At 46.5% G+C, this 72,089-nt stretch overlaps 3 protein-coding genes across 3 annotated transcripts; all 3 read right to left on the reverse strand.

The window, feature by feature from the left end:
* Nucleotides 1–24,457: 24,457 nt before the first annotated feature.
* Nucleotides 24,458–27,513, reverse strand: LOC133448214 (E3 ubiquitin-protein ligase TRIM35-like). The gene has a single exon (XM_061726544.1). It carries the CDS (start codon nucleotides 27,298–27,300, stop codon nucleotides 25,903–25,905), a length of 1,398 nt encoding a protein of 465 aa, XP_061582528.1. The 5' UTR covers nucleotides 27,301–27,513; the 3' UTR covers nucleotides 24,458–25,902.
* A 20,680-nt stretch (nucleotides 27,514–48,193) lies between these two features.
* On the reverse strand, nucleotides 48,194–51,424 carry LOC133449194 (E3 ubiquitin-protein ligase TRIM35-like). The gene has a single exon (XM_061728324.1). The coding sequence runs from the start codon at nucleotides 51,391–51,393 to the stop codon at nucleotides 49,999–50,001; it is 1,395 nt and encodes a 464-aa protein (XP_061584308.1). The 5' UTR covers nucleotides 51,394–51,424; the 3' UTR covers nucleotides 48,194–49,998.
* Nucleotides 51,425–69,079: 17,655 nt separating this feature from the next.
* Nucleotides 69,080–70,575, reverse strand: LOC133449195 (E3 ubiquitin-protein ligase TRIM35-like). The gene has a single exon (XM_061728325.1). It carries the CDS (start codon nucleotides 70,573–70,575, stop codon nucleotides 69,178–69,180), a length of 1,398 nt encoding a protein of 465 aa, XP_061584309.1. The 3' UTR covers nucleotides 69,080–69,177.
* Nucleotides 70,576–72,089: the final 1,514 nt, after the last annotated feature.

Consider the following 72,089-nt stretch of genomic DNA (forward strand, 5'->3'; position numbering starts at 1 on the left):
ACTAGTAACAGAAACATATCTGACACTAGTAACAGAAACATGTCTGACACTAGTAACAGAAACATGTCTGACACTAGTAACAGAAACATATCTGACACTAGTAACAGAAACATGTCTGACACTAGTAACAGAAACATGTCTGACACTAGTAACAGAAACATATCTGACACTAGTAACAGAAACATATCTGACACTAGTAACAGAAACATATCTGACCAACACTAGTAACAGAAACATGTCTGACACTAGTAACAGAAACATATCTGACACTAGTAACAGAAACATATCTGACACTAGTAACAGAAACATATCTGACACTAGTAACAGAAACATGTCTGACACTAGTAACAGAAACATATCTGACACTAGTAACAGAAACATGTCTGACACTAGTAACAGAAACATGTCTGACACTAGTAACAGAAACATATCTGACACTAGTAACAGAAACATGTCTGACACTAGTAACAGAAACATGTCTGACACTAGTAACAGAAACATATCTGACACTAGTAACAGAAACATGTCTGACACTAGTAACAGAAACATATCTGACACTAGTAACAGAAACATATCTGACACTAGTAACAGAAACATGTCTGACACTAGTAACAGAAACATATCTGACACTAGTAACAGAAACATATCTGACACTAGTAACAGAAACATATCTGACACTAGTAACAGAAACATATCTGACACTAGTAACAGAAACATATCTGACCAACACTAGTAACAGAAACATATCTGACACTAGTAACAGAAACATATCTGACACTAGTAACAGAAACATGTCTGACACTAGTAACAGAAACATATCTGACACTAGTAACAGAAACATGTCTGACACTAGTAACAGAAACATGTCTGACACTAGTAACAGAAACATATCTGACACTAGTAACAGAAACATGTCTGACACTAGTAACAGAAACATATCTGACCAACACTAGTAACAGAAACATGTCTGACACTAGTAACAGTAACATATCTGACACTAGTAACAGAAACATATCTGACACTAGTAACAGAAACATATCTGACACTAGTAACAGAAACATATCTGACACTAGTAACAGAAACATATCTGACCAACACTAGTAACAGAAACATATCTGACACTAGTAACAGAAACATATCTGACACTAGTAACAGAAACATATCTGACACTAGTAACAGAAACATGTCTGACACTAGTAACAGAAACATATCTGACACTAGTAACAGAAACATGTCTGACACTAGTAACAGAAACATATCTGACACTAGTAACAGAAACATATCTGACACTAGTAACAGAAACATATCTGACACTAGTAACAGAAACATATCTGACACTAGTAACAGAAACATGTCTGACCAACACTAGTAACAGAAACATATCTGACACTAGTAACAGAAACATATCTGACACTAGTAACAGAAACATATCTGACACTAGTAACAGAAACATATCTGACCAACACTAGTAACAGAAACATATCTGACACTAGTAACAGAAACATATCTGACACTAGTAACAGAAACATATCTGACACTAGTAACAGAAACATGTCTGACACTAGTAACAGAAACATATCTGACACTAGTAACAGAAACATGTCTGACACTAGTAACAGAAACATATCTGACACTAGTAACAGAAACATATCTGACACTAGTAACAGAAACATATCTGACACTAGTAACAGAAACATATCTGACACTAGTAACAGAAACATATCTGACACTAGTAACAGAAACATGTCTGAAACTAGTAATAGTAACATATCTGACACTAGTAACAGTAACATGTCTGACACTAGTAACAGAAACATATCTGACACTAGTAACAGAAACATGTCTGACACTAGTAACAGAAACATGTCTGACACTAGTAACAGAAACATATCTGACACTAGTAACAGAAACATATCTGACACTAGTAACAGAAACATATCTGACACTAGTAACAGAAACATATCTGACACTAGTAACAGAAACATATCTGACACTAGTAACAGAAACATGTCTGACACTAGTAACAGAAACATATCTGACACTAGTAACAGAAACATATCTGACACTAGTAACAGAAACATGTCTGACACTAGTAACAGAAACATGTCTGACACTAGTAACAGAAACATGTCTGACACTAGTAACAGAAACATATCTGACACTAGTAACAGAAACATGTCTGACACTAGTAACAGAAACATATCTGACACTAGTAACAGAAACATGTCTGACACTAGTAACAGAAACATATCTGACCAACACTAGTAACAGAAACATATCTGACACTAGTAACAGAACATGTCTGACACTAGTAACAGAAACATGTCTGACACTAGTAACAGAAACATATCTGACACTAGTAACAGAAACATGTCTGACACTAGTAACAGAAACATATCTGACACTAGTAACAGAAACATGTCTGACACTAGTAACAGAAACATGTCTGACACTAGTAACAGAAACATATCTGACACTAGTAACAGAAACATGTCTGACACTAGTAACAGAAACATATCTGACACTAGTAACAGAAACATATCTGACACTAGTAACAGAAACATGTCTGACACTAGTAACAGAAACATATCTGACACTAGTAACAGAAACATATCTGACACTAGTAACAGAAACATGTCTGACACTAGTAACAGAAACATGTCTGACACTAGTAACAGAAACATATCTGACCAACACTAGTAACAGAAACATATCTGACACTAGTAACAGAAACATATCTGACACTAGTAACAGAAACATATCTGACACTAGTAACAGAAACATATCTGACCAACACTAGTAACAGAAACATATCTGACACTAGTAACAGAAACATATCTGACACTAGTAACAGAAACATATCTGACACTAGTAACAGAAACATATCTGACACTAGTAACAGAAACATGTCTGACACTAGTAACAGAAACATATCTGACACTAGTAACAGAAACATATCTGACACTAGTAACAGAAACATATCTGACACTAGTAACAGAAACATATCTGACACTAGTAACAGAAACATATCTGACACTAGTAACAGAAACATGTCTGACACTAGTAACAGAAACATATCTGACACTAGTAACAGAAACATGTCTGACACTAGTAACAGAAACATATCTGACACTAGTAACAGAAACATGTCTGACACTAGTAACAGAAACATGTCTGACACTAGTAACAGAAACATGTCTGACACTAGTAACAGAAACATATCTGACACTAGTAACAGAAACATGTCTGACACTAGTAACAGAAACATGTCTGACACTAGTAACAGAAACATATCTGACACTAGTAACAGAAACATATCTGACACTAGTAACAGAAACATATCTGACACTAGTAACAGAAACATATCAACACTAGTAACAGAAACATATCTGACACTAGTAACAGAAACATATCTGACACTAGTAACAGAAACATATCTGACACTAGTAACAGAAACATATCTGACACTAGTAACAGAAACATGTCTGACACTAGTAACAGAAACATGTCTGACACTAGTAACAGAAACATATCTGACACTAGTAACAGAAACATATCTGACACTAGTAACAGAAACATGTCTGACACTAGTAACAGAAACATATCTGACACTAGTAACAGAAACATATCTGACCAACACTAGTAACAGAAACATATCTGACACTAGTAACAGAAACATATCTGACACTAGTAACAGAAACATATCTGACACTAGTAACAGAAACATATCTGACACTAGTAACAGAAACATGTCTGACACTAGTAACAGAAACATGTCTGACACTAGTAACAGAAACATGTCTGACACTAGTAACAGAAACATATCTGACACTAGTAACAGAAACATATCTGACACTAGTAACAGAAACATGTCTGACACTAGTAACAGAAACATATCTGACACTAGTAACAGAAACATATCTGACACTAGTAACAGAAACATGTCTGACACTAGTAACAGAAACATGTCTGACACTAGTAACAGAAACATATCTGACCAACACTAGTAACAGAAACATGTCTGACACTAGTAACAGAAACATATCTGACCAACACTAGTAACAGTAACATGTCTGACACTAGTAACAGAAACATATCTGACACTAGTAACAGAAACATATCTGACCAACACTAGTAACAGAAACATGTCTGACACTAGTAACAGAAACATATCTGACACTAGTAACAGAAACATATCTGACACTAGTAACAGAAACATGTCTGACACTAGTAACAGTAACATATCTGACCAACACTAGTAACAGTAACATGTCTGACACTAGTAACAGAAACATATCTGACACTAGTAACAGAAACATGTCTGACACTAGTAACAGAAACATGTCTGACACTAGTAACAGAAACATATCTGACACTAGTAACAGAAACATGTCTGACACTAGTAACAGAAACATATCTGACACTAGTAACAGAAACATATCTGACACTAGTAACAGAAACATATCTGACACTAGTAACAGAAACATGTCTGACACTAGTAACAGAAACATATCTGACACTAGTAACAGAAACATATCTGACACTAGTAACAGAAACATGTCTGACACTAGTAACAGAAACATATCTGACACTAGTAACAGAAACATATCTGACACTAGTAACAGAAACATATCTGACACTAGTAACAGAAACATGTCTGACACTAGTAACAGAAACATATCTGACACTAGTAACAGAAACATATCTGACCAACACTAGTAACAGAAACATGTCTGACACTAGTAACAGTAACATGTCTGACACTAGTAACAGAAACATATCTGACACTAGTAACAGAAACATATCTGACACTAGTAACAGAAACATATCTGACACTAGTAACAGAAACATATCTGACACTAGTAACAGAAACATATCTGACACTAGTAACAGAAACATATCTGACACTAGTAACAGAAACATGTCTGACACTAGTAACAGAAACATGTCTGACACTAGTAACAGAAACATATCTGACCAACACTAGTAACAGAAACATGTCTGACACTAGTAACAGAAACATATCTGACACTAGTAACAGAAACATATCTGACACTAGTAACAGAAACATATCTGACACTAGTAACAGAAACATATCTGACACTAGTAACAGAAACATATCTGACACTAGTAACAGAAACATGTCTGACACTAGTAACAGAAACATGTCTGACACTAGTAACAGAAACATGTCTGACACTAGTAACAGAAACATATCTGACACTAGTAACAGAAACATATCTGACACTAGTAACAGCAGGATAAATGGAGGTAAAGACAGTTCAGATGAATTCTTAAGAAGCATTAAGACACCAGAAGGTCTAGCATCAAAAACTATAGCGTATTCTTTTGGTGGTTTAGGAATACTATACTTGTCCAGGAGTTCTGAGTATGACATTAAAGTGCCGTTTGGATTGAGGAGCTGCAAATGGCCGTCGTTCATTTCAATGGAAGTTAACCGCCTAGCCCATACGCCGAAATATTTCCTGACATCCGGGTTTACTTCCATGTTAACGGGCCCAAAGAGCATGCTCAGTTGAGTCACCTCCCATGATGCTCTGGGGCCTCCCATCATGCCCCGGGGCAATGACGCGAGTATTAATATGATATGTATTAATATAATATATTAATTAATGTATATTATTACATGTATAGTATTACATATATTATTAATGTATTAATATAATATAATTATATAATATATATTAACATAATATATAAATTAATGTATATTATTATCATGTATAGTATTACATATATTATTAATCTATTAATATAATATGTATTAATATAATATATTAATTAATGTATATTATTACATATATTATTAATGTATTAATATAATATAATTACATAATATATATTAATATAATATCTTAATTAATGTATATTATTACATGTATAGCATCACATATATTATTAATGTATTAATATAATATAATTACATAATATATATTAATATAAACATGTGACGTCAGCCGTGACGTCACGCCCAGAAAGAGACTTTTCTTTGACTTTTCTGGCCGTTATAAAACATTTTTGACGGATATAAAGTCCATGACTTAAAAATATAGAATACAAAGATTAGTAATAGCCGGTGATTACAGCTGGAGGTTCCTGTGAACAGTTTTAGAGGACGATCTTTTACTATTGCGGTCTATGGGAAAAAAGCTTTCTGGGCCGCATGGGATTTATGTTGCAGTACCGCGGCTGGACACTGGGGGGAACCGGCGCTGCTGAGACTCATGGAGGAGGAGACTCATGGAGGAGGAGACTCATGGAGGAGACTCATGGAGGAGGAGACTCATGGAGGAGACTCATGGAGGAGGAGACTCATGGAGGAGGAGACTCATGGAGGTGGAGACTCATGGAGGAGGAGACTCATGGAGGAGGAGACTCATGGAGGAGGAGACTCATGGAGGAGACTCATGGAGGAGGAGACTCATGGAGGAGGAGACTCATGGAGGAGGAGACTCATGGAGGAGGAGACTCATGGAGGAGACTCATGGAGGAGGAGACTCATGGAGGAGGAGACTCATGGAGGAGGAGACTCATGGAGGTGGAGACTCATGGAGGAGGAGACTCATGGAGGAGACTCATGGAGGTGGAGACTCATGGAGGAGGAGACTCATGGAGGTGGAGACTCATGGAGGAGGAGACTCATGGAGGAGGAGACTCATGGAGGAGGAGACTCATGGAGGAGGAGACTCATGGAGGTGGAGACTCATGGAGGAGGAGACTCATGGAGGAGGAGACTCATGGAGGAGGAGACTCATGGAGGAGGAGACTCATGGAGGAGACTCATGGAGGTGGAGACTCATGGAGGAGGAGACTCATGGAGGAGGAGACTCATGGAGGAGACTCATGGAGGAGGAGACTCATGGAGGAGACTCATGGAGGAGGAGACTCATGGAGGAGGAGACTCATGGAGGTGGAGACTCATGGAGGAGGAGACTCATGGAGGAGGAGACTCATGGAGGAGGAGACTCATGGAGGAGGAGACTCATGGAGGAGACTCATGGAGGAGGAGACTCATGGAGGAGGAGACTCATGGAGGAGGAGACTCATGGAGGAGACTCATGGAGGAGGAGACTCATGGAGGTGGAGACTCATGGAGGAGACTCATGGAGGAGGAGACTCATGGAGGAGGAGACTCATGGAGGAGGAGACTCATGGAGGAGGAGACTCATGGAGGAGGAGACTCATGGAGGTGGAGACTCATGGAGGTGGAGACTCATGGAGGAGGAGACTCATGGAGGAGGAGACTCATGGAGGAGGAGACTCATGGAGGAGGAGACTCATGGAGGAGGAGACTCATGGAGGAGGAGACTCATGGAGGAGGAGACTCATGGAGGAGGAGACTCATGGAGGAGGAGACTCATGGAGGAGGAGACTCATGGAGGAGGAGACTCATGGAGGAGGAGACTCATGGAGGAGGAGACTCATGGAGGAGACTCATGGAGGTGGAGACTCATGGAGGAGACTCATGGAGGAGACTCATGGAGGAGGAGACTCATGGAGGAGGAGACTCATGGAGGAGACTCATGGAGGAGGAGACTCATGGAGGAGGAGACTCATGGAGGAGGAGACTCATGGAGGAGACTCATGGAGGAGGAGACTCATGGAGGAGGAGACTCATGGAGGAGGAGACTCATGGAGGTGGAGACTCATGGAGGTGGAGACTCATGGAGGAGGAGACTCATGGAGGAGGAGACTCATGGAGGAGGAGACTCATGGAGGAGGAGACTCATGGAGGAGGAGACTCATGGAGGAGACTCATGGAGGAGGAGACTCATGGAGGAGACTCATGGAGGAGGAGACTCATGGAGGAGGAGACTCATGGAGGAGGAGACTCATGGAGGAGGAGACTCATGGAGGAGGAGACTCATGGAGGAGGAGACTCATGGAGGAGACTCATGGAGGAGACTCATGGAGGAGGAGACTCATGGAGGAGGAGACTCATGGAGGAGGAGACTCATGGAGGAGGAGACTCATGGAGGAGGAGACTCATGGAGGAGGAGACTCATGGAGGAGGAGACTCATGGAGGAGGAGACTCATGGAGGAGGAGACTCATGGAGGAGACTCATGGAGGAGACTCATGGAGGAGGAGACTCATGGAGGAGACTCATGGAGGAGGAGACTCATGGAGGAGGAGACTCATGGAGGAGACTCATGGAGGAGACTCATGGAGGAGGAGACTCATGGAGGAGACTCATGGAGGAGGAGACTCATGGAGGAGGAGACTCATGGAGGAGACTCATGGAGGAGACTCATGGAGGAGACTCATGGAGGAGGAGACTCATGGAGGAGACTCATGGAGGAGGAGACTCATGGAGGAGGAGACTCATGGAGGAGACTCATGGAGGAGACTCATGGAGGAGGAGACTCATGGAGGTGGAGACTCATGGAGGTGGAGACTCATGGAGGAGGAGACTCATGGAGGTGGAGACTCATGGAGGAGGAGACTCATGGAGGAGACTCATGGAGGAGACTCATGGAGGTGGAGACTCATGGAGGAGGAGACTCATGGAGGAGGAGACTCATGGAGGAGACTCATGGAGGAGGAGACTCATGGAGGAGGAGACTCATGGAGGAGACTCATGGAGGAGACTCATGGAGGAGGAGACTCATGGAGGAGACTCATGGAGGAGACTCATGGAGGAGGAGACTCATGGAGGAGACTCATGGAGGAGACTCATGGAGGAGACTCATGGAGGAGACTCATGGAGGAGGAGACTCATGGAGGTGGAGACTCATGGAGGAGGAGACTCATGGAGGAGACTCATGGAGGAGGAGACTCATGGAGGTGGAGACTCATGGAGGAGGAGACTCATGGAGGAGACTCATGGAGGAGACTCATGGAGGAGACTCATGGAGGAGGAGACTCATGGAGGAGACTCATGGAGGAGACTCATGGAGGAGGAGACTCATGGAGGAGGAGACTCATGGAGGAGGAGACTCATGGAGGAGGAGACTCATGGAGGAGACTCATGGAGGAGGAGACTCATGGAGGAGGAGACTCATGGAGGAGACTCATGGAGGAGGAGACTCATGGAGGAGACTCATGGAGGAGGAGACTCATGGAGGAGGAGACTCATGGAGGAGGAGACTCATGGAGGTGGAGACTCATGGAGGTGGAGACTCATGGAGGAGGAGACTCATGGAGGTGGAGACTCATGGAGGAGGAGACTCATGGAGGAGGAGACTCATGGAGGAGGAGACTCATGGAGGAGACTCATGGAGGAGGAGACTCATGGAGGAGGAGACTCATGGAGGAGACTCATGGAGGAGGAGACTCATGGAGGAGGAGACTCATGGAGGTGGAGACTCATGGAGGAGGAGACTCATGGAGGAGGAGACTCATGGAGGAGGAGACTCATGGAGGAGACTCATGGAGGAGGAGACTCATGGAGGAGGAGACTCATGGAGGAGACTCATGGAGGAGGAGACTCATGGAGGAGACTCATGGAGGAGGAGACTCATGGAGGAGGAGACTCATGGAGGAGACTCATGGAGGAGGAGACTCATGGAGGTGGAGACTCATGGAGGTGGAGACTCATGGAGGAGGAGACTCATGGAGGTGGAGACTCATGGAGGAGGAGACTCATGGAGGAGACTCATGGAGGAGGAGACTCATGGAGGTGGAGACTCATGGAGGAGGAGACTCATGGAGGAGGAGACTCATGGAGGAGGAGACTCATGGAGGAGACTCATGGAGGAGGAGACTCATGGAGGTGGAGACTCATGGAGGAGGAGACTCATGGAGGAGACTCATGGAGGAGGAGACTCATGGAGGTGGAGACTCATGGAGGAGGAGACTCATGGAGGAGACTCATGGAGGAGGAGACTCATGGAGGAGGAGACTCATGGAGGAGGAGACTCATGGAGGTGGAGACTCATGGAGGAGGAGACTCATGGAGGAGGAGACTCATGGAGGAGGAGACTCATGGAGGAGGAGACTCATGGAGGTGGAGACTCATGGAGGAGGAGACTCATGGAGGAGGAGACTCATGGAGGTGGAGACTCATGGAGGAGGAGACTCATGGAGGAGACTCATGGAGGAGGAGACTCATGGAGGTGGAGACTCATGGAGGAGACTCATGGAGGAGGAGACTCATGGAGGAGGAGACTCATGGAGGAGGAGACTCATGGAGGAGGAGACTCATGGAGGAGGAGACTCATGGAGGAGACTCATGGAGGAGACTCATGGAGGAGGAGACTCATGGAGGTGGAGACTCATGGAGGAGGAGACTCATGGAGGAGGAGACTCATGGAGGAGGAGACTCATGGAGGAGGAGACTCATGGAGGAGGAGACTCATGGAGGAGGAGACTCATGGAGGAGACTCATGGAGGTGGAGACTCATGGAGGAGGAGACTCATGGAGGAGGAGACTCATGGAGGAGACTCATGGAGGAGGAGACTCATGGAGGAGACTCATGGAGGAGGAGACTCATGGAGGAGACTCATGGAGGAGGAGACTCATGGAGGAGGAGACTCATGGAGGTGGAGACTCATGGAGGAGGAGACTCATGGAGGAGGAGACTCATGGAGGAGACTCATGGAGGAGGAGACTCATGGAGGAGGAGACTCATGGAGGTGGAGACTCATGGAGGAGGAGACTCATGGAGGAGACTCATGGAGGAGGAGACTCATGGAGGAGGAGACTCATGGAGGAGACTCATGGAGGAGACTCATGGAGGAGGAGACTCATGGAGGAGGAGACTCATGGAGGAGACTCATGGAGGAGACTCATGGAGGTGGAGACTCATGGAGGAGGAGACTCATGGAGGTGGAGACTCATGGAGGAGGAGACTCATGGAGGAGGAGACTCATGGAGGAGGAGACTCATGGAGGTGGAGACTCATGGAGGAGGAGACTCATGGAGGAGACTCATGGAGGAGGAGACTCATGGAGGAGGAGACTCATGGAGGAGACTCATGGAGGAGACTCATGGAGGAGACTCATGGAGGAGGAGACTCATGGAGGAGACTCATGGAGGAGGAGACTCATGGAGGAGGAGACTCATGGAGGAGGAGACTCATGGAGGAGGAGACTCATGGAGGAGGAGACTCATGGAGGAGGAGACTCATGGAGGAGGAGACTCATGGAGGAGGAGACTCATGGAGGAGGAGACTCATGGAGGAGACTCATGGAGGAGACTCATGGAGGAGGAGACTCATGGAGGAGGAGACTCATGGAGGAGGAGACTCATGGAGGAGACTCATGGAGGAGGAGACTCATGGAGGAGACTCATGGAGGAGACTCATGGAGGAGGAGACTCATGGAGGAGACTCATGGAGGAGGAGACTCATGGAGGAGACTCATGGAGGAGGAGACTCATGGAGGAGACTCATGGAGGTGGAGACTCATGGAGGAGGAGACTCATGGAGGAGACTCATGGAGGAGACTCATGGAGGAGGAGACTCATGGAGGAGGAGACTCATGGAGGAGACTCATGGAGGAGGAGACTCATGGAGGAGGAGACTCATGGAGGAGGAGACTCATGGAGGAGACTCATGGAGGAGGAGACTCATGGAGGAGGAGACTCATGGAGGAGGAGACTCATGGAGGTGGAGACTCATGGAGGAGGAGACTCATGGAGGTGGAGACTCATGGAGGTGGAGACTCATGGAGGAGGAGACTCATGGAGGAGACTCATGGAGGTGGAGACTCATGGAGGAGACTCATGGAGGAGACTCATGGAGGAGGAGACTCATGGAGGAGACTCATGGAGGAGACTCATGGTGGAGACTCATGGAGGAGACTCATGGAGGAGGAGACTCATGGAGGAGGAGACTCATGGAGGAGGAGACTCATGGAGGAGGAGACTCATGGAGGTGGAGACTCATGGAGGTGGAGACTCATGGAGGAGACTCATGGAGGAGGAGACTCATGGAGGAGGAGACTCATGGAGGAGGAGACTCATGGAGGTGGAGACTCATGGAGGTGGAGACTCATGGAGGAGGAGACTCATGGAGGAGACTCATGGAGGAGGAGACTCATGGAGGAGGAGACTCATGGAGGAGACTCATGGAGGAGGAGACTCATGGAGGAGGAGACTCATGGAGGAGGAGACTCATGGAGGAGGAGACTCATGGAGGAGGAGACTCATGGAGGAGGAGACTCATGGAGGAGGAGACTCATGGAGGAGGAGACTCATGGAGGAGGAGACTCATGGAGGAGGAGACTCATGGAGGAGGAGACTCATGGAGGAGGAGACTCATGGAGGAGTCTCTGGTCTCTGGTCTGAAAGAAAGAAAGAGGGAAAAAAGAGGAAAAAAAGAGGAAAAAAGAGGGAAAAAAACGCAAAACGCACGATAAAACGCACGAAAAAACGCACGCAAAAATGCACGCAAAAACGCACGAAAAAACGCACGCAAAAACGCACGCAAAAACGCACGCAAAAACGCACGCAAAAACGCACGAAAAAACGCACGAACGCACACAAAAACGCACGCAAAAACGCACGAAAAAACGCACGAAAAAACGCACGCAAAAACGCACGCAAAAACCCACGCAAAACGCACGAAAAAACGCACGAACGCACGCAAAAACGCACGCAAAAACGCACGCAAAAACGAAAAAACGCACGAACGCACCTAAAAACGCACGAAAAAACGCACGCAAAAACGCACGCAAAAACGCACGCAAAAACGCACGAACGCACGCACGAACGCACGCAAAAACGCACGCAAAAACGCACGAAAAAACGCACGAACGCACGAAAAAACGCACGCAAAAACCCACGCAAAACGCACGAAAAAACGCACGAACGCACGAAAAAACGCACGAAATAACGCGCGCAAAAACCCACGCAAAACGACTCATGGAGGTGGAGACTCATGGAGGAGACTCATGGAGGTGGAGACTCATGGAGGAGGAGACTCATGGAGGAGGAGACTCATGGAGGAGACTCATGGAGGAGACTCATGGAGGAGGAGACTCATGGAGGAGGAGACTCATGGAGGAGGAGACTCATGGAGGAGGAGACTCATGGAGGAGGAGACTCATGGAGGAGACTCATGGAGGAGGAGACTCATGGAGGAGGAGACTCATGGAGGAGGAGACTCATGGAGGTGGAGACTCATGGAGGTGGAGACTCATGGAGGAGGAGACTCATGGAGGAGGAGACTCATGGAGGAGACTCATGGAGGAGGAGACTCATGGAGGAGGAGACTCATGGAGGAGGAGACTCATGGAGGAGACTCATGGAGGAGGAGACTCATGGAGGAGACTCATGGAGGAGGAGACTCATGGAGGTGGAGACTCATGGAGGAGGAGACTCATGGAGGAGGAGACTCATGGAGGTGGAGACTCATGGAGGAGGAGACTCATGGAGGAGACTCATGGAGGAGACTCATGGAGGAGGAGACTCATGGAGGAGGAGACTCATGGAGGAGGAGACTCATGGAGGAGACTCATGGAGGAGGAGACTCATGGAGGAGGAGACTCATGGAGGAGACTCATGGAGGAGACTCATGGAGGAGGAGACTCATGGAGGAGGAGACTCATGGAGGAGGAGACTCATGGAGGAGGAGACTCATGGAGGAGGAGACTCATGGAGGAGGAGACTCATGGAGGAGGAGACTCATGGAGGAGACTCATGGAGGTGGAGACTCATGGAGGAGGAGACTCATGGAGGAGGAGACTCATGGAGGAGACTCATGGAGGAGGAGACTCATGGAGGTGGAGACTCATGGAGGAGACTCATGGAGGAGACTCATGGAGGAGGAGACTCATGGAGGAGGAGACTCATGGAGGAGGAGACTCATGGAGGAGGAGACTCATGGAGGAGGAGACTCATGGAGGAGGAGACTCATGGAGGAGACTCATGGAGGAGGAGACTCATGGAGGAGGAGACTCATGGAGGAGGAGACTCATGGAGGAGGAGACTCATGGAGGAGACTCATGGAGGAGGAGACTCATGGAGGTGGAGACTCATGGAGGAGACTCATGGAGGAGACTCATGGAGGAGGAGACTCATGGAGGTGGAGACTCATGGAGGAGACTCATGGAGGAGGAGACTCATGGAGGAGACTCATGGAGGAGGAGACTCATGGAGGAGACTCATGGAGGAGGAGACTCATGGAGGAGGAGACTCATGGAGGAGGAGACTCATGGAGGAGACTCATGGAGGAGACTCATGGAGGAGACTCATGGAGGAGGAGACTCATGGAGGAGACTCATGGAGGAGGAGACTCATGGAGGAGGAGACTCATGGAGGAGACTCATGGAGGAGACTCATGGAGGAGACTCATGGAGGAGGAGACTCATGGAGGAGACTCATGGAGGAGACTCATGGAGGAGGAGACTCATGGAGGAGACTCATGGAGGAGGAGACTCATGGAGGAGACTCATGGAGGAGGAGACTCATGGAGGAGACTCATGGAGGAGGAGACTCATGGAGGAGGAGACTCATGGAGGAGGAGACTCATGGAGGAGACTCATGGAGGAGGAGACTCATGGAGGAGACTCATGGAGGAGGAGACTCATGGAGGAGGAGACTCATGGAGGAGACTCATGGAGGAGGAGACTCATGGAGGAGACTCATGGAGGAGGAGACTCATGGAGGAGGAGACTCATGGAGGAGGAGACTCATGGAGGAGGAGACTCATGGAGGAGGAGACTCATGGAGGAGGAGACTCATGGAGGTGGAGACTCATGGAGGAGACTCATGGAGGTGGAGACTCATGGAGGAGGAGACTCATGGAGGAGACTCATGGAGGAGGAGACTCATGGAGGAGACTCATGGAGGAGGAGACTCATGGAGGTGGAGACTCATGGAGGAGACTCATGGAGGAGGAGACTCATGGAGGAGGAGACTCATGGAGGAGGAGACTCATGGAGGAGGAGACTCATGGAGGAGGAGACTCATGGAGGAGGAGACTCATGGAGGTGGAGACTCATGGAGGAGGAGACTCATGGAGGAGGAGACTCATGGAGGAGGAGACTCATGGAGGAGGAGACTCATGGAGGAGGAGACTCATGGAGGAGGAGACTCATGGAGGAGGAGACTCATGGAGGAGACTCATGGAGGAGACTCATGGAGGAGACTCATGGAGGAGGAGACTCATGGAGGAGACTCATGGAGGAGACTCATGGAGGAGGAGACTCATGGAGGAGGAGACTCATGGAGGAGGAGACTCATGGAGGAGACTCATGGAGGAGACTCATGGAGGAGACTCATGGAGGAGGAGACTCATGGAGGAGGAGACTCATGGAGGAGACTCATGGAGGAGACTCATGGAGGTGGAGACTCATGGAGGAGACTCATGGAGGAGGAGACTCATGGAGGAGGAGACTCATGGAGGAGACTCATGGAGGAGACTCATGGAGGAGACTCATGGAGGAGGAGACTCATGGAGGAGGAGACTCATGGAGGAGACTCATGGAGGAGGAGACTCATGGAGGTGGAGACTCATGGAGGAGGAGACTCATGGAGGAGGAGACTCATGGAGGAGGAGACTCATGGAGGAGGAGACTCATGGAGGAGGAGACTCATGGAGGAGGAGACTCATGGAGGAGGAGACTCATGGAGGAGGAGACTCATGGAGGAGACTCATGGAGGAGACTCATGGAGGAGACTCATGGAGGAGGAGACTCATGGAGGTGGAGACTCATGGAGGAGACTCATGGAGGAGACTCATGGAGGAGGAGACTCATGGAGGAGGAGACTCATGGAGGAGGAGACTCATGGAGGAGGAGACTCATGGAGGAGACTCATGGAGGAGACTCATGGAGGAGGAGACTCATGGAGGAGGAGACTCATGGAGGAGGAGACTCATGGAGGAGACTCATGGAGGAGACTCATGGAGGAGGAGACTCATGGAGGAGGAGACTCATGGAGGTGGAGACTCATGGAGGAGGAGACTCATGGAGGTGGAGACTCATGGAGGTGGAGACTCATGGAGGAGGAGACTCATGGAGGAGGAGACTCATGGAGGAGGAGACTCATGGAGGAGGAGACTCATGGAGGAGGAGACTCATGGAGGAGGAGACTCATGGAGGAGGACAACGTACATTAAGAAACATTTTATAAAATAAAATGTAAATGTACCCAATTGTAGCCAAAAGGCTAGTTTACATTGGCAGTCCCCCTGCCAGAAATAATAGGCTAGTACGTAGTAAAAAAGATTAAAACACAAGTACAAACACATCAGCAATAACATATAACATATATAATTCAACCCTTACAATATACACAGTTCATCCCCACATGGATAGTATACACATCAATGTTCACATCTTTGATTACCGATCAACCAATTCCTAAGATTATATTATATTTGTCCCTCTGGTAACTCTGTCCCTCTGGTAACTCTGTCCCTCTGGTAACTCTGGCCGTCCCTCTGGTAACTCTGTCCCTCTGGTAACTCTGTCCCTCTGGTAACTCTGTCCCTCTGGTAACTCTGTCCCTCTGGTAACTCTGTCTGTCCCTCTGGTAACTCTGTCCCTCTGGTAACTCTGTCCCTCTGGTAACTCTGTCCCTCTGGTAACTCTGTCCCTCTGGTAACTCTGTCCCTCTGGTAACTCTGTCCCTCTGGTAACTCTGTCTGTCCCTCTGGTAACTCTGTCCCTCTGGTAACTCTGTCCCTCTGGTAACTCTGTCTGTCCCTCTGGTAACTCTGTCCCTCTGGTAACTCTGTCCCTCTGGTAACTCTGTCTGTCCCTCTGGTAACTCTGTCCCTCTGGTAACTCTGTCCCTCTGGTAACTCTGTCCCTCTGGTAACTCTGTCCCTCTGGTAACTCTGTCCCTCTGGTAACTCTGTCCCTCTGGTAACTCTGTCCCTCTGGTAACTCTGTCCCTCTGGTAACTCTGTCTGTCCCTCTGGTAACTCTGTCCCTCTGGTAACTCTGTCCCTCTGGTAACTCTGTCCCTCTGGTAACTCTGTCCCTCTGGTAACTCTGTCCCTCTGGTAACTCTGTCCCTCTGGTAACTCTGTCCCTCTGGTAACTCTGTCCCTCTGGTAACTCTGGCTGTCCCTCTGGTAACTCTGTCCCTCTGGTAACTCTGTCTGTCCCTCTGGTAACTCTGTCTGTCCCTCTGGTAACTCTGTCCCTCTGGTAACTCTGTCCCTCTGGTAACTCTGTCCCTCTGGTAACTCTGGCTGTCCCTCTGGTAACTCTGTCCCTCTGGTAACTCTGTCTGTCCCTCTGGTAACTCTGTCCCTCTGGTAACTCTGGCTGTCCCTCTGGTAACTCTGTCCCTCTGGTAACTCTGTCCCTCTGGTAACTCTGTCTGTCCCTCTGGTAACTCTGGCTGTCCCTCTGGTAACTCTGTCCCTCTGGTAACTCTGTCTGTCCCTCTGGTAACTCTGTCCCTCTGGTAACTCTGTCCCTCTGGTAACTCTGTCCCTCTGGTAACTCTGTCTGTCCCTCTGGTAACTCTGGCTGTCCCTCTGGTAACTCTGTCTGTCCCTCTGGTAACTCTGTCCCTCTGGTAACTCTGTCTGTCCCTCTGGTAACTCTGTCTGTCCCTCTGGTAACTCTGTCCCTCTGGTAACTCTGTCTGTCCCTCTGGTAACTCTGTCTGTCCCTCTGGTAACTCTGTCCCTCTGGTAACTCTGTCCCTCTGGTAACTCTGTCCCTCTGGTAACTCTGTCCCTCTGGTAACTCTGTCTGTCCCTCTGGTAACTCTGTCCCTCTGGTAACTCTGGCTGTCCCTCTGGTAACTCTGTCCCTCTGGTAACTCTGTCCCTCTGGTAACTCTGTCCCTCTGGTAACTCTGTCTGTCCCTCTGGTAACTCTGTCCCTCTGGTAACTCTGGCTGTCCCTCTGGTAACTCTGTCCCTCTGGTAACTCTGTCCCTCTGGTAACTCTGTCCCTCTGGTAACTCTGTCTGTCCCTCTGGTAACTCTGTCTGTCCCTCTGGTAACTCTGTCTGTCCCTCTGGTAACTCTGGCTGTCCCTCTGGTAACTCTGTCCCTCTGGTAACTCTGTCTGTCCCTCTGGTAACTCTGTCCCTCTGGTAACTCTGTCTGTCCCTCTGGTAACTCTGTCCCTCTGGTAACTCTGTCCCTCTGGTAACTCTGTCCCTCTGGTAACTCTGTCCCTCTGGTAACTCTGTCCCTCTGGTAACTCTGTCTGTCCCTCTGGTAACTCTGGCTGTCCCTCTGGTAACTCTGGCTGTCCCTCTGGTAACTCTGTCCCTCTGGTAACTCTGTCCCTCTGGTAACTCTGTCCCTCTGGTAACTCTGGCCGTCCCTCTGGTAACTCTGGCTGTCCCTCTGGTAACTCTGTCCCTCTGGTAACTCTGTCCCTCTGGTAACTCTGTCCCTCTGGTAACTCTGTCTGTCCCTCTGGTAACTCTGTCCCTCTGGTAACTCTGTCCCTCTGGTAACTCTGTCCCTCTGGTAACTCTGTCCCTCTGGTAACTCTGTCTGTCCCTCTGGTAACTCTGTCCCTCTGGTAACTCTGTCCCTCTGGTAACTCTGGCTGTCCCTCTGGTAACTCTGTCCCTCTGGTAACTCTGGCTGTCCCTCTGGTAACTCTGTCCCTCTGGTAACTCTGTCCCTCCAGTAACTCTGTCTGTCCCTCTGGTAACTCTGTCCCTCTGGTAACTCTGTCTGTCCCTCTGGTAACTCTGTCCCTCTGGTAACTCTGTCTGTCCCTCTGGTAACTCTGTCCCTCTGGTAACTCTGTCCCTCTGGTAACTCTGTCCCTCTGGTAACTCTGTCCCTCTGGTAACTCTGTCCCTCTGGTAACTCTGTCTGTCCCTCTGGTAACTCTGGCTGTCCCTCTGGTAACTCTGTCCCTCTGGTAACTCTGGCTGTCCCTCTGGTAACTCTGTCTGTCCCTCTGGTAACTCTGGCTGTCCCTCTGGTAACTCTGTCTGTCCCTCTGGTAACTCTGGCTGTCCCTCTGGTAACTCTGTCCCTCTGGTAACTCTGTCCCTCTGGTAACTCTGTCCCTCTGGTAACTCTGGCCGTCCCTCTGGTAACTCTGGCTGTCCCTCTGGTAACTCTGTCCCTCTGGTAACTCTGGCCGTCCCTCTGGTAACTCTGGCCCTCTGGTAACTCTGTCTGTCCCTCTGGTAACTCTGTCTGTCCCTCTGGTAACTCTGTCTGTCCCTCTGGTAACTCTGTCCCTCTGGTAACTCTGTCTGTCCCTCTGGTAACTCTGTCTGTCCCTCTGGTAACTCTGTCCCTCTGGTAACTCTGTCTGTCCCTCTGGTAACTCTGTCCCTCTGGTAACTCTGGCTGTCCCTCTGGTAACTCTGTCCCTCTGGTAACTCTGTCCCTCTGGTAACTCTGTCTGTCCCTCTGGTAACTCTGTCCCTCTGGTAACTCTGGCCCTCTGGTAACTCTGTCCCTCTGGTAACTCTGTCCCTCTGGTAACTCTGGCCCTCTGGTAACTCTGTCTGTCCCTCTGGTAACTCTGTCCCTCTGGTAACTCTGTCTGTCCCTCTGGTAACTCTGTCCCTCTGGTAACTCTGTCTGTCCCTCTGGTAACTCTGTCCCTCTGGTAACTCTGTCTGTCCCTCTGGTAACTCTGTCCCTCTGGTAACTCTGTCCCTCTGGTAACTCTGTCCCTCTGGTAACTCTGTCCCTCTGGTAACTCTGTCCCTCTGGTAACTCTGTCTGTCCCTCTGGTAACTCTGTCTGTCCCTCTGGTAACTCTGTCTGTCCCTCTGGTAACTCTGTCTGTCCCTCTGGTAACTCTGGCTGTCCCTCTGGTAACTCTGTCCCTCTGGTAACTCTGTCCCTCTGGTAACTCTGTCCCTCTGGTAACTCTGTCTGTCCCTCTGGTAACTCTGTCCCTCTGGTAACTCTGGCCGTCCCTCTGGTAACTCTGTCTGTCCCTCTGGTAACTCTGGCCGTCCCTCTGGTAACTCTGGCTGTCCCTCTGGTAACTCTGTCCCTCCAGTAACTCTGTCTGTCCCTCTGGTAACTCTGTCCCTCCAGTAACTCTGTCTGTCCCTCTGGTAACTCTGTCCCTCTGGTAACTCTGTCTGTCCCTCTGGTAACTCTGTCCCTCTGGTAACTCTGTCTGTCCCTCTGGTAACTCTGTCCCTCTGGTAACTCTGTCTGTCCCTCTGGTAACTCTGTCCCTCTGGTAACTCTGTCTGTCCCTCTGGTAACTCTGTCTGTCCCTCTGGTAACTCTGGCTGTCCCTCTGGTAACTCTGTCCCTCTGGTAACTCTGTCCCTCTGGTAACTCTGTCCCTCTGGTAACTCTGGCTGTCCCTCTGGTAACTCTGTCTGTCCCTCTGGTAACTCTGTCCCTCCAGTAACTCTGTCCCTCTGGTAACTCTGTCCCTCTGGTAACTCTGTCTGTCCCTCTGGTAACTCTGTCTGTCCCTCTGGTAACTCTGTCTGTCCCTCTGGTAACTCTGTCCCTCTGGTAACTCTGTCCCTCTGGTAACTCTGTCCCTCTGGTAACTCTGTCCCTCTGGTAACTCTGTCCCTCTGGTAACTCTGTCTGTCCCTCTGGTAACTCTGTCCCTCTGGTAACTCTGTCTGTCCCTCTGGTAACTCTGTCCCTCTGGTAACTCTGTCCCTCTGGTAACTCTGTCTGTCCCTCTGGTAACTCTGTCTGTCCCTCTGGTAACTCTGTCTGTCCCTCTGGTAACTCTGTCTGTCCCTCTGGTAACTCTGTCCCTCTGGTAACTCTGTCCCTCTGGTAACTCTGTCTGTCCCTCTGGTAACTCTGTCTGTCCCTCTGGTAACTCTGTCTGTCCCTCTGGTAACTCTGTCCCTCTGGTAACTCTGTCCCTCTGGTAACTCTGTCTGTCCCTCTGGTAACTCTGTCCCTCTGGTAACTCTGGCTGTCCCTCTGGTAACTCTGTCCCTCTGGTAACTCTGTCCCTCCAGTAACTCTGTCCCTCCAGTAACTCTGTCTGTCCCTCTGGTAACTCTGTCCCTCTGGTAACTCTGTCTGTCCCTCTGGTAACTCTGTCTGTCCCTCTGGTAACTCTGTCCCTCTGGTAACTCTGTCTGTCCCTCTGGTAACTCTGTCTGTCCCTCTGGTAACTCTGTCTGTCCCTCTGGTAACTCTGTCTGTCCCTCTGGTAACTCTGTCTGTCCCTCTGGTAACTCTGTCTGTCCCTCTGGTAACTCTGTCTGTCCCTCTGGTAACTCTGTCTGTCCCTCTGGTAACTCTGTCTGTCCCTCTGGTAACTCTGTCTGTCCCTCTGGTAACTCTGTCCCTCTGGTAACTCTGGCTGTCCCTCCGGTAACTCTGGCTCCAGTAGCACCAGTTACAGAGGAGATAGAGGAAGATATAAGAGGAAATGGACTTGATTGCAGAGTGGGGCTGGTGCCAGGTTATTTCGAATTTTATACATTAGGCAGCAGTTTTTAAAAAGAACAAGGTTTTCCCAACTTAATAGTCTATATTTTTGTAAAATTGCACAATGATGAGAAAATCTTGGTTTTTTATCTAGTATTTTGAGTGCTTGTTTGTATAGAGAAATAACCGGTGTTGTTGTGGTGACGTTAGCAATAGACCAGGTGGGTAGACAGTAGTTTATGTAGGATAGTATGAGAGAAAACATGTATATGTACATTATATAGTCCAACTTTCCTTATTTTATTCAGAACACTTTTTTTTCCCTCCGGCGTGGGCCCCCACGGAGCAGTGGGCCCGGGGCGGCCGCCCCTCCTGCCCCCCCGCCTGCTCCGCTAGTGACACCTACATTTCAACCATTGTTACGAGGGGCTTGTAGCCTACCTGAAACAGTTTTTTTTTTTCAATGAACGACGGAATAAGACAACTTCATTCAATGGGTCAGGCTAATGAATTGAATGAGGGTTTCCTTTATTGTTGCTCAAAGCAATGCGCCCTCTGCTGGATCCTTGCTACTAATGCTGGTGCATAAAAAACGTAAAAAAAACACAAAATACTATTGTCTTTTGACCAAAACTGACCACCATAACTGCTCATATGTTAGCATATGAGATATTAGTATGAAAAACCTGTTGGCATTATTCTCATATAATGTCACATAGCCTATGCTCTGTGCAGCCTATCTTTCATTTAGCGTTATTATATTATCATATAATGTTATTACTACACTCGCCATGACAATACTCTTGCTCTTTAATATAAATAGGCTATAATTATCGTTATTAATGATGAATAACCATCCCACCAAGGAAGTTGCATCCACGAAGTCCAGACAGTAGGTTATAATGCCATCCACCAGTAAAATAATGCGTGGCCACGCATTATATTATTTTGTTCAAATGTCACCAGAGGGGCTCCGTAAAATTAGGGCCAAGCAGGAGAAAAATACAAATATTTTAGAGGATGTTGAATAATGTTGAAGTACAATTTCGAGAAAAAAGTTGAAATTTCATTAATATAGTTGAAATGTTGAGACAAAAGGCGAAATTTCGACTTTATTCTTGAAATTGTATTTCAACATTAATCTCGACATTTCAACTTTTTTCTCGACATTTTGACTTTTTTCTCGAAGTGCACAATAAAAAAATTCTTCCCCTCAAATATTTTTCCTCCTGCACGGCTCTGATTCTCTTCGGTACAATCAGATTAATTTTGCATGTAAAATAAAATCTTTCTCAGTGTAAATATTTACAATTGGATAATACAAATATAAAGACATAAGAAAATATATAAAATAAGGCACAAAATATGTCCTTATTCTGGAGTTACTGAAAGTGCAGCAGTGTTTGCTCACTTTTCTTATTTGACATTACCTCTAAAGTTAAATTCAATTTTATTTGTATAGCGTCTATTCCAACATAGATGTCTCCAGAATCTTTCCAGAACCAGAACATGAACATGAACATAAACCCCCGAGCAATTATTACATAAACCTGGACCAGGACCAGGACCTGGACCTGGATCTGGACCAGGACCTGGACCTGGACCTGGACCAGGACCAGGACCAGGACCAGGACCAGGACCTGGACCTGGATCTGGACCAGGACCTGGACCTGGATCTGGACCAGGACCAGGACCTGGACCTGGACCTGGACCAGGACCTGGACCTGGACCTGGACCTGGACCAGGACCAGGACCTGGACCTGGACCTGGACCTGGACCAGGACCTGGACCTGGACCTGGACCTGGACCAGGACCTGGACCTGGACCTGGACCAGGACCAGGACCTGGACCTGGACCTGGACCTGTTTTCCAGCTAATAAGTCACAGATTCACTCGTCTGCTGAAATCTGGTTACAAAACAAATAGAAACCTTCTATTTCAGTGTGTTCAAACTTAGATTACTCAATGCTAGTAGCTGTTACAGTGATTCTGACAGTTGGGGGGAAAACTTCAGAGTGTTACCTTTCAAAAGAGTCCAGAACCATCCATGAACTTGAAATGGAAAATTGAAAGAACAGCTTTCAATTTACTTTGGGTATAACTTGGATAGGCGTTTTATGGTGGGGTTAGAGCGGCACCAATACCTGTCTCAGTCCCCATTGACTGCAATGTAATCAAACGTTTTTCTTCAAAAGAATCTCACTCTGTCTTCGCACTGAGCTTACTCCCTCATTTTAAGGAATATCTGAATAAAATAAAAATTGTCAGAATCTGCCAGCCCCTGTGTCTCTCACGATGTTTTCGTTTTTTTTTAGCTAAGAGCTACGGTTTTATCACAAATCTGAGTTATTTGAGACCTTGTCAGAAACCAAAATCTGGGTTTTTCTCACAGCCAAACCGGAAGGTTCTTAAGTGGAGGTTCTTGTTTCCGTGGCAACCAGAAGTCAGCTGCTGATTCATTCTTTCACCCAGAACTGAAATTTTCTAGTTCTATAATTGTTCCTTGAAAATATCCAAGTCAATGCTTAATTTTGTTTTTCTCCATTTTCCTTCTGCAGTTCTTTTTTCTTCTTTTTTGATCGTCTCATTTCTCCATGGTGGTATAGTTCTAGCTTTTAATGCATTATTTTTAAATGGAGCTGCAGCATCAATGGCTGACTTCAGTTTGCTGTTAAAATGATCACCAATAAAATCACACCATGCAGGTAAAAACTGCCCAGGGGTGTGATGTAAAATGTTGAGAAAGTTTGCAGCCACTTCAGAAGTTATAAGCCGTTTCCTCAGAGTTCTCACTGGGGCTTCCCGTTGGATAAAACTGGTGATATTAAAAACTACACAATAGTGGTCTGACACAGCCAGGTGAACAACAGAGAACCCACCAGTCGATAGGCCAGAGGTTTGATCACATCTAAGGTGTGTCCACTGTTGTGGGTAGGCTGTGCCACGTGTTGTTTAAAATCCATACTGTTAAGAAGATTTAAAAACTCATTTGCATGATAATTCCTGTTGTCATCGATGTGCAGGTTAAAGTCACCAGTTAATAAAATGGTATTCGGAATATATTGATGTTAAAAATTCTGAAAACTCTTGAATAAAACAGGAAGGAGGCTTGGGTGACCTGTAGACTGATACATAAAACAGGTGGATTGATACTGTGGTGGCAAAAATTGTTGTTCATTCAATAAAGTGTTCAAAAAGAATATCCTGACACATCAGCTGTCTTTCTTGAGTTTTAATGAAAAGAGAAACATTCATGAATGGAGTCACACAGTACAAGAGATCAGACGAACAGTCAGTCCTGAGTGAGCTGAAGATGTTTAGAGACACGATATCTTATAGTGGGCAGGCTGGGAACAACTAGACAAAATATCGCCCATGGCAACCGTGCTAGACTCTCTGTCAAAGGAGCATGACCTCGCCAAGGAATGTTCACTTGAAAACAGGATTTGTGTAAACATTGTTATACCAAAATTTCCCATTACAATACAAACAAAATGATGCTCAAATGAAGAATAATTGTTTAAAGAAATTGTCTTAGTTACAATTGAGCTATTAACACATGTGAAGTCAGTTATCAGTTGTTATTGTTGTTATCTGGATAGTTGAAGATAATCAACATACTCCTGATCAAGATGTTTCCATTTATTTTATTTAATCCAGAACCTTTATAAATCACTGCAAAAACAATCAGCTCCAAATACCAAATATATATGTATAATATATAACTCCCTGCTGTCCAAAGTCAAAGTGAATTTCACTTCACAAAAAAGGTAAATTATATTATTACGGCAGTTTTAAAAGAGCATACATCTTTTATGTTTAAAAAATAAAAATATTCAATATTTTTATTTTATTTCCCTCAATCACCAAGTTTTACCGGCAGCATTTAAGACTCTTCTCGTAGCAGTACCACATCTGACCAGGTGGGGGCGATCTAGATCTACTGGTGAGTGGGGATCAATCAGCCGATCAGCCGATCATCTCAGGACACTTCCAGCCAATCAGCCGCCGGGAGGCGGACCCGACTGCAACCCAACCTTTGTCCCAGGGTAGCTCTGATAGTTACGTGTTTCCATGGCAACCAGCCGGGTCAGCTAAGCTAAAACAGGTCTGGGATTGACACAAGGTGGGCGTGTCCCAACCGTCCTCAAAGACCTGTTCTTTCTCTCACTTCTCTAATGTGGCAAAAACAAGGAAACAAAGAAACGAGGAAACAAGGGAACGAGGAAACAGGCTTTTCAAGCTCTCGTCTGGACCGACCTCTCTTGTAACACGACCTCGTCTCGTGATCGCTGCCCCCATGAGGTCAGACGTGGTATTTCTACATAGAGTGGCTTTGATTGTTTATCACACATCAGTCATCAATATTTACAGGATTGTCTGAGACAACGGTCCGGTCACCATTCACATGATCAATCATCATTATCAATCATCATGAGTTACTGTTAGATCATCATCCAGAAACATCTTTCCTGGATTCACGTTCACAGATCAGCCAACATTTTAATCTGGAACTGAAACGCTGAGACTCGCTGGAGCTGAACGAGTCCCGGTCAGAGTCCACAAGTCCACAAGTCAGACAAGAACGTCAAATGCAAACGAGGCGGACAATGATACGACCTTCCAGGGGATGTTGACTCGTCTCGGGGTTCAGGGCCTGGTCCCACCTCCTAATCTTCCCAACTCGGTGTCTTCACGGAAACATTGACTGGCAGGATCCCCAGTGGGAATGAGCTCCGGGTGTACACGTAAGGAAACATCTTGCCCGTGAAGGTGTGAGTGAAGGTGTGCATGACTGTGTTTGTGACAATATCCACGAACGACAGCACCCCCTTGTCGAAGTTCAGATGAACTTTGATCCACAGGGGCTTCCTCACCTGCAGGTCTTGCTCCGAGCCCGATCCAGCCAACGCCTTGTATCTACCGTCCTTGAGTGAAATCCTCCACCGCTGTGGCGCCGCTTTGTCGCCACCATCGGCTTGCAGAATTCCCGCCTCCCAGTCAGCGTTGCTTCCAACATCCACTAGCCAAGTGCAGGTCCCTGACTTCACCCCCTCGGAGCCCCGGACGGTGCGGGGGAACCGGGTCCTCTCCGGGTTGCTCGGCAGATCTCCCGACCCCCCGGATGTGACGCTCAGCAGGTCATCAGACACGACGAGCTCTGGGTCGGCGGTGTTTGGATCCAGGATCACGGAACTGTAGCCCACCCTGTCCTTCATCTTATTCCAGATGTGGAAGGTCAGGTTTCCCAGATGTTTGACCACATCTATCAAAGCCCCTGGAACCGGCTCCGGGTCTTTCAGAACCGGGCCCTGCTTGACCCTCTCGGTCGCCACCTTGTGGTTGAGCAGCAGCGAGACGTCTCCGGCTCTCAGCTCCGTCTCCGTCGCTCTGATCGTGTCTGAAAGAGCGTCCATGTCCCGGGTCAGAGCCTCCACCTTCTCCTTCACCAGCCGACTCTTCTGCTCCGTCTCCTCCCTCAGCGTCTCCACCCTCGCCTTCTCTTCCTGATCCAGGAACTGGTGAAGCTTCTGAAACTGCTGCCGGATCTTGTTCTCGGTGTCCCGGGCCTGGACCGGGAGGTATTCTGCCGTGGAGATGCAGTCCCCCGTCACCTTCTGGAAGAGCGTCAGCTTCTCCCGGAGGGGTGTCAGGTCTCTCTGCAGCTTCTGCCGGAGATCCTGGGCCGCCTCGTCGATGGGTCTGAACCGGTGGCTGCTGTGAGTCCTGGAGTCCCGGCAGACCAAGCAGACCAACTCCTGGTGGTCCAGACAGAAGATCTTGAGTTTCTCACCGTGCAGGCTGCACATGTGCTCGGGCCCTGCTGCCTCCCGCCGCTCCTCGTCCTGCAGAAAGGCCTCGCACAGGTTCTTCAGCGCCAGGTTGCGAGGAGGGTCGGTCTTCGATGACTTCCTCTGGCAGCACGGACACGGTCGTGTTTCCTTCTCCGTCCACCACGACTGGATGCAGGCCCGGCAGAAGCTGTGGCTGCACGACAGGACGACCGGGTCTTTGAAAATGTCCTGACAAACGGGACACGAGAGGTCGTTCTCTGAGCTGGAGGCCATGTTCTCTCCGGGAGACGCTGACGGTTCAGACTGTCAGTTACTTTCACTTCTGAGCTGCGGCTTCTTCAGACGAGGCTGAGGGGGCTGAAGCAGGGTGAGTGTGAGGAAACCAAAACCAGAGGCCCCAGCGGTGGCAGAAATCCTAACGGTCGCAGCGTTCTTACTTCTGCTACGTTGTTCGGCAGCGAGAGGATTTATGATGTCTGAGGTCGTCGTCGTCAGTCAGGAATGCGGAAAGACTGGTTTCCTGGTGGAGTAAGAGTGGGCGGAGCTTCATGCAAACTCCTGTGTGTGTGTGACTCACTTTACCAGACTTATTTCCTGCATGTTCTCACAAGTGTTGACGGTGAAGCAGACTCTGGCTGGAATCAGCGTTTTCACGTCACTGATTTACAGCTGCTGCGTTCAAAGGTTGCAGAACATTGATCCACTCTACTGTTGGTCACGTGAATAAAACTGGACCTCAAAGTCTGAAACGGAAAACAAAGAAGAAAAAAACCACACCGTGCACTAGGGTCCAAATCCAGACCTTACAGTTCCTGCACTCTTCCGACTATCCCCATGAGTCAGCCGCCCACGCCTCTATCCCTCTATCCCAGGGTTGGCCGTGGGCAAACCGTGAGTTACGGCTCACGAGACGCATGCAGCTCTTTTCCTGGAGTCATGCAGCTCTTTTCCTGGAGTCATGTGACTCTTTTCCTGGTGTCATGCAGCTCTTTTCCTGGTGTCATGCAGCTCTTTTCCTGGTGTCATGTGACTCTTTTCCTGGAGTCATGTGACTCTTTTCCTGGTGTCATGTGACTCTTTTCCTGGTGTCATGCAGCTCTTTTCCTGGTGTCATGTGACTCTTTTCCTGGTGTCATGTGATCTTTTTCCTGGTGTCATGCGGCTCTTTTGCTTGTGTCATGTGACTCTTTTCCTGGTGTCATGTGACTCTTTTCCTGGAGTCATGTGACTCTTTTCCTGGTGTCATGTGGCTCTTTTCCTGGTGTTATGTGACTCTTTTCCTGGTGTCATGTGACTCTTTTCCTGGAGTCATGTGACTCTTTTCCTGGTGTCATGTGGCTCTTTTCGTGATGTCATACTGCTCTTTTCCTGGTGTCATGTGGCTCTTTTCCTGGTGTCATGTGACTCTTTTCCTGGTGTCATGTGACTCTTTTCCTGGAGTCATGTGACTCTTTTCCTGGTGTCATGCATCTCTTTTCCTGGTGTCATGTGGCTCTTTTCCTGGAGTCATGTGACTCTTTTCCTAGTGTCATGTGGCTCTTTTCCTGGTGTCATGTGACTCTTTTCCTGGAGTCATGTGGCTCTTTTCCTGGTGTCATGCAGCTCTTTTCCTGGTGTCATGTGGCTCTTTTCCTGGAGTCATGTGGCTCTTTTCCTGGTGTCATGTGACTCTTTTCCTGGTGTCATACAGCTCTTTTCCTGGAGTCATGCATCTCTTTTCCTGGTGTCATGCGGCTCTTTTCCTGGTGTCATGTGACTCTTTTCCTGGTGTCATGCTGCTCTTTTCCTGGTGTCATGTGACTCTTTTCCTGGTGTCATGTGACTCTTTTCCTGGTGTCATGTGACTCTTTTCCTGGTGTCATGTGACTCTTTTCCTGGTGTCATGCTGCTCTTTTCCTGGTGTCATGTGACTCTTTTCCTGGTGTCATGTGACTCTTTTCCTGGTGTCATGTGACTCTTTTCCTGGTGTCATGTGACTCTTTTCCTGGTGTCATGCAGCTCTTTTCCTGGTGTCATGCAGCTCTTTTCCTGATGTCATGCAGCTCTTTTCCTGGTGTCATGCAGCTCTTTTCCTGGAGTCATGTGACTCTTTTCCTGGAGTCATGTGACTCTTTTCCTGGTGTCATGCAGCTCTTTTCCTGGTGTCATGCAGCTCTTTTCCTGGAGTCATGTGGCTCTTTTCCTGGTGTCATGTGACTCTTTTCCTGGTGTCATGTGACTCTTTTCCTGGTGTCATGTGACTCTTTTCCTGGTGTCATACGACTCTTTTCCTGGTGTCATGCTGCTCTTTTCCTGGTGTCATGCTGCTCTTTTCCTGGTGTCATGTGACTCTTTTCCTGGTGTCATGCAGCTCTTTTCCTGGTGTCATGTGACTCTTTTCCTGGTGTCATACGACTCTTTTCCTGGTGTCATGTGGCTCTTTTCCTGGTGTCATGCTGCTCTTTTCCTGGTGTCATGCTGCTCTTTTCCTGGTGTCATGTGACTCTTTTCCTGGTGTCATACGGCTCTTTTCCTGGTGTCATGCTGCTCTTTTCCTGGAGTCATGTGACTCTTTTCCTGGAGTCATGTGACTCTTTTCCTGGTGTCATGCAGCTCTTTTCCTGGTGTCATACGACTCTTTTCCTGGTGTCATACGACTCTTTTCCTGGTGTCATGCTGCTCTTTTCCTGGTGTCATGTGACTCTTTTCCTGGTGTCATACGGCTCTTTTCCTGGTGTCATGCTGCTCTTTTCCTGGAGTCATGTGACTCTTTTCCTGGAGTCATGTGACTCTTTTCCTGGAGTCATGTGACTCTTTTCCTGCTGTCATGCTGCTCTTTTCCTGGAGTCATGTGACTCTTTTCCTGGAGTCATGCGACTCTTTTCCTGGTGTCATGCAGCTCTTTTCCTGGTGTCATACGACTCTTTTCCTGGTGTCATACGACTCTTTTCCTGGTGTCATGCTGCTCTTTTCCTGGTGTCATGTGACTCTTTTCCTGGTGTCATACGGCTCTTTTCCTGGTGTCATGCTGCTCTTTTCCTGGAGTCATGTGACTCTTTTCCTGGAGTCATGTGACTCTTTTCCTGGTGTCAAGCAGCTCTTTTCCTGGTGTCATACGACTCTTTTCCTGGTGTCATGTGACTCTTTTCCTGGTGTCATGTGACTCTTTTCCTGGTGTCATACGACTCTTTTCCTGGTGTCATGCTGCTCTTTTCCTGGTGTCATGTGACTCTTTTCCTGGTGTCATGTGACTCTTTTCCTGGTGTCATGTGACTCTTTTCCTGGTGTCATGTGACTCTTTTCCTCGTGTCATGCAGCTCTTTTCCTGGTGTCATGCAGCTCTTTTCCTGGTGTCATGCTGCTCTTTTCCTGGTGTCATGCAGCTCTTTTCCTGGTGTCATGCTGCTCTTTTCCTGGTGTCATGTGGCTCTTTTCCTGGTGTCATGTGACTCTTTTCCCGGCGTCATGCAGCTCTTTTCCTGGTGTCATGTGACTCTTTTCCCGCTGTCATGTGATCTTTTTCCTGGTGTCATGCGGCTCTTTTACTGGTGTCATACAGCTCTTTTCCTGGTGTCATGTGACTCTTTTCCTGGTGTCATGTGACTCTTTTCCTGGTGTCATCCGGCTCTTTTCCTGGTGTCATGCTGCTCTTTTCCTGGTGTCATGTGACTCTTTTCCTGGTGTCATGTGACTCTTTTCCTGGTGTCATGTGACTCTTTTCCTGGTGTCATGTGACTCTTTTCCTGGTGTCATGCAGCTCTTTTCCTGGTGTCATGCAGCTCTTTTCCTGGTGTCATGCTGCTCTTTTCCTGGTGTCATGCGGCTCTTTTCCTGGTGTCATGCAGCTCTTTTCCTGGTGTCATGTGATCTTTTTCCTGGTGTCATGTGACTCTTTTCCTGGAGTCATGTGACTCTTTTCCTGGTGTCATGCGACTCTTTTCCTGGTGTCATGTGACTCTTTTCCTGGTGTCATGTGACTCTTTTCCTGGTGTCATGTGACTCTTTTCCTGGTCTCATGCGGCTCTTTTCCTGGTGTCATGCAACTCTTTTCCTGGTGTCATGCAGCTCTTTTCCTGGTGTCATGTGACTCTTTTCCTGGTGTCATGTGACTCTTTTCCTGGAGTCATACAGCTCTTTTCCTGGAGTCATGCAGCTCTTTTCCTGGTGTCATGCAGCTCTTTTCCTGGTGTCATGCAACTCTTTTCCTGGTGTCATGCAGCTCTTTTCCTGGTGTCATGTGACTCTTTTCCTGGTGTCATGTGACTCTTTTCCTGGAGTCATACAGCTCTTTTCCTGGAGTCATGCAGCTCTTTTCCTGGTGTCATGCAGCTCTTTTCCTGGTGTCATGTGACTCTTTTCCTGGTCTCATGCGGCTCTTTTCCCGCTGTCATGTGTCTCTTTTCCTGGTGTCATGTGACTCTTTTCCTGGAGTCATGCAGCTCTTTTCCTGGAGTCATGCGGCTCTTTTCGTGATGTCATACAGCTCTTTTCCCGCTGTCATGTGACTCTTTTCCTGGTGTCATGTGACTCTTTTCCTGGAGTCATGCATCTCTTTTCCTGGAGTCATGCAGCTCTTTTCCTGGAGTCATGCGGCTCTTTTCGTGATGTCATACAGCTCTTTTCCCGCTGTCATGTGACTCTTTTCCTGGAGTCATGCAGCTCTTTTCCTGGTGTCATGCAGCTCTTTTCCTGGTGTCATGTGACTCTTTTCCTGGTGTCATGTGACTCTTTTCCTGGTGTCATGTGACTCTTTTCCTGGTGTCATGCATCTCTTTTCCTGGTGTCATGTGACTCTTTTCCCGGTGTCATGCGACTCTTTTCCTGGTGTCATGCATCTCTTTTCCTGGTGTCATGTGACTCTTTTCCCGGTGTCATGCGACTCTTTTCCTGGTGTCATGCAACTCTTTTCCTGGTGTCATGTGACTCTTTTCCCGCTGTCATGTGGCTCTTTTCCTGGTGTCATGCGGCTCTTTTCCCGCTGTCATGTGGCTCTTTTCCTGTTGTCATGCGACTCTTTTCCTGGTGTCATGCATCTCTTTTCCTGGTGTCATGTGACTCTTTTCCTGTTGTCATGCAACTCTTTTCCTGGTGTCATGTGACTCTTTTCCTGGTGTCATGCAGCTCTTTTCCTGGTGTCATGTGACTCTTTTCCTGGTGTCATGCGGCTCTTTTCCCGCTGTCATGTGGCTCTTTTCCTGGTGTCATGCAGCTCTTTTCCTGGTGTCATGTGACTCTTTTCCTGGTGTCATGTGGCTCTTTTCCTGGTGTCATGCGACTCTTTTCCTGGTGTCATGCATCTCTTTTCCTGGTGTCATGTGACTCTTTTCCTGTTGTCATGCAACTCTTTTCCTGGTGTCATGTGACTCTTTTCCTGGTGTCATGTGACTCTTTTCCCGGAGTCATGTGACTCTTTTCCTGGTGTTATGTGACTCTTTTCCTGGTGTCATGTGGCTCTTTTCCTGGTGTCATGCGACTCTTTTCCTGGTGTCATGTGACTCTTTTCCTGGTGTCATGTGACTCTTTTCCTGGTGTCATGTGACTCTTTTCCTGGTGTCATGTTACTCTTTTCCTGGTGTCATGCAGCTCTTTTCCTGGTGTCATGTGACTCTTTTCCTGGTGTCATGCGACTCTTTTCCTGGTGTCATGCAGCTCTTTTCCTGGTGTCATGCGACTCTTTTCCTGGTGTCATGTGACTCTTTTCCTGGTGTCATGTGACTCTTTTCCTGGTGTCATGTGACTCTTTTCCTGGTGTCATGCGACTCTTTTCCTGGTGTCATGCAGCTCTTTTCCTGGTGTCATGTGACTCTTTTCCTGGTGTCATACGACTCTTTTCCTGGTGTCATGCGGCTCTTTTCCTGGTGTCATGTGACTCTTTTCCCGCTGTCATGTGATCTTTTTCCTGGTGTCATGCATCTCTTTTCCTGGTGTCATGTGACTCTTTTCCTGGTGTCATGTGACTCTTTTCCTGTTGTCATGTGACTCTTTTCCTGGAGTCATGTGACTCTTTTCCTGGAGTCATGTGACTCTTTTCCTGGAATCATGCGACTCTTTTCCTGGTGTCATGTGACTCTTTTCCTGTTGTCATGTGACTCTTTTCCTGGAGTCATGTGATCTTTTTTCTGGTGTCATCCGGCTCTTTTCCTGGAGTCATGTGACTCTTTTCCTGGAGTCATGTGATCTTTTTCCTGGTGTCATGTGACTCTTTTCCTGGAGTCATGTGATCTTTTTCCTGGTGTCATGTGGCTCTTTTCCTGGAGTCATGTGACTCTTTTCCTGGTGTCATGTGGCTCTTTTCCTGGAGTCATGTGACTCTTTTCCTGGAGTCATGTGACTCTTTTCCTGGAGTCATGTGATCTTTTTCCTGGTGTCATGCAGCTCTTTTCCTGGAGTCATGTGATCTTTTTCCTGGTGTCATGTGACTCTTTTCCTGGTGTCATGCGACTCTTTTCCTGGTGTCATGCGACTCTTTTCCTGGAGTCATGTGGCTCTTTTCCTGGTGTCATGCGACTCTTTTCCTGGTGTCATGCGACTCTTTTCCTGGTGTCATGCGACTCTTTTCCTGGAGTCATGTGATCTTTTTCCTGGTGTCATGTGACTCTTTTCCTGGAGTCATGCGACTCTTTTCCTGGTGTCATGCGGCTCTTTTCCTGGAGTCATGTGGCTCTTTTCCTGGTGTCATGCAGCTCTTTTCCTGGGGTCATGCAACTCTTTTCCTGGGGTCATGCAACTCTTTTCCTGGTGTCATGTGACTCTTTTCCTGGTCTCATGCGGCTCTTTTCCCGCTGTCATGTGTCTCTTTTCCTGGTGTCATGTGTCTCTTTTCCTGGTGTCATGTGACTCTTTTCCTGGAGTCATGCGGCTCTTTTCGTGATGTCATACAGCTCTTTTCCTGGTGTCATGTGACTCTTTTCCTGTTGTCATGCGACTCTTTTCCTGGTGTCATGCATCTCTTTTCCTGGTGTCATGTGACTCTTTTCCTGTTGTCATGCAACTCTTTTCCTGGTGTCATGTGACTCTTTTCCTGGTGTCATGCGGCTCTTTTCCCGCTGTCATGTGACTCTTTTCCTGGTGTCATGTGACTCTTTTCCTGGAGTCATGCAGCTCTTTTCCTGGAGTCATGCGGCTCTTTTCGTGATGTCATACAGCTCTTTTCCTGGTGTAATGCATCTCTTTTCCTGGTGTCATGTGACTCTTTTCCTGGTGTCATGCATCTCTTTTCCTGGTGTCATGTGACTCTTTTCCTGGTGTCATGTGACTCTTTTCCTGGTGTCATGCGGCTCTTTTCCTGGTGTAATGCAGCTCTTTTCCCGGTGTCATATGGCTCTTTTCCCGGTGTCATGCGACTCTTTTCCTGGTGTCATGCATCTCTTTTCCTGGTGTCATGTGACTCTTTTCCTGTTGTCATGCAACTCTTTTCCTGGTGTCATGTGACTCTTTTCCTGGTGTCATGTGACTCTTTTCCTGGTGTCATACGACTCTTTTCCTGGTGTCATGCGGCTCTTTTCCTGGTGTCATGTGACTCTTTTCCCGCTGTCATGTGATCTTTTTCCTGGTGTCATGCATCTCTTTTCCTGGTGTCATGTGACTCTTTTCCTGTTGTCATGCAACTCTTTTCCTGGTGTCATGTGACTCTTTTCCTGGTGTCATGTGACTCTTTTCCTGGTGTCATGTGACTCTTTTCCTGGTGTCATGCGGCTCTTTTCCTGTTGTCATGTGACTCTTTTCCTGGAGTCATGCAGCTCTTTTCCCGGTGTCATATGGCTCTTTTCCCGGTGTCATGCGACTCTTTTCCTGGTGTCATGCATCTCTTTTCCTGGTGTCATGTGACTCTTTTCCTGGTGTCATGTGACTCTTTTCCTGGTGTCATGCAGCTCTTTTCCTGGTGTCATGTGACTCTTTTCCCGGAATCATGTGACTCTTTTCCTGGTGTTATGTGACTCTTTTCCTGCTGTCATGCAGCTCTTTTCCTGGTGTCATGTGACTCTTTTCCTGGAGTCATGTGACTCTTTTCCTGGTGTCATGTGACTCTTTTCCTGGTGTCATGTGACTCTTTTCCCGGAATCATGTGACTCTTTTCCTGGTGTTATGTGACTCTTTTCCTGGTGTCATGTGACTCTTTTCCTGGAGTCATGTGACTCTTTTCCTGGTGTCATGTGACTCTTTTCCTGGTGTCATGTGACTCTTTTCCCGGAGTCATGTGACTCTTTTCCTGGAATCATGTGACTCTTTTCCTGGAGTCATGTGACTCTTTTCCTGGAGTCATGTGACTCTTTTCCTGGAGTCATGTGACTCTTTTCCTGGAGTCATGTGACTCTTTTCCTGGAGTCATGTGACTCTTTTCCTGGTGTCATGTGGCTCTTTTCGTGATGTCATACAGCTCTTTTCCTGGTGTCATGCAACTCTTTTCCTGGTGTCATGTGACTCTTTTCCTGGTGTCATGTGACTCTTTTCCTGGTGTCATGTGACTCTTTTCCTGGAGTCATGTGACTCTTTTCCTGGTGTCATGTGACTCTTTTCCTGGTGTCATGTGACTCTTTTCCTGGAGTCATGTGACTCTTTTCCTGGAGTCATGTGACTCTTTTCCTGGTGTCATGTGGCTCTTTTCGTGATGTCATACAGCTCTTTTCCTGGTGTCATGCAACTCTTTTCCTGGTGTCATGTGACTCTTTTCCTGGTGTCATGCGACTCTTTTCCTGGTGTCATGCGACTCTTTTCCTGGAGTCATGTGGCTCTTTTCCTGGTGTCATGCGACTCTTTTCCTGGTGTCATGCGACTCTTTTCCTGGTGTCATGCGACTCTTTTCCTGGTGTCATGCGACTCTTTTCCTGGAATCATGTGACTCTTTTCCTGGAGTCATGTGACTCTTTTCCTGGAGTCATGTGACTCTTTTCCTGGAGTCATGTGACTCTTTTCCTGGAGTCATGTGACTCTTTTCCTGGAGTCATGTGACTCTTTTCCTGGTGTCATGTGGCTCTTTTCGTGATGTCATACAGCTCTTTTCCTGGTGTCATGCAACTCTTTTCCTGGTGTCATGTGACTCTTTTCCTGGTGTCATGTGACTCTTTTCCTGGTGTCATGTGACTCTTTTCCTGGAGTCATGTGACTCTTTTCCTGGTGTCATGTGACTCTTTTCCTGGTGTCATGTGACTCTTTTCCTGGAGTCATGTGACTCTTTTCCTGGAGTCATGTGACTCTTTTCCTGGTGTCATGTGGCTCTTTTCGTGATGTCATACAGCTCTTTTCCTGGTGTCATGCAACTCTTTTCCTGGTGTCATGTGACTCTTTTCCTGGTGTCATGCGACTCTTTTCCTGGTGTCATGCGACTCTTTTCCTGGAGTCATGTGGCTCTTTTCCTGGTGTCATGCGACTCTTTTCCTGGTGTCATGCGACTCTTTTCCTGGTGTCATGTGACTCTTTTCCTGGTCTCATGCGGCTCTTTTCCCGCTGTCATGTGTCTCTTTTCCTGGTGTCATGTGTCTCTTTTCCTGGTGTCATGTGACTCTTTTCCTGGAGTCATGCGGCTCTTTTCGTGATGTCATACAGCTCTTTTCCTGGTGTCATGCGACTCTTTTCCTGGTGTCATGCATCTCTTTTCCTGGTGTCATGTGACTCTTTTCCTGTTGTCATGCAACTCTTTTCCTGGTGTCATGTGACTCTTTTCCTGGTGTCATGCGGCTCTTTTCCCGCTGTCATGTGACTCTTTTCCTGGTGTCATGTGACTCTTTTCCTGGAGTCATGCAGCTCTTTTCCTGGAGTCATGCAGCTCTTTTCGTGATGTCATACAGCTCTTTTCCTGGTGTAATGCATCTCTTTTCCTGGTGTCATGTGACTCTTTTCCTGGTGTCATGCATCTCTTTTCCTGGTGTCATGTGACTCTTTTCCTGGTGTCATGTGACTCTTTTCCTGGTGTCATGCGGCTCTTTTCCTGGTGTAATGCAGCTCTTTTCCCGGTGTCATATGGCTCTTTTCCCGGTGTCATGCTACTCTTTTCCTGGTGTCATGCATCTCTTTTCCTGGTGTCATGTGACTCTTTTCCTGTTGTCATGCAACTCTTTTCCTGGTGTCATGTGACTCTTTTCCTGGTGTCATGTGACTCTTTTCCTGGTGTCATGTGACTCTTTTCCTGGTGTCATGCGGCTCTTTTCCTGTTGTCATGTGACTCTTTTCCTGGAGTCATGCAGCTCTTTTCCCGGTGTCATATGGCTCTTTTCCCGGTGTCATGCGACTCTTTTCCTGGTGTCATGCATCTCTTTTCCTGGTGTCATGTGACTCTTTTCCTGGTGTCATGTGACTCTTTTCCTGGTGTCATGTGACTCTTTTCCCGGAATCATGTGACTCTTTTCCTGGTGTTATGTGACTCTTTTCCTGCTGTCATGCAGCTCTTTTCCTGGTGTCATGTGACTCTTTTCCTGGAGTCATGTGACTCTTTTCCTGGTGTCATGTGACTCTTTTCCCGGAATCATGTGACTCTTTTCCTGGTGTTATGTGACTCTTTTCCTGGTGTCATGTGACTCTTTTCCTGGAGTCATGTGACTCTTTTCCTGGTGTCATGTGACTCTTTTCCTGGAGTCATGTGACTCTTTTCCTGGTGTCATGTGACTCTTTTCCTGGTGTCATGTGACTCTTTTCCCGGAGTCATGTGACTCTTTTCCTGGAATCATGTGACTCTTTTCCTGGAGTCATGTGACTCTTTTCCTGGAGTCATGTGACTCTTTTCCTGGAGTCATGTGACTCTTTTCCTGGAGTCATGTGACTCTTTTCCTGGAGTCATGTGACTCTTTTCCTGGAGTCATGTGACTCTTTTCCTGGTGTCATGTGGCTCTTTTCGTGATGTCATACAGCTCTTTTCCTGGTGTCATGCAACTCTTTTCCTGGTGTCATGTGACTCTTTTCCTGGAGTCATGTGACTCTTTTCCTGGTGTCATGTGGCTCTTTTCGTGATGTCATACAGCTCTTTTCCTGGTGTCATGCAACTCTTTTCCTGGTGTCATGTGACTCTTTTCCTGGTGTCATGTGACTCTTTTCCTGGTGTCATGTGACTCTTTTCCTGGAGTCATGTGACTCTTTTCCTGGTGTCATGTGACTCTTTTCCTGGTGTCATGTGACTCTTTTCCTGGAGTCATGTGACTCTTTTCCTGGTGTCATGCAGCTCTTTTCCTGGTGTCATGTGACTCTTTTCCTGGTGTCATGTGACTCTTTTCCTGGTGTCATGCAGCTCTTTTCCTGGTGTCATGTGACTCTTTTCCTGGTGTCATGCGGCTCTTTTCCTGGTGTCATGCAGCTCTTTTCCTGGTGTCATGTTACTCTTTTCCTGGTGTCATGCGGCTCTTTTCCTGGTGTCATGTTACTCTTTTCCTGGTGTCATGTGACTCTTTTCCTGGTGTCATGTGACTCTTTTCCTGGTGTCATGCAGCTCTTTTCCTGGTGTCATGTGACTCTTTTCCTGGTGTCATGTGACTCTTTTCCTGGTGTCATGCAGCTCTTTTCCTGGTGTCATGTGACTCTTTTCCTGGTGTCATGCAGCTCTTTTCCTGGTGTCATGTGACTCTTTTCCTGGTGTCATGCAGCTCTTTTCCTGGTGTCATGTGACTCTTTTCCTGGTGTCATGCAGCTCTTTTCCTGGTGTCATGCAGCTCTTTTCCTGGTGTCATGCATCTCTTTTCCTGGAGTCATGTGACTCTTTTCCTGGTGTCATGCGACTCTTTTCCTGGTGTCATGTGACTCTTTTCCTTGTGTCATGTGACTCTTTTCCCGGAGTCATGTGACTCTTTTCCTGGTGTCATGTGACTCTTTTCCTGGTGTCATGTGACTCTTTTCCTGGTGTCGTGTGACTCTTTAACTGGTGTCATGTGACTCTTTTCCTGGTGTCATGCAGCTCTTTTCCTGGTGTCATGTGACTCTTTTCCTGGTGTCATGTGACTCTTTTCCTGGTGTCATGCAGCTCTTTTCCTGGTGTCATGTGACTCTTTTCCTGGTGTCATGTGGCTCTTTTCCTGGTGTCATGCGGCTCTTTTCCTGGTGTCATGTGACTCTTTTCCTGGAGTCATGTGACTCTTTTCCTGGTGTCATGTGACTCTTTTCCTGGTGTCATGCAGCTCTTTTCCTGGTGTCATGCAGCTCTTTTCCTGGTGTCATGTGACTCTTTTCCTGGAGTCATGTGACTCTTTTCCTGGTGTCATGCAGCTCTTTTCCTGGTGTCACGTGACTCTTTTTCTGGTGTCATGCAGCTCTTTTCCTGGAGTCACGTGACTCTTTTCCCGGAGTCATGTGACTCTTTTCCTGGAGTCATGCAGCTCTTTTCCTGGAGTCATGCGGCTTTTTTCCTGGTGTCATGTTACTCTTTTCCTGGTGTCATGCGGCTCTTTTCCTGGTGTCATGTGACTCTTTTCCTGGAGTCATGCAGCTCTTTTCCTGGTGTCATGTGACTCTTTTCCTGGTGTCATGCAGCTCTTTTCCTGGTGTCATGCAGCTCTTTTCCTGGTGTCATGTGACTCTTTTCCTGGAGTCATGTGACTCTTTTCCTGGTGTCATGCAGCTCTTTTCCTGGTGTCACGTGACTCTTTTCCTGGTGTCATGCAGCTCTTTTCCTGGAGTCACGTGACTCTTTTCCCGGAGTCATGTGACTCTTTTCCTGGAGTCATGCAGCTCTTTTCCTGGAGTCATGCGGCTTTTTTCCTGGTGTCATGTTACTCTTTTCCTGGTGTCATGTGGCTCTTTTCCTGGTGTCATGCGGCTCTTTTCCTGGTGTCATGCGGCTCTTTTCCTGGTGTCATGTGACTCTTTTCCTGGAGTCATGCAGCTCTTTTCCTGGAGTCATGCGGCTCTTTTCCCGCTGTCATGTGGCTCTTTTCCTGGTGTCATGTGACTCTTTTCCTGGCGTCATGCAGCTCTTTTCCTTGTGTCATGTGACTCTTTTCCTGGTGTCATGCGGCTCTTTTCCCGCTGTCATGTGGCTCTTTTCCTGGTGTCATGCAGCTCTTTTCCTGGTGTCATGCGGCTCTTTTCCTGGTGTCATGCGGCTCTTTTCCTGGTGTCATGTGACTCTTTTCCTGGAGTCATGTGACTCTTTTCCTGGTGTCATGTGACTCTTTTCCTGGTGTCATGTGACTCTTTTCCTGGTGTCATGCGGCTCTTTTCCTGGTGTCATTCAGCTCTTTTCCTGGTGTCATGTGACTCTTTTCCTGGAGTCATGTGACTCTTTTCCTGGTGTCATGTGACTCTTTTCCTGGTGTCATGTGACTCTTTTCCTGGTGTCATGCGGCTCTTTTCCTGGTGTCATGCGGCTCTTTTCCTGGTGTCATGCGGCTCTTTTCCTGATGTCATGCAGCTCTTTTCCTGGTGTCATGCGGCTCTTTTCCTGGTGTCATGCGGCTCTTTTCCTGATGTCATGCGGCTCTTTTCCTGGTGTCATGCAGCTCTTTTCCTGGTGTCATGCGGCTCTTTTCCTGATGTCATGCGGCTCTTTTCCTGGTGTCATGCGGCTCTTTTCCTGATGTCATGCAGCTCTTTTCCTGGTGTCATGCGGCTCTTTTCCTGGTGTCATGTGGCTCTTTTCCTGGTGTCATGCGGCTCTTTTCCTGGTGTCATGTGACTCTTTTCCTGGTGTCATGCAGCTCTTTTCCTGGTGTCATGCAGCTCTTTTGCCGCTGTCATGTGGCTCTTTTCCTGGTGTCATGCAGCTCTTTTCCCGCTGTCATGTGGCTCTTTTCCTGGTGTCATGCGGCTCTTTTCCTGGTGTCATGCAGCTCTTTTCCTGGTGTCATGTTACTCTTTTCCTGGTGTCATGCGGCTCTTTTCCTGGTGTCATGCAGCTCTTTTCCTGGTGTCATGTGACTCTTTTCCTGGTGTCATGTGACTCTTTTCCTGGTGTCATGCAGCTCTTTTCCTGGTGTCATGCAGCTCTTTTCCTGGTGTCATGCAGCTCTTTTCCTGGTGTCATGCAGCTCTTTTCCTGGTGTCATGCAGCTCTTTTCCTGGAGTCATGCGGCTCTTTTCCTGGTGTCATGCAGCTCTTTTCCTGGTGTCATGCAGCTCTTTTCCTGGAGTCATGTGACTCTTTTCCTGGTGTCATGTGACTCTTTTCCTGGTGTCATGTGACTCTTTTCCTGGTGTCACGCGGCTCTTTTCCTGGTGTCATGCAGCTCTTTTCCTGGAGTCATGCGGCTCTTTTCCTGGTGTCATGCAGCTCTATTCCTGGAGTCATGCAGCTCTTTTCCTGGAGTCATGTGACTCTTTTCCTGGTGTCATGTGGCTCTTTTCCCGGTGTCATGCGACTCTTTTCCTGGTGTCATGCAGCTCTTTTCCTGGAGTCATGCGGCTCTTTTCCTGGTGTCATGCGGCTCTTTTCCCGGTGTCATGTGACTCTTTTCCTGGTGTCATGTGACTCTTTTCCTGGTGCCATGCAGCTCTTTTCCTGGTGTCATGTGACTCTTTTCCTGGTGTCATGTGACTCTTTTCCTGGTGTCATGCGGCTCTTTTCCTGGTGTCATGTGACTCTTTTCCTGGTGTCATGCAACTCTTTTCCTGGTGTCATGCAGCTCTTTTCCTGGTGTCATGCGGCTCTTTTCCTGGTGTCATGTGACTCTTTTCCTGGTGTCATGCGGCTCTTTTCCTGGTGTCATGTGACTCTTTTCCTGGTGTCATGCAGCTCTTTTCCTGGTGTCATGCAGCTCTTTTCCTGGTGTCACGTGACTCTTTTCCTGGTGTCATGCGGCTCTTTTCCTGGTGTCATGTTACTCTTTTCCTGGTGTCATGTGACTCTTTTCCTGGTGTCATGCGGCTCTTTTCCTGGTGTCACGTGACTCTTTTCCTGGTGTCATGTGACTCTTTTCCTGGTGTCATGCAGCTCTTTTCCTGGTGTCATGCAGCTCTTTTCCTGGTGTCATGCAGCTCTTTTCCTGGTGTCATGCAGCTCTTTTCCTGGTGTCATGCAGCTCTTTTCCTGGTGTCACGTGACTCTTTTCCTGGTGTCATGCGGCTCTTTTCCTGGTGTCATGCAGCTCTTTTCCTGGTGTCATGCAGCTCTTTTCCTGGTGTCATGCAGCTCTTTTCCTGGTGTCATGCAGCTCTTTTCCTGGTGTCACGGGACTCTTTTCCTGGTGTCAAGTGACTTTTTTTCCTGGTGTCATGCAGCTTTTTTCCTGGTGTCATGCAGCTCTTTTCCTGGAGTCATGCGGCTCTTGTGACTTTATTTGATGGTGCAGTGAAAGACAGACATGTAGGACGTGGGGGCAAAATATGCTGTGACTGGAATCCAACCCGTGTTGCTGTACAGGGGAAGGTTTACAGGTAAAAGCCAGTAAATTAGAATATTTTGAAAAACTTGGTTTATTTCAGTAATTGCAGTCAAAAGGTGTAACTTGTACATTATATGTATCCATTGCACACAGACTGATGCATTCAAATGTTTATTTCATTTAATTGTGATTATTTGAAGTGGCAACAAATGAAAATCCAAAATTCCGTGTGTCACAAAATTAGAATATTACTTAAGGCAAATACAAAAAAGGGATTTTTAGAAATGTTGGCCAACTGAAAAGTCTGAAAATGAAAAATATGAGCATGTACAATACTCAATACTTGGTTGGAGCTCCATTTGCCTCAATGACTGCATGAATGCGGCGTGGCATGGAGTCGATGAGTTTCTGGCACTGCTCAGGTGTTTTGAGAGCCCAGGTTGCTCTGATAGTGGCCTTCAACTCTTCTGCATCTTCCTTTTCACAATACCCCACAGATTTTCTATGGGGCTAAGGTCAGGGGAGTTGGCTCGAACAGAAATACCATGGTCCGTAAACCAGGCAGGGGTAGATTTTGCGCCGTGTGCAGGCGCCACGTCCTGTTGGAACTTGAAATCTCCATCTCCATAGAGCAGGTCAGCAGCAGGAAGCATGAAGTGCTCTAGTAACTTGCTGGTAGACTGCTGCGTTGACCCTGGATCTGAGGAAACAGAGTGGACCGACACCAGCAGATGACATGGCACCCCAAACCATCACTGATGGTGGAAACTTTACACTAGACTTCAGGCAACGTGGATCCTGAGCCTCTCCTGTCCTCCTCCAGACTCTGGGACCTCGATTTCCAAAGGAATTGCAAAATTTGCTTTCGTCAGAAAACATGACTTTGGACCACTCAGCAGCAGTCCAGCTCTTTTTTTCCTTAGCCCAGGTGAGACGCTTTTCGCGCTGTTTCTTGGTCAACAGTGGCTTGACACGAGGTAGGCGTTGAAACCCATGTCTTTGAAGCGTCTCTTGGTGGTGGATCTTGAAGCAGTGACTCCAGCAGCTGTCCACTCCTTGTGAATCTCCCCCACATTTTTGAATGGGGTTTTTTTCACAATCTTGACCAGGCCGCGGTGATCCCTATCGCTTGTACACTTTTTCTTACCACAGTTTTTTCTTCCCTTTGCCTCTCCATTAATGTGTTTGGACACAGGGCTCTGAGAACAGCCAGCCTCTTCAGCAATAACCTTTTGTGTCTTGCCCTCCTTGTGCAATGTGTCGATGGTCACCTTTTGGACAGCTGTCAAATCTGAAGTCTTCCCTATGTTTGTGTAGGCTTCAGAACTGGACTGAGAGACCATTTAAAGCCCTTTGCAGGTGTTTTGAGTTAATCAGCTTATTAGTTTGTGGCACCAGGTGTATGTAACCCTTACACAATATTCTAATTTTGTGACACACAGAATTTTTGATTTTCATTTATTGCCACTTCTAATCATCAAAATTAAATGAAATAAACATTTGAATGCATCAGTCTGTGTGCAATGAATACATATAATGTACAAGTTACACCTTTTGACTGCAATTACTGAAATAAATCAAGTTTTTCAAAATATTCTAATTTACTGGCTTTTATCTGTACATAAGTCGCCTGCTCAACCCGTTAAACTATACGGGCGCTAGCGCTGGTGTTGAAAAAATCCACTCTCGGAGGGCCGGCCCCCGTCAACTGCATGGCCGGTGGGGGAGCGTGGGCGTCTTTTCAGGGCCGGCTCTGCTGGTCCTGCCTCCTGACTTCGGCCTCTGCTCCCCCTCCTTCCCCCCCTACACGATGCATACGCACATAGGCGAAGGGATGGGGGGTCCGGGTCGTGGGGGGCATTGTCCCGCGTGGCCCGGCACTCCCCGCCTCACGGTTTTAACATCAATATAGACACTGCACATTCAACACTTAATAAATACATTTGGCCCGATACTTGGCCCTCCCCCTCCCTGTTTTTATGGCATTAATCACATGCACTCAACACCAGGGTTAGGAGGGGGTCCCACATCACCCGCGTTCCCTCGCCGGCCTGGGACAGGTGGGTCGCGACGCCCGGGCCTGGCGGGGCTCGCCGTGCAGCCTGGGGTGCCTTCTGGCGGTGCTGGACCCCCCCAGGGAGGGGGAAACGGTGCGTGATTGTGTGTCTGTGTCGGGGAGAATGCGGTATGGAAGGGTCCTGCCATGGAGGATTTGAGCGGCGAGTTCTTGCAGGCGGTGGGTTGCCTCCCTCCTACTTCTCCCCTCTGTGGGGTTGCTGGTGGCCTGGGTTCCGGGTTCTTCCTTGTCGGCCTCTGGTCTCGCGGGTGGCGGGGTTGCCCCCCCCCTCCCCCACTATAGATACACTTCAGGTGGAGCTTTGTTTGGTTTATTACACACACACACACACACACACATACACATACACATACACACACACACACACACACACACACACACACACACACACACACATACACATAGCTACATAGACATATACACACGCATGCACATGCACACACACACACACACACACACACACACACACACACACACACACACACACACACACACACACACACACACACACACACACACACACACACACACACCCATGATCATATACATACACACACACACACATAGACATACACACTGGCTTGTTCACCTGCATGCTGGCTCTCTAGTTTTTGGGTTTAGGTAGCGGTAGCGGTAGCTTAGCTCAGACTGCGATCAGATCTCAAGATTTGGGTCGATTGCTGTTCGTGTTTTGGTTGGCTCCGTGCCGGTTTTGTGTTTTGTTTGTGGTTTTTTGTTGCAGATTTCCAGTGCTTGACGTGTTTCCGTGTGTTCCTGCTTCCTGGATTGGCAGTGGATGAATCAGAATCAGAATCAGAATACTTTATTATCAATGTACCTGGGTACTGTGAGATTAGAGGTAGCATCACCTCTCCAGTGCAAGATAAATAGCAGTAGTAACAATAAGAAATACAGAAATATAAGTAATATAAAAAATATAAAAAATATATAAAATATAAAAAAGGTTAAGGTGCATTTGAATCGTTTTTTTGTTTTTGTTTTTTGTTTACAGATGACAGTATATACATGTGTAGAATATTGTAGAATATTGCACAGAGTCCGGGAGAAGTATTGCACAGTTATTTAAAGAGACAGTAACGAGGATGATTCACATATTGTTCAGGGCGATTATGGCTTTGGGGAAAAAACAGTTTTTGAGTCTGTTAGTTTTTGACCTGATGACTCTGTAGCGTCTACCTGAAGGCAGCAGGTCAAACAGGTCAGAGCCGGGGTGGGAGCTGTCTTTAATGATCTTAGTGGCTCTGCTGAGGCAGCGGGAGGTGTAAATGTCCGTGAGGGGGGGGGGGAGGGCAGCCGATGATCCTCTGCGCTGCTTTCACCACCCTCTGCAGCTTTCCTCTGTCCGCAGCAGTGCAGCTGCCGTACCAGACTGTAATGCAGTACGTCAGCAGGCTCTGGATGGATGAGAGGTAGAAGGTCAGCAGCAGGCTGGAGTCCAGCTTGTATCTCCTGAGGACTCTCAGGAAGTGCAGCCGCTGCTGAGCCTTTTTGGTGATGGCGGTGATGTTCTCCGACCAGGAGATGCTGTCGGAGATGAGGAGGCCAAGAAACCGGAAGGAGTGGACCCTTTCCACCCTCTGGCCGTTGATGTAGAGGGGGGCTGGGTCGGTGTTCTGTTTCCTGAAGTTGACGATGATCTCCTTGGTTTTCCCGGTGTTCAGAGTGAGGTTGTTCTCTGAGCACCAGGCTGTCAACTTCAGGACCTCCTCTCTGTAGGCTGCCTCGTCCCCCTTTGAGATGAGTCCGACCACCGTAGTGTCGTCCGCAAACTTCACTATCAGGTTGTTGTGGGTGGGACTGCAGTCATTGGTGTAGAGGCTGTACAGGAGGGGGCTCAGCACACAGCCCTGTGGAGAGCCGGTGCTCAGCAGGCGGGTGGAGGACAGGTGGGGGCTGAGTCTCACATTCTGGGGACGGTTGGTGAGAAAGTTTTTTATCCAGGTGCATGTGAGAGGGGGCAGGCCCATGGAGGTCAGTTTTCTAATGAGAATGTCCAGGATTATTGTGTTAAATGCAGAGCTGTAGTCCACGAAAAGCATCCGGACGTAGCTCTGCTGTTGCTCCAGGTGGGTCAGAGCAGAGTGTAGAGCTACGGCGATGGCGTCCTCAGTGGATCTGTTAGCTCGATAGGCGAACTGGAATGGGTCAAAGTCCTGGGGGAGGTGGTTCTTAATGTGGTGAAGAACTAGTCTCTCGAGGCACTTGGTGATTACCGGGGTGAGGGCCACTGGGCGGTAATCATTAAGGCTGGTGGCGGGAGACTTTTTCGGCACCGGGATGATGGTAGCGGGACGACTGCCTGGGCCAGGGAGGAGTTGAAGATCCTGGTGAAGGTGGGGGTGAGCTGGTGGGCGCACGCGCTGAGCACCTTCCCTGGAACTCCGTCTGGGCCGGCAGCTTTGGTGTTCACTGTCAGGAGCACCCGTCTGACATCATGCTCCTGTACAGTGAGTGGAGTGATGGAGGATCCTGGTGGGGGGGTGGGAGGGGCTGGAGCAGCTGAGTGCTGCTGTGGTGTCTCAAAGCGAGCAAAGAAGCCATTCAGCTCCTCTGCTCGTGGTGCACTCAGGTCTGTGGTTGACACATCACTGCCTCTGAAGTTAGTGATATGTTGTATTCCCCGCCACACCTCCCGGGAGTTGTTACTGGACAGGTGGGACTTTATTCTCATCCTGTGGTCCGCTTTGGCTTTCTTAATTCCTTTAGACAGGTCAGCTCGAGTAGCTCTGTACAGAGCTCTGTCACCTGACCTGAAGGCGGCGTTGCGGGCCCTGAGGAGTGAGCGGACCTGGTTAGTCATCCAGGGTTTCTGGTTCGGAAAAACCCGGATGGTTTTTTCTACAGTCACATTCCCAATACAGAACTTGATGTAGTCCAGTACTGTGTCTGTGAAAGTATCCAGCTCCTGATGTTCAAATAAGTCCCACTCAGTCCGGTTATGTTATGTTGTCATTAATTCAGTCATTCGCCTATATTTAACAAGGCAGGTCATTAAGAACATTCTTATTTACAACGACGGCCTTGCAAGAGACAAGGAAGTGGTTTAGGGAGTAAAACACAGTAAAATTGTAGCTCTGCAAAGGTAGAAAACCATTAGCGAGACTTTTTTTGGCAAAGCAGCAGAAATTGGCAGAGCTACCCCCCCTTCATTTTGTTTTTCTCCATTTTCCTTGTGCAGTTCTTTTTACATTTTTTTATCGTCTCATTTCTCCATGGTGGTATAGTTCTAGCTTTTAATGTATTATTTTTAAATGGAGCTGCAGCATCAATGGCTGACTTCAGTTTGCTGTTAAAATGATCACCAATAAAATCACACCATGCAGGTAAAAACTGCCCAGGGGTGTGGTGTAAAATGTTGAGAAAATTTGCAGCCACTTCAGAAGTTATATGCCGTTTCCTCATAGTTCTCACTGGGGCTTCCCATTGGATAAAACTGGTGATATTAAAAAATACACAATAGTGGTCAGACACAGCCAGGTGAACAACAGAGAACCCACCAGTCTGGTGAGAGGTTTGATCACATCTAAGGTGTGTCCACTGTTGTGGGTAGGCTGTGCCACGTGTTGTTTAAAATCCATTAAGAAGGTTAAGAAGATTTAAAAACTCATTTGCATGATAATTCCTGTTGTCATCGATGTGCCGGTTAAAATCACCAGTTATTAAAATGGTATTCGGAATATATTGATGTTAAAAATGTTAAGAATTCTGAAAACTCTTGAATAAAACAGGAAGGAGGCTTGGGTGGCCTGTAGACTGATACATAAAACAGGTGGATTGATACTGTGGTGGCAAAAATTGTTGTTCATTCAATAAAGTGTTCAAAAAGAATATCCTGACACATCAGCTGTCTTTCTTGAGTTTTAATGAAAAGAGAAATATTCATGAATGGAGTCACACAGTACAACTGATCAGACGAACAGTCAGTCCTGAGTGAGCTGAAGATGTTTAGAGACACGCTGTCTTATAGTGGGCAGGCTGGGAACAACTAGACAAAATATCGCCCATGGCAACCGTGCTAGACTCTGTGTCAAAGGAGCATGACCTCGCCAAGGAATGTTCACTTGAAAACAGGATTTGTGTAAACATTGTTATACCAAAATTTCCCATTACAATACAAACAAAATGATGCTCAAATGAAGAATAATTGTTTAAAGAAATTGTCTTAGTTACAATTGAGCTATTAACACATGTGAACTCCCTGCTGTCCAAAGTCAAAGTGAATTTCCCCTCACAAAGAAGGTAAATTATATCAAAGGTAAATTATATTATTACGGCAGTTTTAAAAGCACATAAATCTTTTATTTTTAAAAAATAAAAAGATTCAATATTTTTATTTTATTTCCCTCAACCACCAAGTTTTACCGGCAGCATTTAAGACTCTTCTTGTAGCAGTACCACATCTGACCAGGTGGGGGAGATCTAGATCTACTGGTGAGTGGGGATCAATCAGCCGATCAGCCGATCATCTCAGGACACTTCCAGCCAATCAGCCGCCGGGAGGCGGACCCGACTGCAACCCAACCTTTGTCCCAGAGTAGCTCTGATAGTTACGGTGTTTCCATGGCAACCAGCCTGGTCAGCTAAGCTAAAACAGGTCCGGCATTGACACATGGTGGGCGTGTCCCAACCGTCCTCTAAGACCTGTTCTTTCTCTCACTTCTAACGTGGCAAAATCAAGAAAACAAAGAAAGGAGGAAATGAGGAAACTGGCTTTTCAAGCTCTCGTCTGGTCCGACCTCTCTTGTAACACGACCTCGTCTCGTGATCGCTGCCCCCATGAGGTCAGACGTGGTATTTCTACATAGAGTGGCTTTGCTTGTTTATCACACACCAGTCATTAATTAATTAATTAATTAATTAATTAATTAATTAATTAATTAAGTGTATTCAGTCATGGCAACACAAAACACCAAAAAAAAAAACATTTTCCACAGCATTAGCATTTCATACAAAACCAATAATCATGTGTTGAACAATGACTGAAAAGGCTGAAGCAAACTGCTTATAAAAGCCCGTTCTATATTATCAACTTTCTTTTTGTGGCTACCGACCTCCAGAAAACCAAAAAGAGAATATAAAAGCAAAGAAACAACAGAAAAGCAAAGAAACATTAACAGAGAGTCAATCGCACTTATAAGCTTCAAAAATAGCTTTACAAACCATTTTCTTAAAAACCAAAAGAGAATGACATGTTTTTTAAATGTATGTTGGCGTCATTCCAGAATTTAACTCCAGTAATGGAGACACGTCTCCTTTTTTAGCTTTTTGTACAGTGAAATTGCAGACACCTCTAAGATTATAGGGAGTTTCCTGAATTGAAAAGAACCTCATCAATCATCATGAAGTCATCAATATTTACAGGATTGTCTGGGACAACGGTCCCGTCACCAGTCACATGATCAATCATCATTATCAATCATCATGAGTTACTGTTAGATCATCATGCAGAAGCATCTTTCCTGGATTCACATTCACAGATCAGCCAACATTTTAATCTGGAACTGAAACGCTGAGACTCGCTGGAGCTGAACGAGTCCCGGTCAGAGTCCACAAGTCCACAAGTCAGACAAGAACGTCAAATGCAAACGAGGCGGACGATGATACGACCTTCCAGGGGATGTTGACTCGTCTCGGGGTTCAGGGTCTGCTCCCGCCTCCTTACATGTCCAACGGTGTCGTCACGGAAGCCTTGACTGTCACGATCTTCAGTGGGAATGAGCTCCGGGTGTACACGTAAGGAAACATCGTTCCCGTGAACGTGAGCGTGAAGAAGTGCATGACTGTGTTTGTTTCACAATCCACGAACACCAGCATCCTCGTGTTGAAGTTCAGACAAACCCCGATCTTCCGGGGCTTCCTCTCCTGCAGGTCTTTCTCCGAGCCCGTTCCAGCCAACGCCTTGTATCTGCCGTCCTTGAGTGAAATCCTCCACCGCCGCGGCTCTGCTGTGTCGCCACCATCGGCTTCCAGCATTCCCACCTCCCAGTCGGCGTTGTCTCCAACATCCACGGCCCAATTGTGAATCCCTGACTTCACCACCTCGGAGCCTCGGACGGTCCCGGGGAACCGGGTCCTCTCCGGGTTGCTCGGCAGCTCTCGCGACCCCCCAAATGTGACGCTCTGCAGGTCGTCAGACACGACGAGCTCTGGGTCGGCGGTGTTTGGATCCAGGATCACGGGACTGTAGTCCACCATGTCCTTTATCTTATTCCAGATGTTGAAGGTCAGGTTTCCCAGATGTTTGACCACATCTATCAAAGCCCCTGGAACTGGCTCCGGGTCCTGCAGAACCGGGCCCTGCTTGACTCTCCCGGTCGCCACCTTGTGGTTGAGCAGCAGCGAGACGTCTCCGGCTCTCAGCTCCGTCTCTGTCGCTCTGATCGTGTCTGAAAGAGCGGTCATGTCCCGGGTCAGAGCCTCCACCTTCTCCTTCATCGCCCGACTCTTCTGCTCCTCCTCCTCCTTCAGCACCTTCACCCTCGCCTTCTCTTCCTGTTCCAGGAACTGGTGAAGCTTCTGAAACTGCTGCCGGATCTCCTTCTCAGCGTCCCGGGCCTGGACTTGGAGGTATTCTGCCGTGGAGATGCAGTCCCCCGTCACCTGCTGGAAGAGCGTCAGCTTCTCCCGGAGGGATGTCAGGTCTCTCTGCAGCTCCTGGCGGAGATCCTGGGCCGCCTCGTCGATGGGTATGAACCGGTGGTTGCTGTGAGTCCTGGAGTCCCGGCAGACCAAGCAGACCAGCTCCTGGTGGTCCAAACAGAAGATCTTGAGCTTCTCACCGTGCAGGCTGCACATGTGCTCGGGTCCTGCTGCCGCCCGCCGCTCCCCGTCCTGCAGAAAGGCCTCGCACAGGTTCTTCAGCGCCAGGTTGCGAGGAGGGTCGGTCTTCGATGACTTCCTCTGGCAGCACGGACACGGTCGTGTTTCCTTCTCCGCCCACCACGACTGGATGCAGGCCCGGCAGAAGCTGTGGCTGCACGACAGGACGACCGGGTCTTTGAAAATGTCCTGGCAAACGGGACACGAGAGGTCTTTCTCCGAGCTGGAGGCCATGTTCTCTCCGGGCGACGCTGACGGTTCAGACTGTCAGGTACGTTCACTTCTGAGGATTTCTGGTGTCTGAGGGCGTCGTCGTCAGTCAAGAATCCGGACCGACTGGTTTCCTGGCGGAGTTAGAGTGGGCGGAGCTTCATTAAAACTCCAGTGTGTGTGTGACTCACTTTACCAGACTAATCCAGCATGAACCAGTTTTTTCACATCACTGATTATTTTATAAACAGGTGAAGAGAAGAGCTGAGCTGTCAACTGATCACCAGCTGGTGGTGAGTTGGATGCGCTGGCGGAGGAGGAAGCGCATCCAAACGGATTGTGAGGGTCTGTTGGGAACGTCTGGCCGAGCCCTCTGTCAGGGTCATCTTCAATTCTCACCTTTGAGAGAGCTTCTCTCAGATCCCGGGGGAGGCGGGGGACATTGAGTCCGAGTGGACCATGTTCTCTGCCTCCATTGTCGAAGCGGCGGCTCAAAGTTGTGGACCTCAACCAGTTGCGCCCCTTTACCCCCCACTGCCCACAACCCCAATACCATCCCCCATTTCTCCAGCATCTCAGGAGATGCTGCAAGTGGAGATCGAAACGATGAGGAGATTGCTGAAAATACTGACTATCAATTCCCCACCTACACTGAGCCCCTCCTGACTCTGGAGCCGCAGCAGCAGGGCATGGGAAACGCTGCTTCTGCGTCCTGTTGTGCTGCCAACCCACCACAGGTTGCTGAATAAAGAGGACTGGCACAAAGTTTATAGAGTGTGGGAAGAAGGAAGGGGAGAAAGCTGTGGCCAGGGGCGGGAGAGAGGTCGAGGACGCAGAAAGGGGGGCCGGGATGGAGGAGCTGCCGACCGTTGTTTTCAGTGCGGAAAAATTCAGACACTGGGCTCGGAATTGTCGGTTTGTGCTGAAACAGAACCGACTAGGGGTGGGGTAGAGAACCGAGGGGGGTGTCCGGTGGAGACGCGGGGCCAGCTGGGGGCATGCTACAGAGCACGTGAGCACCCAAATACACAAATACACATACACACAAGAACCTTGTTTTTCATTTATTGTAATTAATCTGATCATCGACCAGTATTTTGGACAACTGTGCCGTAGTTTCATGGGAGCTAATAATTTGTACTTTTTGTTGCCTAAAAACACAATTTTTTTCTTCCACAAAGGAAACATTAATCAAGCAGACAATCCTAAGTACCCCCTGACCGCCTTAAAGATTTAACAGGGCAACTTGCAGGTCTGGATTGTATAGGTGTGTACACACAATGTCCAAAGGGAAGGAAATCAGCACACTCGTCTGTATAAGATTATAAAGTAATTTATCAAAAAACTTGGAACTGAGTATTGTGTCAGGAGGGATTATTCATGACGTGTGGGTACACACCCCGCTGCTGTTGTAGCTGCTTGCCCGTAATCAGTATCCTCTCAGACATGATTATTAATGAATAAAGAACTTCCAGTTACGTGAACACAATTGTAAAATTAAATAAGTGTCAGTAATTTTACTCATGCCGAACTGTTAGTGAGTTAAAGGCTTCATTATAATACTTTTGGCTGTTAGGACACTGTTGCGAGAGCTGATTTATACTTTTTGTTTTATTCTGCAGCAGGAAAACTCTTGCATCACATTCCAGACTGGAACGCTTCATTCACAGTTAATTAAAAATGAGGTACAAATAAGATGAAGTGATATAAATGGACCAGAAGTGAAAAAGATTCGACCTGAATCCACATACTATTCTGTCTCAGGTTCCGGCAGAGAGTAAATGGTTTTCGGTTGTTGATCTTTCCAACGTTTTTATTTATTTATTTATTTTTTTCTCAGCGTTCCAGTGCATCCTGACAGTCAATTTTGGTTTGCTTTTGTTTTGATGGTAAATGTACACGTTCACTCGTGTGGCGTCGGCACGACGTAGGATCAAGCAGCCGTGCTGATTTCAGCGACAAGGCTATGGTCCTGCGCCGATCCGAGGCCCTGTGACAGGTTTCCCCGAGCCAGGAGGGGCAGCTGACGTAAGAGACACTCCTCTCGATAGATCTATGGGAATGGGGTTTTGTCTGTCTGTTTTGTCTAATAGTGGTCTTGTCTAATGTTTTCGTCTAATGTTCATGACTGAAACTGTTAATTGACAATGTTGCGGTTTTCCAACATTGTGAAGTAAAGTTTCGATTGTTCACTTAAGATCAGCGCTAAAACCAAACTGTCAAAAAGGAAAACTTATGAGCTGAAAGAAGCTTAAGCTAAAATAGCAGACAAATGGCTAAGCTGACACTTATTCCTAAAATATTTTCTAAAAGACTCTTAGTCGGCGGGAGACGTCCCTTAAACTAGGAAATTTGTTGAAATTTTGAAAAAAAAAAAATCTTGTGCGAAATAATATACAGAACTTAAAACCTTCGAAAACAATTAATTTAAGACTAAGAGCGTAAGAAACATGGGTTTTGGTGGGAGATTGCAAATAGGAGAAAGGGGGGCTGCAAGCTGCAGCAGGGTCCAAGGTCATGGTGGTGTGTGTGTAAACGGCTGCAGTTGTGTGTGTGTAAATGGCTGCAGTGGGTGTGTGTGTAAGCTCCATGTTGCCTGTCTGGCTGCGTGTTCACGTGAAGCTGCGTGGATGAGAGGCTTGGTGAATCCTGAAAGGGAGGTAGCCCCGTGTTACGAAGGGTTAATACATGGAGAGTTATGCCAGGACATATGGAGAATTTTATCACTCCTTTTTCATGATTTTACCTTTTTTTCTCACATTTTATCCTTACTGCTTGGTCACACAGTGCTTTTGATTTTTTTTTTCCTTTTTCCTTCATGAGCTAAATGTGATTGTTTAGAGTAGATTAGTTTATATTTCATTATGGGACTTTTTTCCTCATCATATTGGGGTTTTTCGCTTTTATGTTTAGGTTAAGTGTAGCTAGACGGATGGGTCTTTTACCCTCCTCTTGTAAAGTGAGAGGAGGAGTTTTGGCTCTTCTGTACCTGTGACCTTTGATCCTCTGCCTAGGTCTTTTAACTCTCGAGTTGGAGACTGGGTGTGCTAGCGTTTGGCTGGTGCGTGGCAGGGCACCGGGGTCACGGGGTAGGTCATTACAAAATGTCCTATCTTATTAGGGTTTAGCATAAAAATGCTAAAAAGGGTGGAATGTAAAGGAAAATTTTGGTCTTGTATGCTTTCACAATCCTGTTTTGTTGTGAACATTCCTGTGCTGCCGAGGGCCAAGGTCAAGTTCCTTTTGACACAGTGCCTGGCATGGTTGTCAGGGTGACATATGTGTTTTGTCTTTTGTTCCCAGCCTGGCTGAAAGTATAAGATAGCGTGTGCCTAAACATCTCCAGGGCATTACAGGCTGACTGCTCGTCTGATCAGCTGCTCTGTGTGATCTTCCATTCATGGAATGTTTTTTCTTTTATTAAAACTCAAGAAAGACAGCTGATGTGTCCTGACATTCTTTTTTGAACACTTTATTGAATGAACAACAATTTTTGCTACCGCAGTGTCCACTAGAGGGCAAATAAGTAATTTAATGCAGTAATTTATGTGTCCACTAGAGGGCAAATAAATGCATTTAAATGCAGTAACTTATATGTCAAATAGAGGGAAAATAAATGCATTTAAATGCAGTAATTTATGTGTCCACTAGAGGGCAAATGAATGCATTTACATGCAGTAATTTATATGTGCACTAGAGGGCAAATAAATGCATTTAAATGCAGTAACTTATATGTCCACTAGAGGGCAAATAAATGCATTTAAATGCAGTAATTTATGTGTCCACTAGAGGGCAAATAAATGCATTTACGTGCAGTAATTTATATGTCCACTAGAGGGCAAATAAATCATATTAATGCAGTAATTATTATGTCCACTAGAGGGCAAATAAGTAATTTTTAATGCAGTAATTTATGTGTCTACTAGAGCAGGGGTTCCCAACCTTTTTTGTGCCAAGGACCAGCAGAAGTATAAACAAAAAGCTCAGGGACCGGTTGACAATTTATGTCAATTTTAATAAACATTTTAGAAAAAAACAATGCATTTTAAAATGTTCGTATTTTATATACATAATGTCGTACTTGCGATTAAAGCTTTTGCTTTTCTTTTTGGTAGGATTTTCCACTTGTTCATCACTATTTCTTTTACTCGAACAACCAGTAAAGAAACGGCTCATGGAGGTTTGTTGAGGTCCGCTCATCTCTGCAGCTGACTGTACCTAACCTGCAGCACCTGTGCATTGCCCTGTTCAGTCCGGTCGGGTACCAGAACTTATTGTCCGCCAAGCCATGACAGGGCTGCCACTCAAAGAAACACATTTCGTTTTTGGATTAAATTATATGACAAAAAAATGCAAAAATTGTTTTCTTAAATTTAGTATGAGGTTGCTTTAATTATGTGGCAAATGATAATAAACATGAGAAAGATGGGTACGTCAATGAAAAATAGATATTTTATTCAACTTTGCTGCTGTTCATACAAAAAGTAAATAAAAAAAACAAGGACAGGCACAATGATCAGTCAGTATAGACATAAATCCATAAATAAATAAACCTCTGTCCATTATTTTTCATTTTTTAAGGACAGGCAATTGTGTCATATAAAAAATAAATGATAAAATAAAATAAAACGTCTCGTATTTTCTCTCCATCAAGTGGGTAAAATGGGTTCTGGATGGCAGGACGTACTCTGGGTTGAACTGGTATGTTCAAACCCGTCACCATCAACCATGGAGAGCCTCATGTCACAGATCAGCTGCAGTATTGATCAGTGGGCGCAGTCGTCTGGTGCAGGAACACGTCTGCTTCTTTTGCAGAAAGGGGTCCATGGTGGCTCTTCATCGGTCTGCATGCATTTAATTTAAAATACTTTTGATTGGCACAGTCCTCATAAACGATAATTTATGTGTCCACTAGAGGGCAAATAAGTAATTTTAATGCAGTAATTTATGTGTCCACTAGAGGGCAAATAAATGCTTTTAAATGCAGTAATTTATATGTCCACTAGATGGAAAATAAGTCATGTTAATGCAGTAATTTATATGTCCACTAGAGGGCAAATAAATGCATTTAAATTCGGTAACTTATGTGTCCACTAGAGGGCAAATAAGTAATTTTAATGAAGTAACTTATTTGTCCACTAGAGGGCAAACAAATGCATTTAAATGCAGTAATTTATATGTCCGCCAGATGGCTAATAAGTAACTTTAATGCAGTAATTATTATGTCCACTAGAGGGCAAATAAATGCATTTAAAGTGGACCTATTCTGAAAAGTAGGTTTTTTCTTGCTTTGATAATATATAAAGTGGTCTCCCCTCAGCCTGCCAACTCAGAGAAGGAGGAAAGCAACCAAATTCTGCAGTGTATGTACAGTCTCTCTGTCTCTCTGTCCACACTGAAACCATTAACCTGTCTCTGTCCACACTGAAACCATTAACCTGTCTCTGTCCACACTGAAACCATTAACCTGTCTCTGTACACACTGAAACCACTAAACTCTCTCTGTCCACACTGAAACCACTAAACTCTCTCTGTCCACACTGAAACCATTAACCTGTCTCTGTCCACACTGAAACCATTAAATTATCTCTGTCCACCATGGGCGTCAGTTTGATTTCAGAAGTGCTGGGGACATTTACCATAAACCTGAGTAAGGTTTGAAAAGTGCTGGGTACGAGCTAGGCCCATTACTTCCGAATTGAGGTTTCATGATAAATAATAGGCATTGCATTAGATGATGCGTATTGACGCGATATTGTCCCCATATTAAAAGCCATCTGCGCGGTCTTATTTAGGTCGTCGGAAACATCATCATAGGTTGGGACAATTCGTCATGGGTAGGCCCTATTCGTATTTCAAAATCCGCATTTCAGTACAAGACAGGATTTCGGTAATTGCACAGCCCTTGACACACCAACAAATCTCAGACAAACCTCGACCAAGCAAGAGCGCATCAGGAGACGTAGCCTGGCAAACAGCCCTTGCCCTTACAAAGTTAAAAAAAAAGCCATACATATATATATATATATATATATATACACACACACACACACACACACACAGGACTGTCTCAGAAAATTAGAATATTGTGATAAAGTTCTTTATTTTCTGTAATGCAAAAATGTCATACATTCTGGATTCATTAAAAATCAACTGAAATATTGCAAGCCTTTTATTATTTTAATATTGCTGATCATGGCTTACAGTTTAAGAAAACTCAAATATCCTATCTCAAAAAAATTGAATATTCTGGGAATCTTAATCTTAATCTTAAACCATAATCAACAATATTAAAATAATAAAAGGCTTGCAATATTTCAGTTGATTTGTAATGAATCCAGGTATGACATTTTTAGACTCCAGAAAAATAAAGGACTTTATCACAATATTCAAATTTTCTGAGACAGTCCTGTAAACTTGTTTATGTCGTTGTGCTGAAACACTTGCGAATATCCACGGTTACTTTGTGTTAACGGAGCAGCAGAGAGCAGCGTCTTGCTGCTGCAGGAAACTGCGCGCTGGAAGCAGATCAGTGACGGACACTGGCTGATTTATGGTTCCGCGTTGCACCAACGCAAAGCGCACGGCATAGGATACGCAGGGATGCGAACGTACGGTGCGCGACGCTGCGTAACCTACGCCGTAGGCTACGCCGTCGATTTAACGCAGAACCATAAATCAGGCTTGACACGCGCGCATTTGTCAGTTTTCTTTTCGTCTTTTCAACTGAGCATGCAAACACATAAAATGAGGGTGCAATGCTTATGCACCCTCGTAGAACCGGGCCTGCGGAACGCAACTTTTAATTCCCAAATCCCAAGCCCTACCTGGAGGTGAAGCCCGAGTCCTCCCCGCAGCGCTGTCTGTCACACACATATAAAGAACGGGCACAGACGCAGCAGGTCCTGTTGTCCCGCCACTAAGATTTCGCTGGCCTTAATGTTTCCTGTGTTTTATTTTGTTCATTATTGATACATTTAGTGTTGATGTGTGTGTGACAGACGTGTGTATGGGGCGTTAATGAAAATATGGGACAAATCGCGTCTTACTTAATTTTTTTTTTTTTTAAGTGGTGGGGACAAATCTGCTCGTCAGACAAAGTGGTAGGAATGCGTCCCCACCTTCCCCGGCGGAAATGACGCGCCTGCTGTCCACACAGAAACTGTTAAACTCTCTCTGTCCACACTGAAACCGTTAAAATCTCTCTGTCCACACTGAAACCATCAAACTCTCTCTGTCCACACTGAAACCATTAAACTCTCTCTGTCCACACTGAAACCATTAAAATCTCTCTGTCCACACTGAAACCATCAAACTCTCTCTGTCCACACTGAAACCATTAAACTCTCTCTGTCCACACTGAAAATGTTAAACTCTCTCTGTCCACACTGAAACCATTAAACTCTCTCTGTCCACACAGAAACCGTTAAAATCTCTCTGTCCACACTGAAACCATCAAACTCTCTCTGTCCACACTGAAACCATTAAACTCTCTCTGTCCACACTGAAACCATTAAAATCTCTCTGTCCACACTGAAACCATCAAACTCTCTCTGTCCACACTGAAAATGTTAAACTCTCTCTGTCCACATTGAAACCATTAAACTCTCTCTGTCCACACAGAAACCGTTAAACTCTCTCTGTCCACACTGAAACTGTTAAACTCTCTCTGTCCACACTGAAACCGTTAAACTCTCTCTGTCCACACTGAAACCGTTAAACTCTCTCTGTCCACACTGAAACTGTTAAACTCTCTCTGTCCACACTGAAACTGTTAAACTCTCTCTGTCCACACTGAAACCATTAAACTCTCTCTGTCCACACTGAAACTGTTAAACTCTCTCTGTCCACACTGAAACCGTTAAACTCTCTCTGTCCACACTGAAACCATTAAACTCTCTCTGTCCACACTGAAACTGTTAAACTCTCTCTGTCCACACTGAAACCGTTAAACTCTCTCTGTCCACACTGAAACTGTTAAACTCTCTCTGTCCACACTGAAACCATCAAACTCTCTCTGTCCACACTGAAACCATTTAACTCTCTCTGTCCACACAGAAACCGTTAAACTCTCTCTGTCCACACAGAAACTGTTAAACTCTCTCTGTCCACACTGAAACCGTTAAACTCTCTCTGTCCACACTGAAACCGTTAAACTCTCTCTGTCCACACTGAAACTGTTAAACTCTCTCTGTCCACACTGAAACTGTTAAACTCTCTCTGTCCACACTGAAACCGTTTGCGGCCAGTTAGGACAGTCCAATAGAAAAAAAATAAAGCAATTAATTTTATTTCGCATGGGACAGGCTTTAATAGTTTACGGAGCCGCTGCTCTTCTGCCCAGAGCTTTTTAAGACATTCAAGGCCTGTTTAAAATATACATTAATGCCATAATAGGTCACCTTTAAAGAAATTGTCTTAGTTACAATTGAGCTCTTAACACACGTGAAGTCAGTTATCAGTTGTTATTGTTTTTATATATATATATATATATATATATATATATATATGTTATAATGGCAGTTTTAAAAGAGCATACATTTTTTACTCACCTGTTTTACTGCGTTGTTGTAATTCTATAGTTGTTCCTTGAAAATATCCAAGTCAATGCTTAATTTAGTTTTTCTCCATTTTCATTCTGCAGTTCTTTTTTCTTCTTTTTTGATTGTCTCATTTCTCCATGGTGGTATAGTTCTAGTTTTTTTTATATATATATTTTATTTATAGTTTTTAACATTTTACCCAAGGAACAACCCATAACTTGAAAGCAAACAACAAACATCAAAACAGGAAGAAGAAAAAAAAAAAAAAAATTAATAACAAAATAAAAATAACCAAATAAAAAGGGGGCTGCCAGACAAGTGACCACAGAGAAAACACACAACCAAACAGGTCTATTGCAAATGGAAAAGAGTTAGATATCATGTCCCGCACTGAGCCAGAAAAGGACCCCAGACTCTCTCAAATCTATTTGGCCTGTCCGAGCCATGCAAGCGCAGTCTCTCCATCTGAATAGCTGACAGCATTTCAGTGAGCCATTGGGTATAGGTGGGTGGGGTGGCAGACTTCCAGTTCAATAAAATGCACTTTTTAGCCACGACCATCCCAAGTTGCAGAGCAAGCTGTGTTTCCTGTGGTAGAACAGACGTCTCAGTGGAGCATCCAAAGATGGCCAGTTCCTGGTTGGGCTGAATGAGTCCAGAGTAAGCCTTTGACAGCAGGTCAAATATGGCTAACCAAAAATTGTACAATTTAGGACAGAACCAAAACAGATGCGCTAGTGAACCCTCAGCTACATGGCCCTTATCACACATAGGAGACACAGATGGGAAAATATGATTTAGTTTTGTTTTGGAGTAATGCAATCTGTGAAGTGCTTTATACTGAATTAACCTGTAGCGTGGGTTAACAGAACAACAGTGTATCTGAGACAGTGCTTCCTCCCAAAGTTCTGCTGATATTTCAGAGTTTAAATCTTTGGCCCAAGCTTCCCTGATAAAATCGGAAGAGACCGGATTAGTAAAGCAACTTACAAATTTGGACATCAACTTTTTGGAGTCCGGGGGGAGTAGAAGGATCTCAAGAAAGGGATGGGTGATGGGAGTAGCAATAAAGTGTGTCCAGTTCTCCTTAACATAGTTTCTAACTTGGAGATAGCGGAAGAAGTGAGAGTTTGGAAGACTACATTTTTTGCTCAACTGAGCAAATTATGCTAGTTTTAATTCCCCTCTCTCCCCATATTGTGAATACCCCATCCAACCGAGCAGGTAAGAAAGAGTGATTTTGACATATGGGCGCATGTATGGAGGCACTGGGAACCTGGCAAGCCACTTTTATTTGTTTTAAGATTCGCAAGGAGTTCTTCACGGTGAAGTTATTTCGAATTAATTTGGCTACTGGGGCAGACTCAGAAAACAAAAGAGCAGGAAGTGAAGACGTTGTAACTACAGCAGCTTCCAGTTGTAACCACGATGGACTCTCCTCCATTTCATCACTTCCATTTTTCCAGTAGGTAAGAGCCCTGGAGTTGCTGCCCAATAGTAGTGTTTAAAAACAGGCAATCCCAGACCACCATTTCTGGAGGATTTTTGAAGGTGAACCCTGGATATCCTGTGTGACTTGTAGCCCCATACAAAAGGTAGTATTATAGAGTCAAGCTTCTTAAAGAAAGATGCATTTAAATATATAGGCAGGTTCTGAAAAAGGTATAAAAACCTGGGCAGACTCACCATCTTGATTGCATTTACCCGACCTATCATAGATAGGGGGAGTATTCTCCAAGACTCAATATTATGTTTGAGTTTTTCTACTGATTCGGAAAAGTTAAATTCGAAAAGATGCTTAGGAGTTTTTGTCAGTTTAAGGCCTAAATAGGTGAAAAACTCCTTTGTCACTCTAAAAGGCAAATTTGTCAGGAAGTCGTCAGTCATTTGATCCGTTAAAGGCATGAACTCGCATTTTTTCCAGTTTATAGTGTAGCCAGAAATATTTCCGAAGGAAGTTATGTATTCCAGTAGGAAGGGTATGGAGACTGTTGGGTCAGCTAAACAGACCAAAAGGTCGTCCGCATACAGAGTTACACGGGTCTCAGAATTACCTGATCTAATACCTTTAATGTGTGGATGTGCCCTAAGGCCAATAGCCAGGGGCTCCAGCGCTATATCAAACAACAGGGGGGACAATGGGTCCCCCTGACGGACTCCACGTTGCAGGGTAAATGGACCATTTCTGTCGCCATTAGTTAGAATGGAAGACTTCGGATTGCTATATAATATTTTTACCCATTCTATAAAAGTGTTGCCAAATTCAAATTTCTTCAGCGTTGCAAATAAATAAGGCCACTCAATCATATCAAATGCTTTATGAGCGTCTAAGGACAATATAGCTGCTCTATCATCCTTACCATAATCCGCATACATGACGTTAAGAATTTTACGAACATTACAGAAGGAGTACCTGCCAGGTATGAATCCTGTTTGGTCCGGGTGAATGATACTTGCTACATTTTTACCAAGCCGATTTGCCAGGACTTTTGTAATTATCTTCAAATCATAATTAAGTAGGGCAATAGGCCTGTAACTACCTGGGTCCGTTTCGTCCTTGTCCTTTTTTAATAAAACACAAATATTTGCTTCACTGAGTGAAGGTGGAAGCTGTTTGTTTTTAAATGTGTTTCGAATCATTCTTAACAAATAAGGTGCAAGGACCCCTTGAAAGGCTTTGTAAAACTCTGGTCCGTACCCATCAGGGCCCGCAGCTTTGCCAGTCGGAAATGCTCTAATAGCATCCTGTACCTCAGAGAGAGAGAAGTCCGAGTCCAGACTCTAAAAACAGCATCCAACTTTGGGAAGTGAAGCGAGTCACAAAACCGATCAAAATCTTCCTGCGTGGCTGTTGATTTGGAAGTGTAAATATCTGAGTAAAACTCTTTGAAACGTTTATTGATATCCTTTAAATCTGTAAGCATATCTCCAGATCCAGATCCTATTTTATGAATAGCCCGCTTTGCCTGTTCTCCTTTTAACTGCCTTGCCAGTAATTTCTGTGGCTTATCACCAAGCTCAAAATGCCTCCCTTTGAGTTTCAATAGTAAATTGCTTATTTGCCCCCCCAAAATGGCATTATACTCATATTTTAACTTGAGAATTGTATTGTAATCAGATTGTAATAGTGAATTTCGATAAACCTGTTCAGCAGTTTGTAACTCTCTTTCAATCTCTTCCAGTCTGACTCGCTTAGTCTTTTTCAGTATTGCTTCATAAGAGATAATCTGCCCTCTGATGAACGCCTTGAGGGTTTCCCACAATATTGTGTCATTCACCTCTCCATTGTCATTGGTCTCAAGGAACTGCGTTAGGTGTTTAGTAATGTATGTTTTAAAGGCCTGGTCCTCCAGAAGATAGGGATTAAAACGCCAGCTATAGGTTTGTCTAGGGGAACACAGTTTGAGATTAAAATTAACAGGACAGTGATCAGATATTATTATATTATGATATTTTGTATCGTGAATGTTGGGGATTAACCTAGAGTCAACTAGAAAATAATCAATGCGTGTGTATGATTTATGTACAGGTGAATAAAAAGAATAATCCCGGTCAGATGGGTGCTGCAGTCTCCAAATATCCACCACCTTCTTTGTTTTCATCAAATTATTAATGGTTCGGACAGCAAGAATGTTAGGTGGGGGGGTGGAAGACAGCCTGTCCAAATATGGATCCAGGTAGCAGTTAAAATCGCCCCCTATCACTATGTGACTTGAATCATCGTCGGGAATAAGATCAAACACCTTCCGAAAAAAAGCAGGATCATCTGTGTTCGGCCCATATATGTTTACCAAAGTAACAGGGAATGAATTGATATGCCCATTTACAATAATGAACCTGCCGTTTGGATCAGTTGTAGATGACTGAAATCGAAAAGGCACAGTCTTCCGGAAGAGAATAGCTACACCACGGGCTTTAGATGTGAATGGTGATTGATAAACCTGTGAAATCCAATTAGCCCTGAGTTTCCTATGCTGTATAGAAAAAAAATTATGTCAGATTTCAGTGACTTCAAATGTGAAAAAACTTTGCCTCGTTTAATTGGATGACCTAACCCACGTACGTTCCAAGAGACCAAGCACATGAAATCCAGTGCATTATTCACATATGGTACCTTTTGCATTAAAATGAAATACAAACATAATATTCAGCCTGGCAGCCACCCTCAAACAAAAAACCAAAACATGAACCGTAAACAAAAATACAAATACCCACAACCCCCCCACCCAAAGCTTCCCCAAATGAAGCATGGTTACCCTCATCCACATCTAGGATCGCCGATCAAAAAAGAAAGAGCCCCTCTTTCTAACCGCCCCTCATTAGTACACATGAACGGGAGATAAAAAAAAAAAAAAAGGTTCAGCGTTGAAAATCAAAACCGCTATAGTAAGATTGCTCAAAACACATTTAAACTATCTTCGTCTATGTTTAAGAAAAATGAGCTTTCAGAGGTTCTGACTAATAAAAGTCTTGGCCTCATCTGGCTGGTTGAATACTTTTACTTGCCCTTGGTAGTGAATCTGAAGCCGGGCGGGGAAGCGCAGCGCGTGGCGGATCTCCTTTTCTCTCAGCTGTTGCAGCACGTCACGGAAGCCCCGCCGCTTCTCCATCACCTCCGCGGTGTAGTCAGGAAAAATCAGGATTCGGTTACCCTCGTACTCCATTGAACTCTGCCTGCCAAGCCGCCGAATCTTTTCCTTCTCCTGTGTTAGATGCACCCGGGCGATCATCATGCGGGGTCTTGATCCCTCCGGTGGCTTGGATTGTTGTACACGGTGCGCCCGATCAATGACGACCGGTTTAGTGAAGTTGTCCTCTCCAGGCAGCTTAGGAATCAGGTTGGATATAAACTCGGTCGGTCTCCCTTTTTCCTCACCTTCTGGGATGCCAACAATCCTTATATTGTTGCGCCTGGATCTCCCTTCGAGATCTGACAGTTTGGCCCGCAGAGCCTTGTTTTCTTGCCGCAGCTCAGCAACCGAAGTTTCCAGCGCGTCAAGGCGGTGCTCGTGGTCCACAGCCTGAGCCTCGGTGTTATCCAACCTCCCGGTTAGCTCCTGCTGGGCGGACATAATGCTCTGAAAGCTCTGCCCGAACTTATCAAACCGCTCGTTGAAGGACTGCATGAGCGTATTTGACAGTTTTTGCCAGGCGGGTGGAAGGATGTCATCTTCATCACCAAGCAGGCGCGCAGGAAGACGTTTTTGCCAGGGGGTGCGGGGTTCTCCCTTAATAAATCACTTGCCCCTCCCCTGTATGAAGAACAGCTGACAGTGCGCACAAGCTTTACCAAAACATAGCGAACCAACCATCTACAGTAAAAAAGGAACATGACTATAATTATTATCATAGTCACATAGGCGGCGGGTGACAGAAAATATTTGGTGAAGCTACATACAGGGAGGAATCCTCGAAAATTTTGAAGTTTTTTTTCACCCAAAACAGTTGCATAACAATGATTTGAGCATAATTTGACCAATATTACCGGCAGTGCAGTCTCCTCCTCCTCCCGGGTCATCATTGCTCATATGGCCGGCTGCACCATCAGGTGAGCCGGTGTTAAGACACTGGGGGGGGTCGCTGACGCGGTGGCTGCAGCCAGGGCAGCGGTGCAGTCGCTCTCAGCAGCTTCGGCAATGTTTTGTGTCTGTTTCTCTTTTGGTTTAAAAAATGAACGTATATCCATCTTGGTCTTGACTTGGAGCTTTGTGTTGTGTTTTGAAAGGAGCGCTGCTGGCTGTGCATTTGTAATTGGCGGACAAAAATGCGGATGTTTAAAAACAACATTTGCGGTTCTGATCACCTGAGCGGTCCGCAGACTAGGGGGGTGTGACTGGCTACTTTTCATTTTTTTAATTAAAATTACCCCTATATTCAGCCTTCATCTCAAATGTGGCTTACAATGTTGTGGAACAGAAACAGCAACCACAAATATTTATATATTTATAATCTTTTATTGTCATTTCAATTTTTCCAGGGGGTGCTGCAGCCCCTGCCGCACCCCCACTTCCGGCACCTATGTCACCAAGTAGTTTGCTTGGCGATTTCTCGTTAGCTTGAACGGGGCTAGCATTAGCCACTGCTTTTCCTCCTCTTGCACCTTTAGGGGGCATTTTTGCATTCCACACGATGGTGTTGTAAAACAGAACTATATGTCGACGAAAAAAAAGAGTCAAGTGTTCAAAAAGCGGTTTTAAATAGTAAGATATGGTGTACCATGAGGAGCTCCAAAAAACACGTCTACACTGCTCTCATCTCTCTAGCGCCCCCACCCATTACTCTAGTTCTAGCTTTTAATGTATTATTTTTAAATAATCAGCATCAATGGCTGACTTCAGTTTGCTGTTAAAATGATCACCAATAAAATCACACCATGCAGGTAAAAACTGCCCAGGGGTGTGGTGTAAAATGTTGAGAAAATTTGCAGCCATTTCAGAAGTTATATGCCGTTTCTTCATAGTTCTCACTGGGGCTTCCCGTTGGATAAAACTGGTGATATTAAAAACTACACAATAGTGGTCGGACATAGCCAGGTGAACAACAGAGAACCCACCAGTCGACAGGCCAGAGGTTTGATCACATCTAAGGTGTGTCTACTGTTGTGGGTAGGCTGTGCCACGTGTTGTTTAAAATCCATACTGTTAAGAAGATTTAAAAACTAATTTGCATAATAATCCCTGTTGTCATCGATGTGCAGGTTAAAGTCACCAGTTAATAAAATGGTATTCGGAATATATTGATGATAAAAATTCTGAAAACTCTTGAATAAAACAGGAAGGAAGCTTGGGTGGCCTGTAGACTGATACATAAAACAGGTGGATTGATACTGTGGTGGCAAAAATTGTTGTTCATTCAATAAAGTGTTCAAAAAAGAATATCCTGACACGTCACCTGTCTTTCTTAAGTTTTAATGAAAAGAGAAACATTCATGAATGGAGTCACACAGTACAACAGATCAGACGAACAGTCAGTCCTGAGTGAGCTGAAGATGTTTAGAGACACGCTATCTTATAGTGGGCAGGCTGGGAACAAGTAGACAAAATATCGCCCATGGCAACCGTGCTAGACTCTGTGTCAAAGGAGCATGACCTCGCCAAGGAATGTTCACTTGAAAACAGGATTTGTGTAAACATTGTTAAACCAAAATTTCCCATTACAATACAAACAAAATGATGCTCAAATGAAGAATAATTGTTTAAAGAAATTGTCTTAGTTACAATTGAGCTATTAACACATGTGAAGTCAGTTATCAGTTGTTATTGTTGTTATCTGGATAGTTGAAGATAATCAACATACTCCTGATCAAGATGTTTCCATTTATTTAATTTCATCCACAACCTTTATAAATCACTGCAAAAACAACTAGCTCCAAATACCAAATATATATGTATATTATATAACTCCCTGCTGTCCAAAGTCAAAGTGAATTTCACCTCTCAAAGAAGGTAAATTATATCAAAGGTAAATTATATTATTACGGCAGTTTTAAAAGTACATAAATCTTTTATTTTTAAAAAATAAAAAGATTTAATATTTTTATTTTATTTCCCTCAACCACCAAGTTTTACCGGCACCATTTAAGACTCTTCTTGTAGCAGTACCACATCTGACCAGGTGGGGGAGATCTAGATCTACTGGTGAGTGGGGATCAATCAGCCGATCAGCCGATCATCTCAGGACACTTCCAGCCAATCAGCCGCCGGGAAGCGGACCCGACTGCAACCCAACCTTTGTCCCAGGGTAGCTTTGATAGTTATGGTGTTTCCATGGCAACCAGCCGGGTCAGCTAAGCTAAAACAGGTCTGGGATTGACACAAGGTGGGCGTGTCCCAACCGTCCTCCCAGACCTGTTCTTTCTCTCACTTCTAACAAACAAGGAAACAAAGAAACAAGGAAAGGAGGAAACGAGGAAACAAGGGAACGAGGAAACAAGGGAACGAGGAAACAAGGAAACAAGGGCCGCAGAGAACGTTGATATTTTTAAAAGGAGGCTCAAGACACACCTTTTTAGTTTGGCTTTTTCTGATCTCATTTACCTAGTCTTTTCATCTAGTTATTGTGTTTATTTATTTAGCTCTTTTATTATCTTTAAACCTTTAATCCATTTTTAATGACTTTTATTCTATTTTATGTTATTTGTTATTCATCTTAAGTTTTGTATAGATTTCTCTAAAATTTTACACTTTTATGCATTTTTTACTTTCTTTTAATCCTTTAGTTTTTAGCTCCAGTGCTTCCTCAGGGGGGTCGTCCACACTGGGAGGTGTGCCTGCTCCGCCCATGGGGGTGTCGTGTCATGGGGATCCCTCAGGCCTGGGTGGCTGGGGGGGGCTCCACCTTCTGTGTGGGGTCTGCCCTGGTCTGTCCGGGTTGGGGGGGTCTCTGTGGCGATGCTCCTTGTGGTCGTGGTCGGTGGAGCTTCTCAGTGTGGACGGCCACCCATAGGTAGTGTTTTCCCTCACCTGGATCGTTAGTGCTAAGCCATGTCACCAGTCCACTTACTGTGTGTGTGTGTGTGTGTGTGTGTGTGTGTGTGTGTGTGTGTGTGTGTGTGTGTGTGTGTGTGTGTGTGTGTGTGTGTGTGTGTGTGTGTGTGTGTGTGTGTGCACATGTGTATGAGTGTGAGTGAGTGTGTGTGTACGCGTGGGGGGTGGGGGTAGGGGTCGTATGGGATGTTTTAAATTGTGTTTTCTGATTGTTATTTTATTCTGTGTGTAAAGCACCATGTGTTGCATTCATACTGTATGATTTGGTGCTATATAAATAAATAAAGTTTAAGTTTTAAGTTTAAGTTTAAGGAAACAAGGAAACAGGTTTTTCAAGTTCTCGTCTGGTCCGACCTCTCTTGTAACACGACTTTGTTTCGTGATCGCTGCCCCCATGAGGTCAGACGTGGTATTTCTACATAGAGTAGCTGTGATTGTTTATCAGACATCAGTCATCAATATTTACAGGATTGTCTGAGACAACGGTCCCGTCACCAGTCACATGATCAATCATCATTATCAATCATCATGAGTTACTGTTAGATCATCATGCAGAAACATCTTTCAAACATCTGGATTCACGTTCACAAATCAGCCAACATTTTAATCTGGAACTGAAACGCTGAGACTCGCTGGAGCTGAACGAGTCCCAGTCAGAGTCCACAAGTCCACAAGTCCACAAGTCAGACAAAAACGTCAAATGCAAACGAGGCGGACGATGATACGACCTTCCAGGGGATGTTGACTCGTCTTCGGGGTTCAGGGTCTGGCCCCACCTCCTAATCTTCCAAACCTGGTGTCGTCACGGAAACCTGGGCTGCCATGATCCTCAGTGGGAATGAGCTCCGGGTGTACATGTAAGGAAACATCGCGCCCGTGAACGTGTGAGTGAAGGTGTGCACGACTGTCTTTGTGTCAATATCCTGGAACCACAGCTTCCCCTGGTTGAAGTCCAGACGAACCCAGATCCCCCAGGGCTTCCCCACCTGCAGGTGTTTCTCCGAGCCCGATCCAGCCAACGCCTTGTATCTACCGTCCTTGAGTGAAATCCTCCACCGCCGCGGCTCCGCTGTGTCGCCACCATCGTCTTCCAGCATTCCCAGCTCCCAGTCGGCGTTGTTTTCAACATACATGCCCCACTTGTGAATCCCTGACTTCACCACCTCGGAGCCCCGGACGGTGCCGGGAAACCTGGTCCTCTTCGGGTTGCTCGGCAGATCTCGCGACCCCCCGAATGTGACGCTCAGCAGGTCGTCAGACACGACGAGCTCTGGGTCGGCGGTGTTTGGATCCAGGATCACAGAACTGTAGCGCGCCATGTCCTTCATCTTCTTCCAGATGTTGAAGGTCAGGTTTCCCAGATGTTTGGCCACATCTATCAAAGCCCCTGGAACCGGCTCCGGGTCCTGCAGAACTGGGCCCTGCTTGACTCTCTGGGTCGCCACCTTGTGGTTGAGCAGCAGCGAGACGTCTCCGGCTCTCAGCTCCGTCTCCGTCGCTCTGATCGTGTCTGAAAGAGCGTCCATGTCCCGGGTCAGAGCCTCCACCTTCTCCTTCATCGCCCGACTCTTCTGCTCCGTCTCCTCCCTCAGCGTCTTCACCCTCATCTTCTCTTCCCGATCCAGGAACTGGTGAAGCATCTGAAACTGCTGCCGGATCTTGTTCTCGGTGTCCCGGGCCTGGACTTGGAGGTATTCTGCCGTGGAGATGCAGTCCCCCGTCACCTGCTGGAAGATTGTCAGCTTCTCCCGGAGGGGTGTCAGGTCTCTCTGCAGCCCTTCCCGGACATCCTGGGCCGCCTCGTCGATGGGTCTGAACCGGTGGTTGCTGTGAGTCCTGGAGTCCCGGCAGACCAAGCAGACCAGCTCCTGGTGGTCCAGACAGAAGATCTTGAGCTTCTCACCGTGCAGGCTGCACATGTGCTTGGACCCTGCTGCCGCCCGCCGCCCCCCGTCCTTCAGAAAGGCCTCGCACAGGTTCTTCAGCGCCAGGTTGCGAGGAGGCTCGGTCCTCGATGAATTCCTCTGGCAGCACGGACACGGTCGTGTTTCCTTCTCCGCCCACAACGACTGGATGCAGGTCCGGCAGAAGCTGTGGCTGCACGACAGGACGACCGGGTCTTTGAAAATGTCCTGGCAAACGGGACACGAGAGGTCTTCCTCCAAGCTGGAGGCCATGTTCTCTCCGGGCGACACTGACGGTTCAGACTGTCAGTTACTTTGACTTCTGAGGATTTCTGGTGTCTGAGGGCATCGTCGTCAGTCAGGAATCTGGACCGACTGGTTTCCTGGCGGAGTTAGAGTGGGTGGAGCTTCATTAAAACTCCAGTGTGTGTGTGACTCACTTTACCAGACTAATCCAGCATGAACCAGTTTTTTCACATCACTGATTATTTTATAAACAGGTGAAGAGAAGAGCTGAGCTGTCAACTGATCACCAGCTGGTGGTGAGTTGGATGCGCTGGCGGAGGAGGAGGTTGGACAGACCGGGCAGACCCAAACGGATTGTGAGGGTCTGTTGGGAACGTCTGGCCGAGCCCTCTGTCAGGGACATCTTCAACTCTCACCTTTGAGAGAGCTCTCAGATCCCGGGGGAGGCGGGGGACATCGAGTCCGAGTGGACCATGTTCTCTGCCTCCATTGTCGACGCGGCGGCTCAAAGTTGTGGACCTCAACCAGTTGCGCCCCTTTACCCCCCACTGCCCACAACCCCAATACCATCCCCCATTTCTCCAGCATCTCAGGAGATGCTGCAAGTGGATATCAAAACGATGAGGAGAGTGCTGGAAAGACTCACCATCAATTCCCCGCCTACACTGAGCCCCTCCCGACTCTGGAGCCGCAGCAGCAGGGCACTGGACACGCTGCTTCTGCGTCCTGTTGTGCTGCCAACCCACCACAGGTTGCTGAATAAAGAGGACTGGCACAAAGTTTACAGAGTGTGGGAAGAAGGAAGGGGAGAAAGCCGTGGCCAGGGGCGGGAGAGAGGCCGAGGACGCAGAAAGGGGGGCCGGGATGGAGGAGTTGCCGACAGTTGTTTTCGGTGCGGAAAATTCGGACACTGGGCTCGGAATTGTCGGTTTGTGCTGAAAGAGAACTGACTAGGGGTGGTGGAGAGAGCCGGTGGGGGTGTCCGGTGGAGACGCGGGGCCGGCTGAGGGCATGCTGCAGAGCACATGAGAGCACCCAAATACACAAATACACATACACACAAGAACCTTGTTTTTCATTTATTGTAATTAATCTGATCATCGACCAGTATTTTGGACAACTGTGCTCTAGTTTCATGGGAGCTAATAATTTTTACTTTTTGTTGCCTAAAAATGCATTTTTTTTCTTCCACAAAGGAAACATTAATCAAGCAGACAATCCTAAGTACCCCCTGACCGCCTCAAAGATTTACAGGGCAACTTGCAGGTCTGGATTGTATAGGTGTGTACACACAATGTCCAAAGGGAAGGAAATCAGCACACTCGTCTGTATAAGATTATAAAGTAATTTATCGAAAAACTTGGAATTGAGTATTGTGTCAGGAGGGATTATTCATGACGTGTAGGTACACACCCCGCTGCTGTTGTAGCTGCTTGCCCGTAATCAGTATCCTCTCAGACATGATTATTAATGAATAAAGAACTTCCAGTAACGTGAACACAATTGTAAAATTAAATAAGTGTCAGTAATTTTACTCATGC

This window comes from Cololabis saira, chromosome 8 (genome assembly GCF_033807715.1).
Source record: "Cololabis saira isolate AMF1-May2022 chromosome 8, fColSai1.1, whole genome shotgun sequence".
Taxonomy (NCBI): domain Eukaryota; kingdom Metazoa; phylum Chordata; class Actinopteri; order Beloniformes; family Belonidae; genus Cololabis; species Cololabis saira.

Excerpts from the sequence above, each read along its gene's own strand:
- LOC133448214 (XM_061726544.1), bottom strand. The coding sequence starts at position 27,300 with ATGGCCTCCAGCTCAGAGAACGACCTCTCGTGTCCCGTTTGTCAGGAC.
- LOC133449194 (XM_061728324.1), bottom strand. The coding sequence starts at position 51,393 with ATGGCCTCCAGCTCGGAGAAAGACCTCTCGTGTCCCGTTTGCCAGGAC.
- LOC133449195 (XM_061728325.1), bottom strand. The coding sequence starts at position 70,575 with ATGGCCTCCAGCTTGGAGGAAGACCTCTCGTGTCCCGTTTGCCAGGAC.